Genomic DNA, 72,089 nt, shown 5'->3' with positions numbered 1-72,089 from the left:
TGGAGATCAGTTAAAAAAAAGGTTGTAAAGGCTTCAGGCTTTAGTGGTTTTGTAGAATTTAAAGTAAGTTTGTTCTCTGGGCTCGTACGGGTACAGTGTTTAAGTTTGTGGCAAAATCAGTTCATGAACGTCTTTGGTGAAGTAAGTGGAAATCTTACCTTTGAGGAAACAGCTGGAGAATCCAGAACACATGGAAGCCAGTTTAGTAGTTAGTGCAGCTGAACAGCCTTACTTCAGTTACCGTCTGTTTCTCAGTGTGCTGTTAAAAACTCAATTTAATAACCACTGAGTTTCATCCAGTGATAATCAGAGAAAAGTAAAATTTCTCTGATTTCGTTCCCACAGTATCCGTCTGTGTTTTTAGTCATGTTTCCCTTCAGGAATGAAAAGGGATATTTTCGGTTTTCCGTTTTCTGTCTGTGCACCTGTTGGAGTCTGACATGTATCTGAGGAAGCTGCTTTGGTAAAGGACTGCAGATATTAACAGAGCACGATGACATTTAGAACGAAAACGACAGCGGCTTCCTCACAGTTATTTCCTAAAACTTTAAAACACTCTTCCTCTGGGAACATTGGCGTCTATTTTTGACGACTCGTATCATCAAAACATAATGATACGAGAGCTGGCTGAGTGAGAGAAGTGCCAGTTTGGCCTTGTCAGATAAACACAGATGGACAAATGGAGGCTGCAGCAACAGGCCTGATGAATGCACTCATCATGCTCTGTTTCATTTCCACTTTTCAAGCCTGGATAAAATAGTTTTGCTAGAACAGGAACTGTTATTAAATATTATTACTCTGCTCCTGAACTGAAATGTCATTACCTGTCTTTAGAATTATTCTTCTACTCACACAATATTTACTTACTCATGCCACGCTTTTCCTAATGAGTCAGAATTATGCGTGCACTTCCTACACTGCACAGCTTTATTAAAAGTCACATTACTGGTATTCTGATATTGCACAGTGGATATGATTCATCCAGTTTCAGTTATGATTTAAAGTCGAGCTGAATTCAAGTAAAACAGTGTCAGCAGCAATGTGCTGCAACACCGCTCGGCTACAAGAATCCATTCATCATCGGAGATGACCGTGTAAAGATTAGTTGTGATGGCTCAACAAAACAATAACAGCTGGAAGAATAGTTGGAACTCTTCACTATGCAGTTTTGACAGGTGGCATAAATCACACATCCAGAGCTGTGAGAGGTTACTGCTGTGTGAGAGCTGTGATGAGCCAAGTGCAGACATCTGGGGGATTCAGCTCTGAGGTCAGAGATCACAGAGTGTACGGCCCAGCTCACAGCTACAGAAACGAGGCTTTCTCATGTGCACAGAGAAAAGAAAATATACTGCAGCCCCAAAATATGAGGAAAAAAATCTGCAAAGCTGATATGTTGGTATTATAAAAGGTGATATATTAGGCTGAAGATGATGCATTCATATAATCTTGCATAGAAGTTGAAACTTTGGCTTGACAGTGAGGCTAGATTGAGCTACATTATGCAACTTTTTTATCTTAAAATAACAGCTTCCAAATCATTTTGATGGCTTGTAGTGGGGAGAATGGCGTACGGTGCGTAACACGCAGATGAAGCTAGCTCAGTTATTCTTTCATTTATCAACTGCCTGCTCTCAGGAGTTAATGCACTTGTGCCAAAAGCTACACATTGTTGGTTTAAAGGTCAGGGTTTAAACCATGAGCATCCACAATAAAACAGTGAAGTAACGATATAACAAAGTGACATCTCATAAAATATCTTCATAACAAACAGGGTTTAATGAGACACGATCATCAGTCAGCGAATTCAACAATGAATCACTGCAATCAGACTCACTGAAAGTCATTTAAATGTTGCTCTGTGAAAAGGCCAAAAAAGAAAGAAATTCTAAATGAATGAAACATTTGACTGACGGATGATCGAGCCTCTCGTCTCATGGTTCAGTAAAAGCCTGAAGTATTTCTGCACAAGCTGCAGACAGGCGACAGAGGAGCAGTGGGCCTCAGCTGCAGGAAACACAGTATGTTGTTGTGTCAAACTGTGTCCTCACTGGAGAACCCAGATACTAATGAGTCAAACAACCAAAGGTCCCCTGATAGTCAGTGCTCAGACAGACAGACAGACAGACAGACAGTGCAGTAGATGAAGAAACTCCCTCTGTAGATGAACAGACACATCAAGTATTTGAACCACTGCTGTGGATGTAATCAGCCTTAATCCACAGATCATTCTGATCTTAATTGGTTCTCATCCATCCACAGAGTGCAGCACATGGATGATGTACTGATGTGACGCTGTTACTCTGGAGATTTGAGTTAAAGTCATTAGCCCACATCATGACCGAGCATCTCCCTGGAAAAAGACAGTAATTGAAGCTGTGACACATGGAGCGAGAACTGTGAGAACTAGTTAACCACGACTTTGTCTTTAACTGGTGACTCAATATTTTATGGTCTCCAGAGTAAAAAGAAAGCTGTACTAAACTTTCCAGTGAAGACAGACAAACACAGAGCTCAGCTCAGAGGTGGTCTGGACACTGGCTCGATGTTATGCAATACCTCTGTCACAGGAAGTCACTTTATGCCTTGTGAAGTGGGAATTCCTGCACAAGAAAGATGACCTTCACAAATGGCATGCTACGACTCTGTCGGGATGGTTTTCCCCATCTCCTCTTTTTACATGAACAGATAACCCTGGTGCACATTAAAGCCACATCTGTGTACTGTTACTCATATCCACCTCATCAGATGGGTTACAATAGCACTGACCCACTTACCCTGGAATCAAACAATAAAGGGGAATTTTACCTCCATCAAACGCAAGATAAAAGTACAGAAAATAAGTCTTAGCAAGTAGGAAAACTAGTGGAGACACCGGAGACTTCTTTCTGCTGTAACATGCTAACATGTTAGCTGTGCTCACATTGAACACAAGGTGAAATTCTCTGTCACGTGTTTTGATTTGTGCAAACTTTTGGCGTTAAAGTTTGACTTTGGTTTATATTTTGTGACAATTTTTTATGGAGCATTTTATCAAGTTTTAGCTCATTGTTTAGCTTTAGCTTTAGCTTACAGTTTGCTCCATAACTTTTGCTCCATAACTGCTAGATGTAAATAATCAGCAGTTTGCCAACAAGTTCACCACAGCAGTTTAAAAAGTGATCATACGTCTGCTTTCACAACTTGTCTCTGCTGCCCCCAAGTGGCCAAAAAATCGTTTCTTGCCGGTTGTTTCCATGCGTGGATAGCGCAGGAAGTGAGAGTTTGAACAACTAGAATTGGACCTACAACACAAAGCTTCCAAAACAGAAGCTATGAGAAGCTAAAGGGAAGCTGCTGTTGAGAAAACAGGGGGTCCAGTGTACTCTGGGTCCAAATCAAGGGCACAGGAACTTTTCGAGACATGTGGGAAGTTTCCACATGTCATGCCCAGTGCAGGCACGCCAGCTAGGCTGCTAATTCCATTTAATACCACCACCAACTCCCATTTCCTTTCAACAGTTGTTGTGAGTTTGTTTTAGAGGTTGGGTTGGTTGTGGTATCTTGTTTCACATGAACATTTGGCATCTGTTGATCTACGTTCATTTTTAAACAAAGTTTACAGTAGTTTGTATAACTCTCTGTCCCTAAACAACACAAACTCTATGACACAACAAGCACATTTAAAAGGGCTTTGGTTCGACCTCAGAATGACATTCACTTCTTTCTGTATCAGTGTCTCTTAGTTTGTCTTAGCTCCACCTCATCCTTCCTGCCCATCCTGCCCAGCGCCTTGAGGACACAAAACGTTCTCATCTTCACGCACCACACCTACACTTCACAGCCAAAGTGTATTAATCTTTCAGGAGCCTCTGTGTTGCAGAGCTGTTCATACTTTCCATTTCAGGCTCACCCATATCGTTATTTTGGAGCCGGGCAGTTCATAATTCTTTGACTTCCTTTGATACTGGACAGAAGCAGAAATGCTGTGATTTAGGATTAGAAACTAAAATCATCTTAGTGCCAAGACAGAAGGAAAACCAAGAAATTAAAAGGTCAGGCTTATTTGTATTTTTTGCTTTCAGTCCTCTGATTAGGGCAGAGGAGACCCATGAAGACCACAGGCCCTAATGAAACACATATAAAAAAATAATAATATAGCACACAGAGCACATTTCTAAAAGTTAATACACATACTGTAGCTGTCAGATTAAGAATGCCACTACATCAGGAAACAAAGTGACTAGTGAATACACTGAGGTTTACTGTAAATCATATTGCAGTGATTATTTGTGATAGAAAAAGGCATGAATAGGCTCACTGTCTTTTGGAGAGAATTGAATTTAGACAAACGTTTACCATTTCTGCTGCCAAGAACACAGCTGATGTTATTGGATGGGGATGAGGAGGAACTGAGGAGGAACTGCATTCCTGCGGCGCAATCTGACCACAGATTACAACATAACAACCTCAACAAATCTGTAGACATCATCGGCTTGTAGAGACAAACCCACAGAGAATTATCACCCAACCCTGCAGAGAGTTTTAGCACCTTTCAGTTCTTCACTGTCTTCACTCCCTCGTGTCGTTTCCAGGTGTTGAACACAGCTGTTTTCATCCAAAGGCCTCAGACAAAGCAGCAGACTAAGTTAGCAGCTAGCTAACACAGGGCAGCGTTTAGCAGGAGTTTGGACCAAAAACAGAGCTAAAACAGATGGTCATACCCATGATATCCTAACTGCTAATTCTAAAACATGACACCAAATCAATGCTAATGTTGCTTCATATCTTACGACTATATTACTGTATGTCAGTGTTGTGTTTACAGCCTCTTTCCCCTGCCCTCACATGATAATGTATGACTCGACTGTCGACTGTTGCCAGGAGATAGGATGAGAGGTAGAAATGCTATAACTGTGTCTGCATGTTTTTTAAAAGTTCAAATACAACAACATTTAATGAAATAAACTCACATTTGCAGTCTGTTCTGGGGCCACCTGATGGCTAAGTGGCACAAAGCAGCTGCTTAATTCATGGATGCCCTGGGCGAGCTCTGTAGTGAGAGAACTCCCTTTTTAAGTTAGCGGCAGTATAATCTGATGAGGCAGCCGGTTAAACTCCAGATGAGCCTGACTGTAGCCTCAGGTCCTCCAGCAGTTTTTTATTAGATTTCTGGCTGGAGATTAAAGACAAGTGATCTGGCCTTTGCCATTAGGGTTTGTCGACTTTAAAACAACTTGCATGAGGAGCTCAGTCAGGCTAAATCTGTGTCCTTTACTCTTTAGAGTTCAGTTTTATAGCCTGTGTAGTTTTAATTCACCTTTAATGTCCTTGTTGCTTTGACTACTTTTGTAAACTTTGCAGCTGTTCTGTGAAGTGATACACAGCTGAAGATGATGATGATGACTGAGGCAGTGATTATAAGTTGCAAATGTATGCATATATTCATAAAAACAGTAGATTACTAAGCCATTGGAGGACCAGTATCTCAGCAGGGGATGTCAGCAAAACAGTTGAACGGCTCCGTGATAATGACGTACCCTTAATTATCCCTCCTGTCAAAGTATTAATGGGCTAACGAGTGTCATTTGAGGATTCTCTGACAAGCATACCAATACGTTATCTTAGCATAAAGTAGTGTTATATGTGGGAAGAATAAAGTAATGTCTGAATGCATTTCTTTTTAAATGAGACACTTGATTGCTCATGTCAAAACCAAAAATGAAGTGGTCGGACTCTCTTTATGCACATGGGCATTCAATGTGCATGAGCGCTGAGTGGAGGCGGCCGGACTATTCCTGAAACCCATCGAAACCTGTGTGTTGAAGTACTTGAAATCGTGGGTGTTCTGTGTTGCCTTTTTTCCATAATGTAAAAGTGTGAGAGCAAATTCTATTTTCTATGAGTTGACTGTCACTTGAAGTGGGCTCACAGGTCGCGTTAGTCATCGTGATGATGAGTCATTGATGCTGCAGCGCTGGAACAAACGGGACGAAACTCTGCGTCAGACACCGAGTTTATTTCTTCAAACACAACAGATCATCTGGTTTTCGCCGTCTGTATCCTGAGACTCAGAAATATAAAGTATTCAGTCGGTACAGTTTGTTTGTTAGTGGATCGGTTGCCAGGCAGGTGGATCTGTTGACACACAAGCTCAGTAGCTGTTATGGTTTCATCCACTGCACAAGTGAGATCATTGAATATCAGCGGATCATCGTCTACATCCAGAGAGGACAGTGAGATACAGCTGAAAGCTCCAGAAAAGGCTTGTAATCAGACCTTTAGCTGGGCTTGTTTTGCCAGTTTAAAGTGATGAATGGTGAAGAAGACTTAGGATGAAAGCTGCTTTGGCAGAAAGAAGTAATGCAGTACTTTATAAAGTAAATAAAGCTCCATAAAGTACTTGAGAAATCAAAGCAGGGATATGTACGGCACTGGGTTGTGTTTAGTTGCCTCGGTTGCTAACAGAAAGTCTTCTTTCTTTTTTTGTCTGTTTACTTAAATGTGAAGTGCTTAGAGTCGAAGCAAAGCGTTGAGTTGATTGGAACAACAAAGAGTTAGGGTTAAATACAGTCCACAGTCGTCTGCAGGCAGGTGGAAGCTTTCTGTTAGTCCTTAACCGACACAGTCAAGGCCCTTCAAGCTGATTAAATATGGATAATTATTTGTAAGCACTTGTCACAGATGGTAAGTTTATGTTTGTATGCGTTGGAAATGCACCCGCAGTGACTCAGTCTAACGTCTTGTCTGAGGCTTTAAGCAAAGATAGACTTTTTTTTCTTTTTTCCCCAGTCGGTCCTCTGATGTAAAGCCCGGCAGAACTCCCACACTGAAGTCAACATTAATTCAATATCATTTCCTTAATTGCATTCAGTTATGAGCAAAGGGCAAAAGAGGGAGTGGAGACTTAGTAAACAATCCATCCTGTGTTTAGAATAGTTCCTTATCTGGAGATGTGCAGGAGAGGAAGATTTAGTTTGTTTGGGACTGAAAGAGGAAAAAAAACAGCAACTCACTAAACCTGTGTTTACAATCAGAAATATGACATTTACACTATGGTTTTTAAAACAATTAAACCATGAGGCCAGAGCCAAACAACCTTTGTTCATTTTTTATCACTGTTTATGTTGTTTTTAGTACAATAATGTGCTTTTCAGAATGTAACACCAGCTGGCTACAGCCAAACCTTTACCATAGTGATTGTTAACAGTTTATTTGTGCAGTGCTGATTCAGAAAACACTCGTCTGGATGGTATCAGAGGTTGGGGACAGATCACGCTGTTACATTGGAGATTTCAATCTGAAACTTTCCACATTGTGGCTCCCAGGCTGCAGGTCAGGCAGTTGAAGATTAATCTGAGGGAGGTCACAGGATGATTAATGACAACAGAGGAAGATGATCACTGCTGCAAATAATTCTGTGTTTATTTTTTCTAGCTTTTTTCTACTCTTGGCTTTTACTCCTTGTGAAATACCACTGGAGTGTTTTACCTCGTCAGGACTGTGAAGCTTAAAGCTGGTTATGAAGGATGAAGGACACTCCACTGTGTTATTTATTAGGTCAGATCACCTCTATAGGAGCTGGGCTTTGTGTCTACTTTCATGTGTAATACACAATGCTCAGGGATATGATGGCCTTCCTGTGTTAAAAGCAACATATGACCATACCCATCACAGTTCATTACCATCACACTGCAGTATATTTAAACAACCTGCTCCTGCTACACTCAGCCCACCGCTCCGTAAGGTGATCTCTAACGCCACTGCTGCTCTCAGTTCCAGCGCGCCGTCGTTCTCCACTGCTGACTGCTTTCTAGTGTTCACATGTCTCACTCAGAGCCAGATGAGGATTCCCTGAAGGCGCTGCCATCCACTTTTATGCAAACCCTGTACTGGAGTCAGAGTATGGACAGCTCCTGTTAAACGTCTCTGCTCTGACAGATCTCTCTGCAGAAAGTCTTTGAGTGCACAGACAGATGTTGCTGTTACTCTTCATAGTGATGCCTTGTTGTATATCCTGCATCACAGGAGAATGCTGCTCAGTTATTCCCCCTCTCTCTACACTCTGCAGCTGTGCATCCTCTGGTCAGCTGCAGCAGAGGAAGGATCTTTGCTCCTGGTTATTACTGACTACGAGCCATCTCCTTCAGTTATTGATTTATCTGATCAATACAATCTTCCTGCCTGTAGTACTGCTGACAGACAGGTGTAATGGAGTAGAACCACATGGATAATCAGACTAACAGACTCTAATATAGGGTTCACAGTGAAAGTCAGGATTTACACATAGACTGAAAAAAGAAAGAGAAAAGAACACTCACACACAAAATGTAGAAATGCTGCAAGTGATAAAAAGCACATCGTTTTTCTTCCCTTCTGTCCAGAAAACAGACGACAGAAACCTGGTTAATGAGACACTGGAAGGAAAAGGCATCTGTAATTTGTATGTTTAGCTTTCCCTAATGTGTTTTTTCCCTCAACTTGCTGCTCAGCTACGCAGTGTTGTGCTGGAGTGGGTTACATTTGGGTGGAGAAACATGTCTATCTTTACAACTACAAGCAAAGAAAGTATACACACCTCAAGGCAGGCGGTTTCTCACAATTGCAGGAAGCCCCTTTGGGTTAGTGAGCAACCTGGACAGACATTTCCTCATGTGATAGCAGAGCTCACTCTGCAGTTTGTCCTGTTAGCAGATGTCCTGAACAGTCGGCTCCACAAACAGGCCACCTCTTCCCCCTTTCTCTACTTCACTGAGCTGATTTGTGTAAATTGCTGAACATTCCTGTGTCTCGCTGAATGACGAGCTGGAGGGAAACTTGTTTTGTCTGTCTTGAGGCAAGAGAAACAAACTGTCTAGCAACAAATTAAGGACGGGTCACACTTTTGTTGTGTTATGCCTTCAATGTAGAAGAATGGAAGAAAACATCCATTCAGGTTTAATGTATTAGAGGTATAAGGATAAACTATCAGAGACACATCCAAGCTCCACAACAATGCCTGTTCTCTACGGCTGATTTTTTGCAGGTATCTGTTAGACGTACATGAAAAGTCAGGGCAGTCTACATATGTGATTATCCTGAGGAGAACATGAATGTCTGTAGCTGATTTCACAGTAGTCTGATATGAACTTTTATGTTTTGGGTTTGTTCCACAGGTAATCAGTCCCAAAATCAGACAAGTATCAAAAACACAAGGCAAAAGCCGGGTCCAAAAAAACAGTAAACCTTTGTTGTGGTTTTGGTGCCTCACACATGGCTGTTACATTTTCAGCCTCATTATTCACATAGCACATTTTTTAAACGCAAACTAAAACTTTTCTCTTTTTAGCAAGTTGATCTTGCTTGTCTCATAATTGGAACTACGCTGAAGCCGTCGGTGTCAGTTGAGCTGCTGATCTCTTCCGGGTTCCAGGAGACACATTTAGCAAGGAGTTAAATCCCCAAACCTCTGGTGTCGCATCCAAGGGCACAGGAAGTATGACCGTTACAGCATACAGTGGGTGCATGTTTGTCGCCATGGACACAAATGCACAACATGCACTGACTGCAAACTTGCACCATATGCACAGGACTGCATGTGTGACAGTTACTTTTCAGGATAGACGTTTATTTGTGCGAGATACACACCAGTCTCGACGTGCATTTACAAAGCTGCATTCATACAAAAGAAGAAACCATTCTGAGACACACACATGCACACACAAAGACAAACAGCTCTCGTTACAGCTCATCCGTCTATTCTCACTTTCTGCGGTGTCTGTGCCACTGTTACGATACACCTGTCACCAAGCTCCCCGGCGTCAGCTGCCAAACAGCTTTTGGCCGATAGGCATTAGCTACTTCCTGGAAGTGCTTCAAGCTGGATATAGATTCACAGACACCGTTTTACACACTGACCTATGAAGCTGCTGACCGAAACATAAAGTGTGCGTGCACATCTTGAGAGGAACCCACCTAGATAATCTGAATAATGCTAACACCTCTGCAGCTGTGCAGTGTGATGACTTGCATGCGTCTGCATCAGATTCATCAGTAGAGAGATGTGCTGTTGTTTGGTCCAACAGCAGACTGACTCATCAGTGTGCACTCCTGCCATTTCACATCGCTATGAATACATTTATCAGCAGCTTGGTCAGTGTGTGATCAAGAACCAGAACTTTCAAGTTCCAACCTAATACTTGATATTCCACTCTTTCCTCACTTTGATTCCTTTGGTTAACCACTGTGAATGTATCTGTGAATACAATAAAGCAGTTGCTTTCTCAAGTGCCCATGTGTTTCTGGTTACACTGACACTGTGGTTTGTGTTGAGTAACAGTGGTTTTACTCCTCAACCCAAACAGGCTGAGATGCTTCAGACTCAGAAATAATAAGACTCTGCTGCATGTTTGCTCACAGACTCTCGCTCTCAGTCAACCATCCTCCTCTGACTGAACAATTTGTGTCAGATTACCTCTGACCAGCGACGTGCCTCTCAGTAACACGTCCTCTTCTTCTCTTACTGCTCCTCTCTATCAACAAGGTCACATTAGCTTACTGTCACCTCCTGCCAGCACCGAGCACCACACCTGTGGATGCAGCACTTTTTCCACTCCACCTTGATCCCACCGTCATACAGGAGACTTCTTAATGAACATTTTCCCAGGTGTTCTCAGTTTTAAACCTTGGACATGACATAGTTTCACATCTTGTAAGCAGAACTCCCCCGGGTGTTTCCCGAGGACTGGGAGGGCTCAGACTCGCGGTCAGACTCTCGGTTATCTGCACCTGTCCCTGCTGTGATCCCGGGGAGTCTGTGAGGGTTCAGAGGATGATGGAGAGATAAACAGGAAGCAGAGAACGAGTGCTGGAAAGAGGTCAGACAGAGTCAGACTCAATTTCCTGTAACATTATGTTGCTCAAGTAATAAATTGCCCATGATAGCCTCTTTTTTTCAAAGCAATCTAACTGTGGCGGACACCAGCCGCTGTTTTTTCACCATTCATTTCTTTCTTTTTTTTTACCTTAGTGGGATTAAGATGTGATATTTCACAACAGGAACACAGACACAAAGCAAATGTTGCCATGAGCCAAGCCTCGCTGTAGCAGAGGGAATCAAGCAGCAGGGAGAGTTTGGGCTGTGGTTCAAGGCTGAGAGAGTTGCTCACTTGTGGTGATTTTGTTGCATAGAAATCGGAACAGGTTATAAATCATGTGAATCAGAAGTTTGACAGATCCAAAATAAATTGCAGTGAAGCCAAACTGACGGTGTGTTCAGCTGTGCAGACACGTGGATGCTCATATGTGCATTTACCAAATTGGCGTATAGACATAACATAGGTTCAGATAAGTAGGAGAACAGGGAGATCCCACGGAGGGAGGTGGAGAGATGTGAATGAATGAGTGGGTGAACGGAGGAATGGAAAGGCCTGATGGAGAAGGAAACAGAAAGGGAGAACCTGAAAGACGTCAGAGTGAGGGTGAATGCTGAGTCCACAAAATAATGTGGAAGTGAGAATGTGGTTTAATAGTAGAGACAAAGAGTTGTGTGTTTGTTGTTAGGTGGTAGCTGCATCAAGCTCTGGTGTCGAGCTGAATTATTCATCTCACGTCATCGCAGATCTTAAATCAGCGCGTACCTTTCTCTCTACACAAGTTCTTCTTCTTTGACTCTGGTGAATCCCTCTGAGTTTCCATGTAAACATGTGAAGAACAAGATGATCCTGATAAAAACCAGTCTGTGGTGCAACAATCAGACTTGGCTTCCCTGACGCTGATCTGCCTTAAGCTGAAGCTTCACTCTTCTGTCTGACCTGAGCATAGCAATTTCCCACATTCCCCAAAGGTAAACAGTCTCTAATGCAGCTGGCCGTTCTCCTACATGTACACAGCGGCAGCTATCACTAAATGTTTTCATTAAGCTAAAGGCCTCCTCTCGTACCCATTTCCTCTGCTGCCACAGGACGGGTGCAGGATGTGATTAGATAGCAACGAGCGCACACATTGGCGCCTTCTCATCCTGTGGAGGTTTCTCGGTGCGGTGCAGTGAAGGGTTGAGACGACATTGTTGTGTTGGAATGAATCAAAGCCGTCTCACCGCTGCACTGAGTAGAGGAGGGGGGACGTCCCTCCTCGGTGGGAAGTTCATGCACTAACAGTGTAACCACACACTGGGAGGAATGCAGCGTGGCTGCAGTGAATCTGAGTCTGATTAAACAGACAGCTGCAGAACTCTTATCTTTCCTGTGTGGAGTTGAACTGAGTCAGTCACTGAAGTACTTTCTCAGTCTGGATCTGTTTGACTCACTGATGATCTGCTGGAAAATGGTTCCAGGAACTCTGTCTTTGTTGAGAGGAGATTAGATATAAAAAAAGACTGACGGTCAACAAACAACAGCAGAATGTTCTGGATCCAAGGTGAAGACACCTGTGGAATCTGAAAACATTTGAACCCGAGCTGTGTTTAGATTTATGAGACATTTGTATTAAAAAACATTGATGAAATTAACAAAGCACAGACAGCTCAGGCAGAGACAGTAGGGACAGCAGGGTTTGGATGAGCAGGATGAACAACAACTGCTGTTTCACTCAGTCTGAAGAGGCATGTTAGAATATTTCTGCCGTTCGTCTCTGGTTCTGTTCTCCACATACGAGAGAAAAACCATCTCACTCCAGTCAAAACGTGTAAATGAGAGAACAGCTCCTGTGCTGCAGTTTCTGCAGTGTGAAAGTGTATCAGTGCTTTTGAGGCTAAGTGCAGGCGACAGCAGCCTAAAGCAGCTTCTCCTCGCTGTTTACCAGCCGGTGCTGTGCAGCCTCACTTATTCAGGTCACATAGGAGCGAGACGAGCCACCAGCCGTGGAGAAAAAGACATGAAATGTCTTCACATTGAACCACAGGAAACGTGCGTCTTACCTTTTTCCACCACTGAATGAAATCTCCTATTTTTTAAAACTTTTGCTAAGGTGACATGTTGGATCTCCGCCTCTCCCGCCACATGCTGAAAAGTGAGATAGGGGCCACAAGAAATTCCATACGTCAGCTCAGGCTGGTCGGAGGCAGTGGAGCGGCACAGGGAGTTATAATTGGACAAAGTGGGATAAAGAGGAGGCTGGTGGTGGAAACATGTCTGTAGCTGTTTGTTGTTCTACAGTTGGAGAGCTGTAAATGAACTTTTGAACTCATCTGAGAGCAGCCGGTGAAATGACTGTATGTCAGGGATCCTGTGGTGAGAAAAAATCAGAGCTCTGCTCTTCACGCGCTGCAGAACGTCTTCATTTTAAAGCAGATACTGATAATCCAGCAGTTCAATGTATCTCATAACCTCATGAATAACATCACACTAAGAACAGTACAGGCGTTACATTAAGACTGTTGATGTGTTTTAAATGTCCAGCTCTACTCTGACGTATATTTCTGTTCTGTTCTGGTTTGATGTTATTAATGTGCATGTATGTCATTATGTGCATGCACAGTATGACCAAGAGGAAATTCAGGGTGACGTTCCCTCTCGAGGGAACAGGCCGAAGAAATGTTTTTCTGTGTCGAGGCCGATGTAGAGAAAACCCTGAACGTATATTTCCATATTTTTACGTAAGAGCACGGGAGACTGTTATTACCAGAGTAAAGCAGTGGAGGAAATAAAAAGTGCTGCTGTGATGGACATCATGTAGACCTGAACCTTGACTGTGTGAATGCTCTGAGTGAAGTCTTCATGTAGCAGACTGCTGCTGAGCTGTAAGACATAAAAACAAAGCTTGTTTGTTCCTTTTGACGGTTACTGTGGAGACTCTGCCAACGAAGCAGATGTCTCTCGTCACCACAGAGGTGTCAAATCCACAAATCAGTTACGTTGTGTTCTTAACGATGTGGCAGTCAACTCATTTACAGCAGAAGAAGAAGAGACGAGCGTGAAAGGATGAATCGTTTGTATGTTAACGTCTCCTGAAATAGACCCGTTTGTGTCAAAGAAAAAAACAACAACAACGACATGTAGAGCTGAGGGTGAGTGCTGTGCTATACTGTATTAGTATGCAGATATACACAACATAGCAACATTGTCTAATTCAGTGAAATAATAAAAAGAGAATGAAACACCACCAGTTACATTCAAACAGCAGTGTGGAGTCAATGTGTCAAGACCGTCCAAGTTAAATACAGTACAGTATAAACCAAAACTACAGACATCGTCCTCAATGCTTTTGTCATACTTTACAACATTATACCACAACAACACAACAGAGGGTCACAGGGGTCTTCACAAACCCTTTGGAGAGAAAATAATTCACATACATTTACAACTTGAATGGTGCACAGGCGTTCCTACATTTGTGTCTGATGAATTATGATGATGCATCACTACACAGTTAATGACTTGGTTTATGGAGACTTCATGATGCTGTCATTGCACATTAATCACTCGGACTGACAACTGTGACGAAGGCCGTGTGGTTTATGATTAAACTGAAACTGTCCTGCAGATCTGAGATTTAAAAAAACGCTGTTTGTGGTGATGCAGCTGGATTTCACACGATAACTCCTGCTTAGTATATTTGTGTTTGACATTAACCCTTGAACAGCCAAAAATACTCTTTCATAGGTGAAAATAATGTATATGATGCTGTATGTGCTCTGTGTAGAGAGAAGTGCTTGAAATTCTCACAGTTGATTGAGCGACTGTTGAGGAAACGGAGGGTGTGAGCGCTGACTCCTCCTCACATATCACACAGTCTCATGAAACATATGATGATATAACATGAATAATACAGAAGGTAGTGGTACGTTTCTTTCCTCACTTTCAAATACAGGCAAAATAGAGAGCTGACAGAACAGACGATGATGAATAACACGAGCAGACAAACACAGCAGCCTGTTGAAAGCTCTTCATTAATAACCAGTTCCCACCGCTCCCCTTTTTAAAACACAGACGTCCAACAAACAACTTCTTCCCCAGCGTCCCACGCTGTCACATAAGACGGCTGCTTCGTGGTTGAATGCTTTAGAGTATGACGTACTCATAAATACTGTATATAGAAAACATGCACACACACGTTCGCACGTACACACACTCACACGTTCACCTTGTCCTCGGTTCACAAACGCTAGATTTACAAGATTATTTACATCAGCTGATAGTGACTCATGTTCCCAGCATTGTGGACGTTGTGTTAAAGAAAAAACAATAAAGGTTTGTGGATTTGAATGTGTGATATAAGTGAAGAAGTGCAGAGTTTACTGCCCAGGCCTGGATGCAGCCTGTTGCTTGTTTTATTTTTATTGTATTTCTTCTGCGCTGCTTTCGTGAGACATGATAATCACATCACGAGCTCTTCTGAATAAGGCTGTGTTCAGACTAATATCAGCACGAGGTGAAAAAATGGAGCTCTCTCATTCATTTGAATGAGGTCACTGCGTTGTTGCAGGGGCTGCCCAAGCAGAGGGATCTGATTAAAATAAAAGTCAAACCTAGTTCAGCCTAGTTTTTGCCACTAGCTAGCATAGCATCACTTTGTTTGGCTAGCTGCCGTTAGCTTTGACTGAATTTTAGAAAGCATTTTTGCACAGAACCAGAGCCTCCTTCCTCTAAACGTGCAGGAAAGGAGCAGAAGGAAACATTAAGTGTCACATTTCATCTTCTCACCTGTACCTGGAGCGACACCCTCACCTGCACAGCCCGCTGCAATTTTTGTCACCGTGCTGTTTGTGGTCTGAACACCCGGTCATGCTTACATCTCTGTTAAGTAATCTGAGAAGAATAAGGCTAAAGACAGCAGTGACTGGGAATGTGATGTGTTTATGTTCAACAGAGGCCAGGGCTTTAACCTTAACTATTACATTCAAGTATAATGAGCAGATACTGGAGTACACGTGGTTGTGTGATGGCTTCTCTGTGATAGTCACGTTACAACCTACCACGTGGTTTAAAGGATACAAGTCGGTGAGGATCACTTACAGTAAACACGCTCAAACGTTAGCATGATGAAATCTCTAAGTCTCTAAAAATGAAGCGTGCAAGCTAACTGTATGATTCATACCATCACCTGCATTAACTGCACACACACCAACAAACACTGACACAAATAATAAACGCTGCTGAAGTTTATGTGAAGCTGGCAACAAGTCATACTGGTATTAAATTGACTTTTTTTTTTCTTTTTAGAAACTATAGCATAACTTTATGTAGCGTCAACTTTAATAAATACTGAGTGGTATTTATCTATTTTCATCTAATAAAGAAAAATATGTTCAGATAAATTAAGTTTAACATGTGAAAGATATCATATAGCATTAATATATTATTATGCTCCTGTCTCTGCTCTGATTCTATTATGAAAATAAAAAATAAATGCTGCAGGCAGGATTTCTTGGTTTGGCACTAACCATGTCGAAAGAATTTACAGTGTAACGAAGGCTTTTTGTGCACGACTTGACCCCAAGAAAGGACGGCCGAGCCGTTGATATTCACCTATTTAAAGAGAGTTTTGTCAGGCAGAAAGATTGCAACAATATAGTGATTATCAGATGCATCTTAGTCCGAGTGAAGCAGTTCAGCTGCAAATTGTAGAGAAAAGACAGCGCAGGAAAAGCTGTAACAAGCTCACCTTACAGTACTGTTAAAGGGCCTGTGTGACAGAGAGGGGACAGATTCATATGCAGACCTTTCCCTCTCTCATTTCTTCTTCTGGAAATTGTACGTTCAGGAGGAGGCAACTTGCCCTGATCGCCACGGAGCTCCGAACACGGTGCAGTTTTTTACGGATGGGGGGGTAAGATGGATAGAGTTTGAGGGGGAGTGCTGCTGTCAGGCGAAGGGGCTGTCTGACTTTAAGATGGAGGCGTCTGCGTCGTGGCAGCCCTTGCCGTTCATGTGTTCTGTGTGGCTGTCGATGCTGTAGCAGCCCTGAACCTCTGTGATGGAGGAGGCCGTGTAGGAGGCCGAGCGCAGGGCGTCTGAGTGGTTTCCTACGCTGCTGCCAAACTGGATATGGTACTGGTTCCAGTGCCTCCTCAGAACCGCCTGGACCTGAGCAGAGAAACCACATTTCAGACATTAATGGGACTTGGTAGGATTCTTTGGCTGACACAAAACAAACAGATATGAGAATGTGTCTGGATGCCATGTCAGTGTCATGTCTACAGGGTGTGGATAAAGCTTGAGGCAGTGGGCATCAGCTGTGTTTTATGGAGGCTTTATTCACTGCAGCTCCTTCTTGGTGAAAACAGTTGGGCACAGTGAGAATGTGCAGCGTCCTGGAGTTGTGTTGGCATAGTTTTTCTTGTACAGAGCATCACACCACAGCTTCTGCTGAGGTGCTGTGCAGGTGGATAAACACCTGTCAACTAATATTCAACGAAACATTATCCACTGCTCCCTCTGAAAACATTAGTTGTCTGTTTTGGTTCAGACTAAACAGATGAGGTGGTAGATAGCGAGTGATTCTCTGGACTTTATGCTAAGCTAGGCTAACCACATCATGACTCCAGTTCTGTACTCAACACACAGACAGGAAATGAGAGTGATATTATTTCCCAAAGTATAGAACTATTCCCTTGTTCAACTTCAATCAAATTCCCCTGACACAGTATCATTATTATTTTATGTTTTGAGAGGAAGGCTGTTTGAGTGTTTGCATACATTTCATGCATCATGTGTTCAATCTCACTGTTTCTCGGGGCATATAATGAGCTCAGGATCATTATACAGAGTTATTCAGCGGTACTGACTTCACTTGTCATTCACTTAACGCAAAAGCAAGCTATTCTGTATTCAGATCAATCACCTGAATAATTGATAGCAGTCAGTGTGCAGCCCACAGCTCCCCACCAGCAGAAAATAATCTTTAGTCTCCAGCAAAGCTCATAAGCCTACTGCTACCTGCTGTAATGATGCAGGGGAAGTTGCCTCGTCTGTCCCTGATCACTAAGAGGAAACATGTATAAGTGTGTGTGCATGCAGGTCTAAAAAAACATCTTACTTCTCCGTTGAAAAAGCAGAAGATGGTGGCCACCAGCAGACCCTGGAATAAAAAAACGAATCACATGAAAAAGAAAGATAACCTGTGGTGTCACTGGTTTTAAGCTTCAATAGTCAGTTGGTTGTAGATTGGATCTTAAGGTTTACCACGCTGTGAAGCTGAAAAAACGAAAGGTCAAACTGAAAAACACTTTGAGAGCTGATTGGGCCTGTTGCTCTGCCCATGCTGGGACAGCACAGGATGATCAGATAACACCTCGCCAACGTCCAACTGCTCTCAGCTCAGATAATTCATGCCTTCCTTCCTGCTGTTCCTTACTGAGCTACAACATAAACAAAGTCCCAAAGAGGCTGACGGGAACGTTTGGCTCTTACTAAGAAATAAGAAAAAAAAGGGGCAAAAGTTCGTTAAAAGAGAGAGCCTAACATGTGACCATAACCTCACCTGATAATGCATTAGTATGTGCATGATGTAGTCGTATATTTCAGAGGACACCCGTCCCTCTGGCTTGTAGGGAAGCAGGACATACTGGATTCCCAGAAGAGGCACCAGGATCAGGGTGGCTCTCACAGCTTTCATGTAGAGACTCGACTCCGCGTGATGGGTCACCTTCAGTTTGGTGATGAGCACTCGCACAATGTTCAGGAGAAAGAACAGATTGACCTGTGAGGACAGCAGCAGAGAGAGCATCAGTACATTAGCATGCTGTTAACTGCTGTCAGCTGGATTAAGACTTTACATTTACCTTCTTAATACTTTAAATATATCATATATATCAATAAGCCTCAGACAGACAGGAAAAGCCAAAGCTATTGGCTATTGAGAATAAGATGGTAAAGGCTTGGTATTCTTGTCAGCCCAAATAAACCTTGGACTGGTTTGCTGTGATGATTTTGGTACCTGACAGACCCTGACTGTTACTCTAATCCAAATAATCCATATAAATAAAAGTAAGTCCTTTTTGTACCTAAAGTAAAGGTTGTTAGAGTCTGAACATTTAGTCCTAAGAGAGTCTTTAGGGACCACTTTTCTCTGAAGCATGCCCGGTTATGCTGATTAGGTGAATTCCTAGAATGCAACAGGGGCCTGGGGACCAGTGGGCGGATCCTCAGAGAAGCATTGAGCAGATGCATTGATTTCACAAGATAAACACAATTATGTATGCTGTGAAACTGTGGCCTGCTTGCAGACCCCCCACAGTGTCCACTTGGAGGAAGACAAAAGGAGCTTATTGCTGCTCATTGCACAATAAAAACAGTGAACCAAGTGAAATATGGAAGGAGGCAGTTGTTCTATTTTACACCGTACTTTATTTCACCGTAATTGATGGTTGTCAGGAAAAACAGTGAGCCGTCTTACCAAAAGAGCAGCACAGATGGGACCGTGGATGATGTAGAGCAGCGATGTTTTGGAGCTAATCCAACAGCTACAATGGAGAGACAAAAGAGAAAAGTTTGCACAACAGTGTCAATGCATCACATGACAGGTGACCCATGATGCAGATCAGTGGGTGTTCTGAGAAATTAATCTGCATGAACAGCTTGGGAGAATTCATGAGAGAAGCCAGGATCAATGTTGAACTTTGGAGGATGCAGATAATTTTACACTGTCTTTACCACATTTATACGATATATTAACGTGACGCCAACCAAATTAACTCTCATTTTAAACGCGTTTTAGGCAGCATTCCATTCATTTATTTTTCATTGGATATTTGCAGCAGTCCTTTACAGACAGTTACGAGAGAGGGGTCGATGGTACAGACGATCAGATCTGAACTAATTGTCCCGTTTGCTAACTAGCTGTTAGCTGGGAGAGCTTCATTTTCCCTCTTCAGTAACTTTTTTCTATTGAACAAAATGGTGGAAACCACATCAGGAGGAAGTAAACAGAAGAGTAGAGAGAAAACAGAGGTAGCGAGATAGCTCACCAGTTCACTAACTAACCATACAAAGGAGCCTTTTTTTAATATTTTACCTTCTGCATTTATTATAGTTTTTTAGCTGTCATTTCAGACTGTAGTATTAACTCTAATACATAATGCACTCAAGAGCTTACTTGTCGTTGTAGTAGTAACTTCGAGCAATGGCATGTATGGAGGCTGGAATGAGAGGAAAGCCTGCAAAAAAAGAGTGAGACATTAATGAGGATATTAGACTTTGCAGTCTGAAAACCTCACATAGCTGTAATACTGAGAGCTGAGTCGATGTCAGATGGAATATACAAACTACATACCCCAGCCTAGAAGATAGTACCACATGAGGTGTTGTTTCTCAGCAAACACGGCCACCACGATGAGAGTGTGCAGGTATATCCCCTCACACAGCATCCAGAAGTAATTGCAGCCGAACAGGTACAGATGAATGAACTGGGACACTTTACAGCTCGTCTGAGGAAGAAGCACATGCACATACTGACTGGAGATAGTGACTGACGCTGTTGTCTCTGCTTCTATAATTTTTTTGTTCAGTTATGTGAAATGAATAAAAGCATGGAGCTGTTCTATCACTAAAGAAAGTGGTTTCTGGAGCAGTGTTTATGTTCATATACTGAAAATAAGATAACAAAAGGAATAGTACAACTGCACATGTAGAGAACTATATGATATGATATAAAATAGATAAAAATGAACAATTAAAAACTATCCATAAATCCATAAACTCACTGGATTCCTCTGCACCAGCTCCTGGTTGTTTGCCACTGCTGTCAACCAAATGATGGTGATCACAGAGTTCAGAACGAAAGAAAAGAAGAGGTTTTTGTGAAGGGTGATCCTTTGGCAACTTAAACTCCTGCAGGAAGTAAGAAAGACATTACAAGACCATGTTATTGATTTACGCCAGGGAGGAATCGTGTGTCGATAAAGCATGTTAAGATGAAGTTTGCTGGCTCACTTGAAGTGGAAGAATATTCCAAGGGAGATGAAGAGGGAGGTCAGTGACAGTCCGTGTCCTATGAGGGCTAAGTAGAAAAGATTCATTGCAGTCTAGAAGGAGACAAGAGACATGTATTAGATTATTTCGATCTGCTAATGACCACTAATGTTGTGAGACAATAAAATCACTTTAGTGTCACCAGGATGTTCCTGTACAGCTATATGTTTCCATAGATACACTCATTTCAGTTTATTAAATGTTAGCTATTTACTCTGTATGGGAAATGGATGAGGAAGGAGATTGTTTATAGATATTCATGGTCTCCAGTGTTTATACTGTAAGGGCCAGATTATTTACTGCAGACAGTTCTAATCTCTAGATGATGAATTCTAATGATTTTACACACCTTTCTGTTGGGTTAGCATATCTACTGTATGTTCCCAGGGTCCTAGTTCCCAAGCTCCTTTGTTCCCATCAATAATACTGTCAGCATACATTAACCCTCTGCTGTACTGTGTTGCAAGTGAAAATTTTTCATAAATATTATCCAGTTTTGTTTTGTTGTTGTTTTTTTGGAACAGTGCTGGGGAACAGAAAGCCCCTTTGACAAGTTCCCACAATAGTCACATTAAGCAAATACAGAGCTGGGGAACACAGGATTGAGTCCTCTGTTAGCGCCACCTTTAGGCCAAATTTTCCATCTACATAGTACATACAGTATGTTAAAATAAGTAGACTTGTTTTATTTACTTTCAGTAACCTCATTTTTTTCTCAGAACAAACTGATCATTTCAGTGCATTTCAGCCAACATGAGAACAACATTCATGTTCAGTTGTGCTTTTTAGTTACATATAAATTATATAAGACATAAATGTCCACTGACTCCACAATGCTGCATGTAATTTGCACATTAGTGGCCTTCTACCATCCTATCATCACTGCAAATAAACAGTACAGTAATTGCCCAGAGACCTGTTAAAAGGTCAGTGCTGACTCAGTTCTTTGTATTTTATACTTTACTAGACCATATATTATGTACTTTTATTGTCATATTATAAAGTGACCAACCACTCTGCCTTCATTGGTGTGTTCATTGCAGCGAGTGTAGTTTGTCCATGTTCGGTTGCTCTCAGGATGCAGGAACCAGTGACCGCTGTCAGTGCAGATCTTTGTCACCATCTCTGCAGGTTAAAATGATGAAGTAGACATGAGACAAAAACACCCTTGAAATACCATAGTAGTTCTGACATTTAAACGTTTTCTAAGAAGGTTTCAGTCCTTCAGGCTTCATCTTAAAGGACTGGTTTTTATTTGTTGCATTGCTCTTGTCAGTTCGTGATCAAACAAAAAGGGGGAACACTCAGAGATAAAGGGGCACTCCACCAATTTTACACATGGCCAGTTTATTAGTCAGCAGAGTACCACTCAGCCTGTTAAAATCAGTTACATAATGTTTTCTGTGGTTCCAGAGGAGCTTTAACTCTGGTGATGCCACAAGCATTATCTCAGTTTGGGCTTTCAACCTGCAAAGTTATAACTAAAAGCCTGCACTACAAACTACAGATGAGGATTTGACCTTGTATTAGGGAGTAAAAGCCAGGGTAGCTCAGCCTCTGCTGGTCGACTGCCAACTACGACTGGCAGGTTTGGCTACAGATCTCACCTGAGGGATCGAAATCCTGGAAGTAGTCCGGACAGTGCTGCTCTGAGATAATTCCTGCCTTAGTGTCGTCCCAACACAGCCAGCCATCCCACGTGCGATTACACATGGGCTCTGAAACCACAGAGAGTGTTAGAGGCTACCAAACAACGACAGTGTATGAGTGAGTATGTTCAAATATTAAGACTGAGAATGTGCGTTTAATATCTTGAACCATGGAAACTTCCAAACTAATACACAAACGTAGTAACACAGACTTGTGCAGGTGGTTCCAGTAACTTCTTAACAGCTGTCCAACCTGAACGGCTTTAAAGTTCGGACACATGAAACAAACCTTGTCTGTTGTTGGTATTATCCTTCATTATCTTTTGATAGCACTCGAACTGTGCAGTTACTATCTTGTTCCTGGTCACTCCCATGTCATGGTAGACATTGGTTGGATGCTGGTGCTGCGTTTCATTGACCTCCAGACTTGCTTTGACGAAAAACTACAAGAAAAGAGAGAAAAGGCAAATGAATCACCATTATTCAAAAGAGCTGAACGAGTATTTAGGCGAAAAAGGTTTTTTGACTCTATGCTTTATAATGTTTCTGCTTTAGCTTAAGAATAACCTTCAAAAATCAGTCATCGTGTCCTAGTTAAAATGCCTGGAAACTGAGTCTAACATACACAAGCTTCCATTAAATCCATTTGCACTCCATGGAAAATATGACATCTATGCAGAGACACTGCCAAGCAGATGTGTCCAGCTTCTTCTTACACAGCAGATACCAACCTGAGGCAGCTTTTTAAATCCTTTATATAACCTCCAACATAACCTGACATACAGTGGAGAAGTCTAAATGTGTGAGACATAATCTTAGCTACAGTATTTTAAAAAATGTAGATACTGTACATTGGAACAGTGAGATAAATTACAGAGACTTTTCTATCACTGAATCATCATCATTTCAGATTCTGCTTGTTTGTCCAACCTTTGTCAGATTACACAGCAGTACGAGTCCCACCATCCAGCTCCGCCCAATGCTGCCCATCTTCCTTTTGGCCATGTCAGAGCTGGTTGATGATTTACCAGCTGTAGATCTGCAATGGATAACAGAACGTTAAACCGTATCATTATAGAGCAATAAAATCATTTGATAAAGAGAATTTCACAGCTTATCTCTCCTACTGTTGATAAATGCTTCACTAGTGGCTTTAATCTGCTGAAATGTTGGGACAAATAAACCTCATTTACAGCAACATGCACAGATTATAATTATAATGATAATATGTTCGATTAAAGTGAACAGATCCTGCTGTTAACAGCAAGAAAGAAGCACACTGAACCACTGAATGACTGAGTACATGCAGTGGAAAAAACACTGAGCACCAGGTGGACTAATGTAAGAGTCATGTCGCTAGGCAACCCCGAAACCACACATAACTGTACTGAGGGAAATGTACAGATAGAGATGATGAGATGATCTTCAGCAGAGGAAACGTTTTCTCTTTGCTAGCTGTTTTTGTTTTTTTTCTCTTGCACTGTGACATCGTCAGTGTAGATTCTAGAGTACAGATGTAAATGCACTCAAGATGCATAGTCTGCGCAACCAAATCAGCAAGGTAGCATCTACGCAGCTAGCAGCCATTAGCCAGTAAACACAAAAAAGCAGTGCTCTCGGCTTCTGCTGCTGCTGTGAAGGGCGAGCAAACAGCTGCCATCTTTTATTCGTCCTTTTCTGTCTTTTGTTTGTGGTGTTTTTGGGCTAAAGTGAAGAGCATGTGAGCTGGACAGAGCCATCAGATCTCAAACTGACAGATATTAATAGCAGGTGTGAATGTAATCAGGGTAATAGGTTCATGTATAGTCTGGATATTTTAATGCCAGTTGTAAATGGAGTCATGGATCTACCCCGATCCGATCTGATGTTCGCATGCTGTCACTGACCGTACATGTGAGGTCAGTTTGGAGTTAAATATCCCCACATTGCTGACTTGGTGATCAAAGCTGGGACAATAAGGAGCTGGAAAATCCCATGCTCTCACTGCTGCTGTGTGTTTTTGTGTGTGTGTTGGGCCATTTCTCCTTTGAACTGTTCCATAAATCCTCAAATGTGACAGCAATTCATTTTAAAAGGTGATGATGGTGTCTCATCAAAGCAGAATCCCAGAGAGCTGTTTGCGGCAAAGCTGCAGGCCACTGGGATTTCATGTCACGGCTGCTGCATACCAGATGAGACAGAATTCAAATGGAAACACATCCCTCAGGTTGTACAAGTCTGCTTTGCAAAACAGTGGGGGTACTAACGCTCGGGTAGCTTTAGATCGTTTAAGCCAGACTACTACCTTTTATATTTCACTATGAAAGAGGTACAGGTCTGCAGCTCCTCCAGTTCATTCTGTGTAGACTTTGGAGGCTCAGTGTGCCATTAACAGTCAAGCATGTATTTCCTTTTTCTGTGAGTGAGGTCCACACTGGCACCCAGGGTAACCAGAACAGGTTGGTAGCATTGTTAGAATACCTGATAGAAATCACCAGGCTAGGTTCATGTGGCTGTGTTGCTTTCAGTGTGACACTGTAACAAGCTTTTTTCTTTCTTTCTCCGAGCAGCTCAGGGGATAAAAAGAAACAGGAGGAATAAGAGAGAACCTGAACCCAGGATGACATACACGAAGGTACACGGCATACAGGAGTGGATTACATCTCATTCAGAAGAGAAATTTAATAACATCTTTCATGCCTCAAAGGTACTAGGTCATCACTTGAATTTGCAACATCTGAAGTCTAATTAAGTTTAGTGGGATGGAACCAACACTGCACAGGAGAAACAGGAAAATTAATTTAAAAGGCCAGGATTTAAAAGATGCAGGGCCTTTAAGCACACATTTCATTTCTGTCACTGATGGTAAATGGATATGCATGGAAAATAAGTGGATGTAGTGTAATGAAGCTCATCATTATTTTAGGTTTTTTACACCCATGCTGTCCATTGATGGTCTCAGACACAGGGAAGTCATTTTTCGCTAACTGCGCGAGCTAACTTAGTGTTGTATTTGTTGTGGTGTAAACGTGCCTGCTCATCACTTCTCCCCTGTCACATACAAATTTACCTTCAAGAAAGTTTAACTGGGTCCAGCAAGTTGTTTTTTTCTTAATACTGAAAATGTCCATTAGCTGTAAGTTAGAAGAGATCATGATGTTGTGGTTTTGTTGTTTCTGGTTTGTAACTGAGATGCTGAAGCGTTAAAGGAGCAGTTTGTAGGATTTAGTGGTAACGAAGAGTGAGGACGTGGATTGTAACCAGCTGAATACCCTTTCTTTACAAGCAGATGGGAGAGTCTACGGTGGCCGTCAGGTGACAAAATGGTGTCAACTCCCACACTGATTATTGCTGACACGTAACAAGCTGTTTGGTTTGGTTTGTCCACTCTGGGCTACTGTAGAAATGGCAGACTCTGTTGGAATGGGACCCGCTCCCAAAAGATCCAAAGAGTTTTAAGTGATAATGCAAACGTATAAAAACATACTGATATTCCATAGATCCCTGTAAATGTTGCTCACTGGTTCTTTAAGCAGCTTCCAACTTTGCTAAGAGCTTGAAAATTAATGAGCCTGTAAATAAATGAGGAGGCGAGGTAGGGGGCCGTCAGCCAGTACACCACTGAGGGATTTGACCCCTTTGATTCCTGCAAGTGTCCCTGCAGCTCTGTCACCAGAGGGACTGGCCCAGCACCGCCACAAGTCTGTTCAGAGTTAAACCAGCATCTCACAGGGGAGAGGAAGAGGGGGGAGGAGGAGCTTACTGAAAGTGGGACTGGTAAACATTATGGTGATGTGCAAATTAGAAACAGCCAGGAAAAGATCAGCTGCTCTGTCACACATGCATGGATGCAAACACACAGCAATGCACACACACACACACACAGCAGTCTACTTTGCCAAGTTCCCCAGCTGTTTCTTGGCAAGAGCTGCGTTTCATACATTAGCAGATGGATCCAGAGGATATGTCTTCTCCGATGGAAACGGAGAGCAGACGTCAAAGAACGCTTTCTCAATCGCTGACTGAACGTTGCCTGTGTCGCTGTAGCTGTGTTTGTTTCTCAGCCCATTTCCTTTGGCTGGTTCTTCTTCTTTTTTAGTGGTCATACAGAACAACTTAGTAAATCCTAAAGGTGGGAGTGAAGAGAAAACCCTGACCCCTCCCATCTAAATGGAATCCATTTGTCATGGTGGGAATTTCCAGCATGTAATTTTGTTCATTTATGCCATAAATACCCAATTTATCATGGAGAACAGCACTGCGTTTTGAGAAGTTAATGTTACTGACAAGTGGCAAACAACATAACACATGCTGTGGCTTAATAGTGATTGGGGTTGGTGTTGCACAGCCAGTATGGATGAGTGCTGTCAGCTCCACACAGCCTTGTTTGGAGTGATAAAGTCTCAGGTAATGAGAGCCATGAGAAACCAAAGAAATGCTTGGTCTTAAAAACCTGTGTGTTTCAGTTCTTTTAGAAACAACAGCCTTTCTTTATTCAAACCAAATGGCAGCGGGTATTACACCGAGTGTAAGGTTTTAATTCTGTGTGTTCCAAACCAACCCTGCCTCCTTCTCTCGTGCAGCATGCAACTCATTTCTAACAGCAATTTACTGCATGTTCACTGGCAACATTTAGTTCTAAAGCAGAAAGCACAGGGAGTCCCAGTCTAACCTTATCCAACCTGGTTCCTCTCACCCTTTAAAGCTGCATTCATAGACTTTAAGACACTAGGGGGGAAACAAAACTCTAAAACCAGCCCCAAGACTTAAAGTCCTGCAACGCTGTCTTGTCTAATCTTAGTATTTGACCATTTTACCTCCTCCAAGAATAAAGTGAGGCTGTTTTTGGATGCAGGTTAATGCAATATTTCCTTGCTAGTTATAAAAGTGGCATGTGTTGCTCTTGAAATACACAACCACAAAACCAAAACTCCTAAAATTACCGGACAGATTATACTCCTCATAACTACTGTCTTGCTAGTTGCAGATCAAAGCTGGGAGAGAGCAACCTCCACAGATGCACAGCACTTGATTATTGATCTGTTTGGGTCAACGTAATCCAACCACAGACCAGCGCGCACTGTGGGTGGTTCACTATTATCTGTAGTACCTCAGAGTGTTCCACAGAAGTGGTTAGTCATGTACACTTTGCACAAGAGCTGACATCACCTATTACATCCGCCAGCATGCCGAGAGATACCCAGAAAAACAGCCTGTGCATAACAGCTGTTGTCTTCTCAGCCCAGTGCCAGAGCTCAGCCTGCACTTATCAACTCCCACTGTCCCCACAGAGATGTTGTGCTGTGCTGTAAACATCCTTTGCCCTCACAGGATGTTTGGCGCCCCATACTCTAAGTTCCACTCAGTGGCATTCGGATGTCCATTAGGCTGGTGAGGGCCTATAACATCATTACTGCCTTGTTCTATAGCAGGATGCAGACTTAACTAGAGAGGGGAGAGGCCATGAGAACTGATGAAGTCCCAGCATGCACAAGCACAACAATCAATATGTGGACACAGTGCTGGCTCTCCGCTGACTTTCATGCTGTCAGCTTTACTCCTCACTCACACCACAGAGACATATTCATCTACATTTACTGCATACAGCAGTAAACTAAGTGAGCCTGATTCCTGAGAGACTTCCTTTGTTCCTTTAAAAGCAAAGACAGTCTCTAAAGACGGATGTTTTCTGATGCATGGAGCATCATCTGGTGAGAGGACAGAATTAAATACTGTACTGTTGAAGTGATTCTGTTGTTAGAAAGCAAACCACGAAAGTGTTCTCTGGTCACCGGGGTTCACTGCTAAGTATCTCTGCTGCTGAGTAAACTTTAGACAAGAAAACTCCCAGCATGACAACAAGGGCCAGATGTACCTGATGACTTCAAATGACCTGTTGTCTTCTATCAGTTTAGTTCACAGCTGCTCAACACACACTGTCATTATTATAATTATTATTATTATATTCTCTCTCTCTCTCGATCGAACCAGTCGAGGCAGATGTGTAGTCTGTGGCGTTTATATTTCCAGAGCAGAGTTCAACTTTAAACGTCGTCATATCGAGATATAAGAAGGACATTTCTGAGCAGGACTGAGACTTTTTCTTTTAACAAATGTTTACATCAAGTGTAAATAAAGTAAAAATAAATCAGTTGTTAGTAAGATAAGTAAAGATAAATCAGAATAAATGGATTTATTTACGAGTGGAGTGGAGTGATAAGTTCAGCCGGAGCACGGGTCACTGTCTGAAGCCACGCTATATATCTTTAATGGAGCTACTGAAAGACGTTACATAACTCTGAGAACACAGGATGTGAAACTATAGGATCGAATGTGACCACACTAACAGCAGTCCTCTCTGTGTACTCTGTATCATGACGTGTTGTCTTTCTCTTCATGCAGCACGTGGCCCAGGTCCACGTCTTTATCAGCTGAGCTGATGTTACCAAACACAGCTGTTGGGAAACAGCTTCGATCAGTGCAGGTGTTAGCAAAATGATCCCCTGCATCCAGCTCAACTGTCTTGATTGTGTAATGGGCTGTAATATATTACAATGTAAAGTATTTTCTGAGGTTTGGCCTCTTGTATCTTCTCTAGTTATTCTCTGATTTTAAAAAAAGACACAGGAGAAGCTGCTTAACACTGAACATGGTCGCTCTGACTTCTTCCTCTCAGTCAGCATGACCAAATTTAGTCATTTGTACATTTAGATAATCTCTCCCGTGTGACTGAAAAATGTCTGAATCGAGTTGAACATCTCAGTCACTGATGTTACCAAGCCCAGGACATGAGAGCGGACCTCATGCGAGCCTCCGAGTTGCCGGGGGCATCACCAGATGTCAGGGGAAAACAATAACAATCCTACACAGATGTGAAGGAGGAGTTATCTTAGTTGCATGAAAAGACTTCCTCAGCGCTCACCCAGCCGCCCCGACTGATGCACACGGTGTTCTTTGCATTAACATGGCAACAGGGAGGTTGTGTTCCAGTGCTGTTGCAGCATACAACAACCCAGATGCCTGAGTATTCATGTCACTGCAGTGTTCACGCCATCATGGCCATCATGCCAACAATCCCAGGGCAAGCACATGGTTCTCTTCATGCAATACTACTACAGAGCTGAGAAGGAGAACAGACTGCATTTTACTACTGATGTAGCTCGTGGGGAGATTAAGAAGAGAGTCTCATACTGGTGCTAAATATTGTTACTGTAACAGCCAGTCACTACAGTCATTCAAGGCCTTTAGGGCGTACGGTCAAAAGGACGGATGACGCAGCCGAGTATCCCAAGGAATTAGGAATACTGGAAGATTCTGTCGCACGGTCTTCGAGAGGGATGCCCCTGTCTGATTTGTTAGCTTGGTTCATGGCAGTACTGGGCGACGTTCCTCGGAGGAACACAGTCATACAGGCTTACGCTCCCTCTCCGAACACTGAGTTCAAGTAGATGGGAGCAGACCCAGAAGTCTCTCCGTAGGCAGCGTCTGTGACGTGAATTTGATTCAGGCGGCCATGAGGAGCCACTGGAGGTCAGCGAGCAGCAGAGAGGCCGATTGAAAACCAGGACACTGCAGTGGGCGAGGCAATATCAAGGTTCTACATGGGAAAAGGATGGATACTGTACCTTTGGATCAGTGTGTTTGCTTTGCTTTTGTTTTGTGGCCACTGACATAATATCACCGTATGGTAGCGACAAAGTTCACATAGGCACGTAGGATCACTGGCATTCATTTTAAGTTTGGTTTTGTCTATTTTACACACCTAAGACCAAAATTCACTCTCATCTTGATTCTGTTTCGGTCTCAGACTAACTCTTTAGTTGCTAAATGCTCCACTGTCCATGGGTTCATCACTATCAGGGACAAAATATAGATTATTCAGCTTTATAACTACCATCATCTTCAACAGATCGGAATATGTTTCTGCCAAACTGTTAGGAATTCTCTTGCATTTTGCTGATTCATATCAACAGTTTAAAATCATTTGGCAACTTTTTACAGTGGCAGATTCGTCCATGGAGAGTTTCTGCCAAGTTTGGTCGCAATTAGAGCAACATTATATAAGAATGAAAAGGTGCTGCTGAAAACCCATCACAGATGAAATGTGTGCCCTAAATAGCCCAACAGCTGACACATGAGTACAAAGTTTGCTGCAGGATGTGGTTTCACATCCTTATTATCACATAGTTTGTAGAAGATGAGTGAAAATATCATGAAACTGCAATTTTAAACTTCCAGTTTAAAAAAAAAAGAAGGGAATAACACAGGTGAGTCATCCTGTGCTGAATGTCAAGTATGTGTCGGCTTTAAAAAGGGTCTGACAGTTTAATGTGAGTGAAAACAGCATGAAGCATCTAACAAAGTCCCAATGGTGCCAAATATTCAGGGCCTGAACTCTTCAGTAGGCACATGAGTCACAGAAAACACAGAGCTATTGAATGTAGCCGAGGGAAGAGTCTGAAAACCTGCCAAACACAGCAGCAATGTCAAAGAGGAACAGTGGGCAACTGCATAACATCACAAAACTGTCCCCCGAGCTGGAGACAGAACTCCGTTAACTCCTTCAGTCAGACCGCTGATGAACGGTGGCTCCTGAAAAGCCAAATTCTGGCTCATTCCATCTGTTCTTCTCTGTTGTCTTTCAGCGTTCAACCAAATCACTCAAAACGTTCTCCAAAAGGAACAGTTTGGACATTTTGGGAAACATGTTTTCTCACTTTCTTGGAAAGAGTTCGGTGAGATATCACCCTCACAACCTTTCTGGCCCCTGACCCCGAACAGTGTCTTACTGGGGCTCACAGTTTTTAATTGACTGCAGGTCAACCAAAAGGAGAGATCCCCTTTAAACCGCTCAGCTGGTTTCATTAAAAAACTATTTAATGGACCAACAAAACAGCACAGAAAACACTGCTAACAGGTTAATGTGTCAGTGTTCAAAATGTAAACTGAATATATCCAACACAGGAGCTGATTTTCTGCAAAAAGATAAGGAACTTTTGTGCTTCTAATCTTTAAACTTCCACCGCTGCCTGGCTCTGACCAAACGTAACAAGCTAACCTGTTAACATGTTATCTTCAGGTGTTTATCCTTGTGCTCTGGCCTGGCACATACCTCCCTGTAAAAACTGCACCTTGATGTTCTTGGAGAGCTTTAGAGGTTCTGGTAGGTGGATTATGTTACTTTACCTTTGGACAGAGCCAGGTTTGCTGTTTCCCCTGTTTCCAGTCTCAGTGCTGGCTAAGCTAAGTGCCTCCTGGCTGTGGTATCAATTTTTCATCTAACTTTCAGCACAAAAGTGAAAATGTGTCTTTCCCAAAATGTCTGAATTTTCCTTTAAAGGAGGACAACAAACAGGGATGAACGGACACGCTGTTAGCTGATGAAAACAAACCTATTTCCCCTCTGAAGCTGAAATGGACGTACACCACGCCGCCATTACTTTAACATGACATAAACCATCACCAACAGCACAGCTGTCTTCAGATGTAGAGGAGGATCCCGTTCGAGGCCTCCAGTCTACGCAAAGGAAAAAATAGTCCAAATACCACAGTTAAATATAAACCAGGCTCCATCATGCATTGCACCTGCGTAGCCGCTAGTAATTGTCCTTGGTGTGAATGTAAATGTTGTGATGGAGCTGTGGGGCGTCCAGGTTGTGTTTAAAATAGTCTAACCTGCGCAGCATGTGCTCCCTGTTTAACCTGAGGCGTACAGTACAGGCTGGTGGGAGAGAGTGGCTAATTCTACCAGCTCTCTCCACTACATGGAGCCTTGTATCCACAGGTCACTAGATTTTCTTTGTCAAGTGCTTGAAGTGCACAGACAGGCTGACAGCTCTGCACAATAGCTTTAGCTTTCTCAGCAGGCTATATTTCCTTCCTGTGTGATATTTCTGCGTCAGACCTGGCTGTGGCTTTCACAGGTTCAGTTTGTCGCAGTGATTAGAAATGGGAAATGGTGGCTCATATCTCTGAATGACATCAGCTCAATTATCAACTGTTTTACTTCTGGCTACGCGTGGAAACATTATAAACCAGGAGAGATGGCCCCTGGGGTCTCTACAAGCTAGTCAAGCACCAATCACTAATGCTCCCTGCGCTCAGTGTCACTCGATCCATCTCCGCCTCAGTGACGCTCCACATCACACCTGATATATCCAGGTGAAAACCCTTTTAAAAAGCTTTATCTCACAGACTGGCCTCAGCTCTACATCTGCTTTAGCTTTTAATGGAGTCAGGCAACATCAGCAGTGAACGCAGGGTCTTCCAGAGCTGGTGTGTGTGGTTCCCTTCTGGTATTGCCACGACAAAAATAACCCTGGAGCTCGGTCAAATTCACAGCTGTTTTAAGACTGCCCTGAGGAAGCCAAGGAAAATCCTCCATGTGCTCGCAGTGGGCCCTAGACTTGACCTCTGAGGGAGCTATTCAGGTCATTATTAACAGGCTCAGGTTGCTCTGAATGCTGCGGGTTTGTGTAACAAAAACATTTAACTACTTACATGTGTGAGCTACTATGAAAATAATGATCATTACTCTTTTCATAGTAGTGATAATAATGTAATGATCTGACATGTTAGGGGTTTTGTAAAAACAACCACCAATACCATCAGCAGGGCAGCAACTAATTATTATTTTAATTATCTATCAATGAAATGTTAAAATTCAGTCTTTCAGAGGCTATGATGATGATTCAGGATCAAAAACGATCAATTTCATTTCATATATGACAAAGAAAATCAGTAAACTCTCACATTTCAGCTGGAACCAGAAAATTTTGCGCAATTTTGCTTGAACACTTGAAAAAAGATCAAATTACAGATGGATTAGGTTTCATTTTCTCATTTCTAACTGTTAAAGCTCTACGTTGACGGTCAGAGCCGATGGCTGAATGTAAGACAGATGAAACAAAAACGAGACAGGAGAGTGTAAAGTAATCAGCCAGTCGAAACCGAGTATTCACACAGGTCACACTGGGAGTTGTGATTATTATACATAATATGGACAATAATACTATCATCTTTTAAAGGGGAGCTGAGCAATTTGGGACTTTTATTAACCTTGGAAACCAATTCACTGCAATAATACAGAGAGGATTTTGGCACAGCTTACGGCAGCCTGGCTTTGACAATAATAATAGTCACATTTTCACAGTAGAGTAAGTTAGCTAATTGGAGATCCAGCAGAAATGTCTGCTGCAGACATGTGCTCATAGCAGCAGAAAACGCCGAGTGGAAGAGGAGTTCAGAGCCGAGTGTAGTGGCTGGAAAATGGGAGCTCTTCAAAACCTGAAGTCTCTGCACTTTCTCTAACAAATTATTCAGTAATGCACTGTAAAATCCCCAAGAACAGGATATGGTAATTTTGCGTTACGAGACCTTAGACTACAAAATGACTGTGGTTCAATACTCCCATTATACAGGACTGAAGGTTCACCTTTGGAAGATAAACAGACAGACACACAGAGCCATTTCCTCTATTCCATATGCCAGAAGCCCCCTCCCACACAGTAAATCAGGAAGCCTGTGTCACTGCTCACACAGACATGGAACAGCCTCTTCCCCACTGACCTCCATCCTCCACAAAGCACTGCAGCTCACACTGCCAAGCTCTGCAGGCAGATGCTGCTTCTGAAGACAGAAACCCATGAGAAGGTGTCGTCAGGCACCGTGTGCACTGAAATTAAAAACTGGAGGGGAAAGAAAAAAGAAAAAGACCCTCCATAATGTATGAGGGGAAAAAATGACCTCAAAAGGTTTCACATCCCCGAAACTGAATCCAGAACCTGAGGGGAGCACAGGTGCATATGTACATCATTGTGCTTTTGTGTAACACGATAACTTCAGCCCGATGGAAGCAGGCAGGAAAAAACATATGACGTATACCTGGGCTGTTGATCTGATCCGAGTTGGAGCACAATAAAGGTTCGACTTGAATGCGTTTGACGGACAGGAAAAGATGCTGGAGGAACATGAAATTGTTACGTGAGAGCTCCTCCAGCGTCCACAGCAATCGATCAGATGCAGGCTGCAGAAGCCCCGTGAGCCTCCACTGATTTATGAGGGGTCAGGTTTCATGAGCATCGTCGTTACTCTTGCGGCCGTGAATCTGGTGGTTTCTGTACCTGCACTGTCTGTAGGGAGGCAGAATGTGACCACAGCTGCTCCTACATGGAGGGAAGAAAGAAAGTCAGCCCTGCTGTTTGACCCTGTGAGGCACAGAGCTGCTGTGTGAATGAGATTCCACCAGTGCAGCCTCTTAAATGCCACTGCTTTAGTAACAGAGCGACCATTCCCTGGAGATAGCAGGGGCTCTGGGAGCTATTCCACCAAGACCTTTGTCTCACCCACATTTAATCGCCTCTTTCTGGACTCGGGCTGTAAACACTCCGTGTGACCGTTCGGGGGTTGAATGCGACAGGTTGCACGACATTCCCACCGCACGATCAGCTCCAGCGTTCAGTGCAGGGCCCGGAAAATCAGACCATGTCAGAGCAGAGGAGGCCTCACAGGCTCATCTGACAGTGCTGCCAACTGGCAGCTCTGATGCGTTCACTGTCCAAAATGTCCCGAGAGCTGACATGCATGGACAGTGAGGTAAGAACGCAGGTTTTACCAGGCTCTCTGTGTGGTATTTACAATCATTTGTATCCCTGCGCTTCAAGATCAACAGGATCTACTTCACGTTTATGTCACTGGCAACATGTTGATGCAGAAAGTGGAGCGACATTCATGTGGCACAGGGAACAGCAGAGCTGCAGCACAGTGGTTCTAACTCAGGGGTGAAGAGAAAGATAAATCTGAGGAAACACGACAACATCACAGAGACAGGGAAGCAGAAAATACATGTTCTGTTCATTTCTCCAGTTTCTTTTCTTCAGGCCACAACACGTGAGCGATGTTGCAACTGATTCACTTGAAAGGCCCTAAAAACACATTTTCTCAATCAGTCTCCTACAAAGAGGAGAGGAGAGGGGGTTTAAACAGGTCTTGGTTATTTCACAAGAGATCTCTGTGTCTGTGCATCTGTTGTTTTCTTCCCATTGGTTTTTAAGTGTGAGGTGACGTCATGTTCGTCTGTGCATCAGACAGTATTTAGCAACGTTTGGAGTAAAATGTGATGAGTGTTATTCAATCAAACCTGATCACACCCTCTCCACAGTCCTGACAGTTGGTTTAGTTCCATGTTGCTGTAGTTCTGTTTTAACCACACAGACTGATGGATGGTTTTAAACAATTAAAACAATTTAGAACAAAGTTTAAAGACGTGTCAGCCACTTTGTTATTTCCATTACATGACACTGTAGTTAATGCATCTGAACAGCTGTGTGCCTGCAGGAAGACTTCACTCCTGCTCTCAATCTGCTCTGTGGCCTGGGACTCACCTCTGCTCTGTCCCTTCATAACGACTGTACAGAGCCAGCGGCTCTCCTCCTCCTCCTCACCATCACCATCACCACCATCACCACCATCACCATCACCATCATCCCCTTTCGTTTTTACTGTCCAGCCCACAAACTTCCAGCATGTCCAAATCCGCTGCTGCTTATGTAACCATGCGCTTACATCAAAGCCTGAGCTGTGAATGGAGCTGAATCACCGCTGATCTCAGAGCAGTCACTCCGAGCATCTCAGCCCCTCACACACACTCTCTCACTGATTATTTCATGATAGAACTGATGTCAGGGCTGCTACACTGAGCGATCCGTGCGTGTACCGTTAAGCCTGGCCGGGTCAGCCATGCGTGCGCGCTGATGTTAGAATCGATCATTAAGTTGTTCAGATAATCTGTGCGTGCGCAGGTTTACCTCCGCTAAAAGGCTTTTACGCACTTCCATCTTACTGCAGAGTGAGAAACCCTCAGCCATCACCCGCTCAGTCTAACGCATCGTGAGTAAAGGCTCCGTGAAGCGGAGAGGGAGACCTGGATAAACGCGTATGATCCGCTGTATGACCCACAGACTCAGTCCGGTCCTCTGCCATCCATATTTACCACATGCAGGGACCGTGCAGACTGGACCCTCTTACGGATGCTCACATTAGTGTTGAGGCATGAGCAGACCGTATGAAGGCGCGCTCCTCGGCTCTGTAATCCGGGCAGATACACACAGACCGTGGACAGAACGCGCTGTCAACTCTGGACTCATTCTACTCGACAACACTGCAGCTCAGAGCCCCCGAAGCACTGGACTAACACAGCAGCATCGCACACAATTCACACTCCCGCTTCAGCGCGTCCTACCAGAGAGAAAAATCCAACCGCGGCGCAGGAGGTCTGATCTGAACCGGAGTAAACTCTCCAGGCGGTCCCCCAAAGCGTCCTCTGCTCCTCCTCCTCGGCTCCGGCAGAGAGAAGCGATCACCGCAGATCTCCGGCGCTCACTGAGCGCAGCTGAGGCGGCTGTCAGGTTGACGCTGGAAAGGCAACCCACTACTTCCTGTTACATCACACTGTAGCCTACAGCTGAGGATCTGGGAGCTGAGGCCAGCTCCACACAGCGCAGGATGGTCTGCCGCTCAACTCCCACACTCTGATTCAGAGCTGCTGATCCGTGTGCTTCTCAGCGGCAGACTCAGCTCTGCTCCTCACTGATGAAGATGCTGTGTCTTGCTCATGGGCACTTGAGGAGGGAAACTGATTTGAGCTTGTAACCCGTGCAGCTGAGCCTCTGGGTCAGAGAACTGGTCCAGTAATGGACATGGTCTCACAGCACAGACCAGATCAGATCTTGCTCCTCAGTATCCACTCTCCTTTTAGCTCTGCTCTGGTCTCCACCAGCTCCTGAGGGAAAGATCCGTCATGTTCACCACAATGAGCTGAGAGACAGCAGAGTCCGGCAGAAACTCTCTGTCACCATGAGTGACATCTTTGGATTTGGATGGGATCAGCACGGCTGGAGGTTAACGGTTCTAACTGTGGTTTCAGATTTTATTTCCCAACATGCACAGCTTTCTCTGATTAAACTCTGGTGAGGAAATACAGATCTTTTTCTTCATTCACTGGTCAAAACTGCAGTGACACAAACCAGTCCCATCGTCTTCCTTGTGCTTTGACGTGCGTGTCCTCAGGACCATACAGTCATTTCTACACACTGCTCTTCACGTCTCACTTCTAAGACCCATAGAAACTCTGGTGTTGTTGTTGTTTGTATTTATTATAACAAACGCTGAGAGGAAACTCTAACACAGGTGAAACCTGAGGGCAGGAGATCCTGAGGATTTATTCTAGAACATCTTTACAGCATAACACAGTGAAGCAAACACAGTGCAGAGCGACTGAAAACTTACCTTACACAACACTGCCCCCTTCTGTTCCCCCCCTCCAACAACACCAACAATACCATGAGAGTGATTTATTGAGCTGCATAATATTGATTAAAATGAAAAGAAAAAATGTTCATGCTTAATCTGACAAAAATAAAACATTCATTACTTCTTGGTTGATTTATGCAGCGAGGACACGGCCTCTGGATTAATGTTTGAGAACATTCTGTATATTGTTGTCACTGATCCTGGAACAAGGATCGTTCACTTCAATCTGCTAATGCTGTTATTCACATTGATAAACAATAGTGAAGCTTCACCAGAACCAGTGTAGAAAAGCATCAGTTCCTGTAAATACACAGTGCACACAAACATTTAGCTGCTGAAGATAAAAACAGATCATAACTTTGGTGTTTTTCTTAAAGGTTACAGTAAAATATTTATATCAGTATGATCATAACACAGCACTGTATAAAGAATAACTGATATTACATCAGTGCAGAAAGCTGCGAAACAACAGAAAAACAAATCTGTTTTTTGTCAGTGAGACATTGAAACAATGAGGATCATGATTCAGTCACTACAGGTTATTTTTACACAGGTAACGTTGCACTACAAAACACCAGTATGAGTAAAGCTACAAATAAAATATAGAACATAAATACAGGTGAATCCACAGCAGTGCAGAACCTAATGCAGAGCCAAGTGTTCAGACTGAGCGATGAACAATGCTGCCTAAGTTTTTCCTCCTTATCCGGATCACCTTAATCCCATGAGCTGCAACAGAGCAGAGCGATGACATATCATTTAGTTTCTGTTCTCTTAAAGATCACAAATTACAAGTTAAATCTCATAAGGAGAAATCACTCACTACATTTTTGGAACAAAATGAAAGTGATGTCGTTAATAATCGTACCCTTTCTTCCAATGCACTTTTTAAAACACTTTTTCCGGTCTGGGAAGTTATTCCTGTTGCCCCCACATCCACTGTAGTGAAACATCTGGCACCTCCTGGTCTCAGGGTTGTACGCAAACCTCTTCTCTACACCGTGACACGTCCCTCTGTCGATAGGACTGAAGCACACCTCTTTAGGCTTCAGCTCTGCAAATCACAGTGAGATCCAGAACATATTGAGGTTTTACATTGCTACTAATAACTGTTTTCATTGTCAGTCATCGTTAAAGTGGGAGGTGATCCACCTGTGATAGAGAAGGCTGTTCCTCGTGTTTCCTACACAGCATTGCTTATTAAATTTCATTGTGATTGAGGGAAAAATGGCATCAGAACTAAGTGAAAGTGTCAGAAGTCAAATAGTTTTTCTAAGCAAAGAGAGCTTCCTCAGTGTCAAAGGAAGGCGAGACTGAAGGTTTCTAAAGGGGCAGTGCACGGAAGTCTACAACACTTTCAGAGTCAGGCAGACCAAAAGTGACCCTCAGAAGATCGAGCTCAGTTTCCTGAGAGGTGGAAGAGCAACTTCACACACAGGCAGAATTAGCTAAATAAAGAACAAAAGTCTTTGGTCTCAGAGGACGAGAGTTTCTAAAGCTCTTCTGAGGAGGGGAAACGAGACCCATAGCTCAGGGTGGGCAAATAAATACCAGCGTTTCACATTAATGAATCCAAGATTTATGGCGGTGTTGGACACCTGCACCGATTTGACTACGCCCTGACCAAGGAGACGTACCACTCCATTCTTCAGAGGCATGCCGTAGCCTCTGGTGTGCAGGATTCACACTGCAGCAGGATAATGACTCAAAACAAACCTCAAAGCATCCTCTGAGCTTAAACCTCCACACACTCACAAATTAAGCTTCAGTCTGTCTGGAACAGACTGCGTCCAGTGTCTGCAGGCTCTCAGACTTAAATTGACAGATTTGAAAAGTGAGTGTTGTTATCATGGCTCCCCACAGGCCTGTGTAAGCTATCCTCTTTGATTTATTCTGGAGCTTTCTGGGTGGAGGGAGACAGCCATATTCCAACTGAAGGAGAGCTTCTGCTGAGATATTTTGCCTCAGCAAGTATAAACCTGCCTTAAAAACCCTCGAAAGCAAAAAGATTCTGTATGAATGTGGATGTAGATTATTAGTTGTCACAGTAGCAGTGGTGGTATCAGAGTAGAATTTGTGGAAAATTGTGCAAAGCCAGTTTACAAACAGGATTTTGGACCCAGAGCTGCTTTACTTAAAGACTCATTTCCAGTCCTTCATTTAGACTCAGCTTCTCCCAACATCATTAAAAGTGTACATCATCATGTAACCACAAGATGTCAGTCTTTGGCTTCACTGTGGCAACATCTGTTTTGACATCAAGATTTACACCAGCTCTATAAAGCTCATTTTTCTGCTTTTGCATTTTTCAGCTCAGTGGTGAAAAACAAATGACACTTGTTATTTACTGTGGACACGAATCATCACCAAATGTTTTTCTGTAAATCTGTCTAATTTAATTTAATCTGAATAATTCATCGTTGAGTAGTTTACTTGTTTCTGAGAGACACATGCTGCAGATCTCAGAGGAGAAATACACTGAAAACATGGATTGGAAATAGATAAGGAGGCAGAACTGTTGAGGCCAACTCATCCTGACTCTTTCCCTCTTGATACTTTTTGACAAGAGAGAAATTGAATTTTTAAAATTATAACTCTTTGACAGAGTCCAGAGAGGCAGGCCTGCTGCAGCACCAAAGAGCCTTGGAAGACGACAACCCGTGATATATGCTCCCTCACCGCTAATACACAAAAAATTAGTAAGTGGGAAAATGTGACAAATGGGCTGTGGAAAGGAGACACTGATGCACTTTGTTTCTGCCCGTTGCCTTTCACAACAGAAGCAATTTTGCAAGCTGTCTGTCATACATCACTGCACCTCGACTTTTTTTGTTGTTGTTTTAACAAAAAAGTTATTGGCAGCACACTCTGGTTTAATGAATGAACTGGATTTGCTTACGTTGAGGTTTAAGCATACTGCAGGATGTGGATGTATTTCAGCATGGACTGGGTGCTACTCTGAGGACAAGATGACTGTAATTATGCTTCACATCAGTTAATCTGTCCCAAACTTCTGGTGCTCTGTGATTAATAGAACTGTAATACACTGCCTGTACTGCTGCTGTGCCGTGCCACTGACTAATCTGATGTTTTTAAGACTGAAAAATAGCCTCCTTATGGAGTGAAGCAAAATTTCACCTGATGTTATTCATCTTAATTTGACTGGCCCTAAACTACGGCAGCCGGGAGAGCACAACGCACTAAGAAAACTCACGCAAATAGACAAAAAATAAAAAATATTTTAGAATATATTTTTTTTTAAAAAGAGCAAAAAAGGAACGTGTGCTACAAACACAACCAAACAGACACGCGCTAAAATATACAACACAAGGTGGAGGACTCGCTGCTGCTGCTGCACAGGTGACAACAGGTGTTTCCAGGGGACACAAAAACGTGATGAACCCAGCAGGACCGCGCGCGTTGTTCAATGCGGTGTGAGTAATGAAGCTACTGAAGTTTCCTGCTCGTCAGCAGCGTTGGAAATTTAGTTAAAAAGTTATTTTTTCGAACGTACAACTCGTTAGGTTCGTCACTAATTTGTGTCCGCCGGAAACACGTTTGTTGTCGTCTGGACTCGGAGCGTGTTTCTGTGTCTGTTGGGTCAAACTGTGAGTATTTCTCTGTTTGCTCAGTATCTGTGTGTGTTTGATCTGAGAACAGACCAAGAACTTTAGTTTTCCTTCAGCTGAAACATTTGTCTTGTGTAACCAACCGAGGTTTTCTGTTTGAACAAACCTTTACAGTCATAATTTCAAAATGTCTCACCTCTTGCGTCTTGATTAGTGTCGTTCAGCTGCACCTGAGGTTCGCTTACAGTCAGTTCCCCTGAGAGGCGTTAACACACACATACCAAGAGATCAGTAACGTAAAGGAAAAGTTCAACATTTTGGGAAACAAGCTTGTTTACTTTCCCTCCCAGAGCACAGAGTTGAAGCCAGGAGGTGTTTAGCTTAGTTTAGGACTGGTATATATCGTCTCTATTTTAACTTTAAACAGCGCTAAGCTAGCTGTTTCCATGCTAAGCTAGGCTAATCACCTCCAGCTCAGGTTCTGTACATGGAAATGTGGAGTGGTGTCAACTGCTTGTTTCACTGTCGAGAGGAAAGACATTGAGTATATTTACAAAAAAGCTGAATATTTGCACTTTTCTTTTTTTTTGCGAGTGATTGATGAAGACCTAACAAGCAGTTTTTAGATGATGTGTTAGCAGTTTCTATTTTTCTGACATAACATCAACATATTATACATGAAGTGTTCATTCAGTCTTACCAGTTACTATGGTTGGCTGCACAACAACAGATTTTCTCGCTGACTGTGTGTGGACCTCTGGACCACTGGTGGATTTTACTATATGGATGAAAAAAGAGCAATTAACATTTTAGAGGGTGTGTCTCCACACAGCACTCAGCAGGGTTTTTACATAGCCTATATTTAGAACAAATCTCATTAAACCCCAGTGATCAATCATAATTAATGTAGTTTAATTCCATTAGTAACAGACTAGAAATGGTGTTGGTCTGCGCACACATATCATCTACTAATGAATCCAGACAGAGGCAAGTATCTGAAATTGTTATCCAGGAACAAAATAAAAAATCACACAAGCTTTTCCAAGTGATTTCCACAACGCTGGCTGTCGGCAGAATTGGTCACAGTCGAGCGACTTGCTCGTTATTTTCCTTGACAATTTCAATATCTAAATGACTTCTAAGTCGTGCCTAAGTCTAGCATAATTGAGTGTGCTTTGGTCGCTTTAAAACGATTTAAATGCTACATCAAGGTGGAATGTGATTTCATGGTCAGCTAAAATTCATCAGAAAGTTAATTTTCTGAGGTAGAACTATTTTGACTATGTCACCACTCTGAAATGAGTTTTCATTTGTTGTGCAGGAACTGTGATCCAGCTGCGACTCGGCTGCCTTCCAACCCAGAAGTATAGAAATGAGACCTTGTGCTGCATGCTGCTCTGAGGCAAAGACAGGAAGGTAATCATTTCTGTTTGGTCAAATTAAAGAAAACTGGGATTGACTGAAATTGCCACTACAATGACTATAATTATGTTTTAGTTTAATCAGTCCATTTCCACCAAATGACAACATCTTTGGAGCATTCACAGTGGTTGAATGCAAAAAAACCTCTAGACATTCTCTGTGGTTTTGAATAGAACCTAACAGTGCTGCAGCCTTGACAGCTTGGGCGTTTGCCAGTCTTTACAGTAAAAGGACAGTAGTTCAACTGGGCCTACCTGGGTTCTGACATTTGGTCTGGCACTCCGCCATGCTCCTGAAATTGTTGGCATTGCCAAAACAGCCACCAGTAAAAGAAATGCTTGCACCGCTGACTCTTGGTGTCAAAGAAGTAGCGCGTCACCAGCCCTCGACAAGGACCTGGAGCCTCGGCTAAATGACACGGGTTCTTGTCATCTAGGAAGGAAAAGAGGGAGAACAAATGTAAGAAACCTAGACAAGACTCCATTATAACTCTTAATTATGGAGTCTGTTGCTAAGTAAATACATAATAAATGTGCGTTTCTTTATAGTTCTTCCTTGCTGCTCAACTTTAGTCTGAAATACAAAATTTATGACTTTTACCTCTCAGCTATTGAACATAGAAATTCAGCTTTCTTTCAGGGTGGATTTGTCTGACCAAGAGAGAAAGACGGTCAGACAGAAGAATCAAACTGGCTTCTACATTTCACATTATATAGTATCATCTTCGCTTTGTTTGCATTGATCGGTATTACTTTTCAGTTTCTGTCCTCTCGTTCCTCTTCTTTCTTTCACTGAGCTCCTGTGAAATCGACTTCCTTTCAAAATGTAAAATGAAAATAAAATACACAAAAAAACATGATGTACTTCACTGCCTCAACTGAATTTTCAGTTTTGCTGTGAATATATATATATATATATATAATGCAAGGCCTTGAGCCATGAATGACACGTTTGAAAGAGAACACTGAGTACGATACAGTCCAATGTCCTCAAGCAATAAAGCACTGATGTATGCACGCTGTAATAAAGTCGTAGGGTGCACTTGAAGCCTGTGGAGTACATGAACTGCAGACCATCACCCACTTTGCACTCACTGGACATTCAGTCACAGCCAGCCCCACTTCCTGTCTCCCCAGAGGTTACTGTGGTTTCCACTCCAGTCAGGTTCTCAGATTCAGATCCACTCCCAATCTTCCTCTGCAAGCTAAAAAGTCATCACTTTCAGCAAGAACTTGCTTATGTTGCTTCGTCCCCAGTGAACCACATCTCCTCCTCTGCCCTGTCTGTGCTTTCTTTTCTGTCATATCTTTTCTACCTCTTACCTCAGCTCCCACCCCCTCTCTTTCAGCTTCTTTGCAGCTAGTGCATATATTATCTTGGAGTATTGGGATCAGGGCTTTACTGTTCTACAGTTTCATGCTTATCTAAATTCTGCTTCTTTCACTGGAAGCAAGACAGTTTTGTTTCCTGTGTCCTCTCAATATTTTCCTTAGAAACAGTTATTGTTATTTGTCAGTTCAACCTTTGTGCTTTTGAAAGTATTTAGAGATGATTTGTTCTGAGGATATTGCATGCTCTTTAATCAGACATTTGAGATTTGTTACTCTTACTCTCTATGTTACCTCCCTGTGCAGTGTGGAGCCCTCCACAGTAAAGGTAGCTGAGTTGTTGTGGAGGGTTTTTGTGGAAACCTGCTGTTTATTTGAATAAGCCGTCACGAAACCTAAAAAATTTACAAGCTGGCGACAGATTCATGCTTGATTTGATTCTGTCACAACCGCGGTGTGAAATGCATCACTTCCAGTGGGCTGGCTCGGTTTCAAACAGACTTTCATTGGCATTGTCAACCAACACAGGTGCAACCTGACAAGCTGTGACTAGCATATCAACATTTCTCAGTAGAGCAGAGAGAGTGTGTCCAGCCATGGCATGTGTACTGGGTGGAATGGTCCACCACACAGGATCCACTCCAAATACTAACAGGTTCTTTTCATGATTTCATATTTCACATTCAAAATAACAATGACTGAATGTGTCATCCAGAGATGGATTGAGGCAGTGAAATAGAACCTCGCTGAGCCACCAGTGGATTAGTCAGCACAGACCCATGCTGTGATCCCGAACTTTGATCAAACGCACAGAACTTTATCTTAAATTCTAGTGGAGATCCAAAGTTTCCAAAAAGTATGCAAGACTGTGTTTCAGGGTGATGTGTCTAAAATGAGTGAAAAAGGAACTGGACTGATAGAGTCCGTAGAGTCTGAGGTTAGAGACGGTTTCCACTGTGTAAACAACAGTGGAAGGAATAAAGAGCTGAAGCAGAATGACACAGGAATGATATTGTCAGATGTACTAATATGATTTGAACAACCTTAAACCTGCAGTGGTCAGTGATCTGTAAACATAACAGTTGGAGAGGACTGAGGACGACAGACTGCTCACATTCTGCTCTCGTTTTACACAACACATAACCTGAGTGTTAAAGCGCAAGTTCACAGATGACATTCAGGAAAGATAATCTAAAATATAGCCATCTAATGCAATGCTAACCAGCATGTTCATTAATATGGATTAATAAAGGCCTGATGCTCTGATATTCCAGCACAGAACAGGACACAACTGTTCCAGTAAAAAACAAAGACATAACATATGATACAACTTCAGTGTGTATATTGCTGATTTTTAGCTGCATCTAACAACAGCTAACTTCATCATCTAATGGGGAGAAACGATTTTTCACATAGAAGTTAATTCTAAATGTTGATTTGTTAACACACTGCATCAGGAAGATAAATGTCTTACATTACTGGCCCAAAGTTGTACATATCCGCTCAGTGAACCTGAATGAACAGTTCCTCCTGAAACAGTTCCAGAGGGTTTTGGCTGCTCACCAAAGAGAACCTCAATATTTCAGTAAAGCAGACTTCAGAGCAGCTGATTTTTTTGCTTTGTTAACTAAGCTCACTTGGCTGATTTAACAAAGCAAACGTTTTAATGTTGAGGGAATATTTCAGCATATATCTTCTTTGTTGCAGAAAGTCGATGCACGGTCACTGCTCTCACGTCTGTTCAAAGTGATGCTCGAGCCAGCAGCCAGCTGAGCCAACTGTAAAACCACAAATTGTCATTTTTATGAGGAAACAAATATGCTAATTAGTGAACTCCAGAGGTGCTGGTAGGAGGATTTTGTTATCTCTGGACAGAGCCAGGCTGGATGTCTCCTGTTTTCTAATGCTTGTGCTAAGACGAGCTAACAGACTGCTAGCTGTACACTTAGATTTAACAGACTGGTATGAGAGTTCTTCTATTCTGTTCTATTGTTACTACTGCTTTAAGCTGTAATTCTCATACACTAGCTTCTATGTGACATGCAGCCATTGTAGGTTAACTACAAGGCGCTGTAACTGCACTCAGTGTGTCCCAGCAACAGAGACGTCTAAAGTCAGAGGAGGTTTTACACCGGCTCTCTGTTTTGTTTATCTCTTACGTCTTTGTATAAGCACACTCGACTGAAGAGAGGCCATGATTAAGATGCTACCATTGTAACACCTAAATACATTTTATGAGGTGACTTTGACTTAAAAGCGTGGGGAGGGAGCTGTGTCAAAGGCTAGTGTAGCACTCTCTCTGGAGCAACGCACTGATGAATAATTCAGAAACACAATTCTCTATTAAAACTGTGAAGGTGGAAGAGGTGATCTGTGTTTTGGGGAGAATTACCGGTCAGCTCTTTTTTCTAGTGCTTGGTGTGAATCATATGGTCCAGCGTTCCAGAGGGTTTTTGGCTGCTCTCCAAAGAGAACCTCAATATTTCAGCAAACAGATTTCAACATTTAAGATGGGTGGGGAGGACTTTAGGAGGCAGTCTGCTTTGTGGATGGAAAAAAACATGTTTGCTCAGAAAGATGAGAGCGATGAGATTTTAGGACGATGTACAATGAACCTATTGAAAACAAACAATGTTTAGACTACACCCTGTATCACCCCACCCCTCCTTTATCTCTGCTCAGGAGCTTTTCAGTTTCCCTGAATATATTTCAACATATTTTGAAAGGTTTTGTTGTTCTGCCTCTAAATGTGCTGACAGAGTCTTGGCAAGGCCGTCTGTGGAAAAAAGAGACAACTGAACTCTAATGGAGTAGAAATTTAAGCAAAATAAAGAGACTCAGGCGTAAAAACAACAGTGGCCACTGGATGGAGACAGACATAATCCAATCCAGCAAACAGACACTGACCTCAGCAGCTGTGTTTATCCATGCTCCAAAACAAAACTGTCATATTTCTGATTAGATTATTACAGTGTTGTCGAGTGCTGCATAAATCCAGTTTGTGGGACTGAAGCACCAGGAGGTTATAAGTCTGTGTTTGAAGGCTTAGCTCTGAGGAGGGAAGTGTGTGTGTTGGCTCAGCAGAGAAATGAGATGTCAGAAATCTCCAGTTAATGATATGGTCTATAATAAGTCAAGAAATGACGGTGACAGTTCCCTACAGGCTCAGTAGATGTCTTTAAAACTTGTTTTGTCCAATTAAAGCCCCCAAGTTATCAATTTACTCTCACATTAATGTTCACAGCAGTGAGGCTGGAACAGAGCTGCTTGGAAAATGACTTTTCTGTCGATTGTGTAAGCGATTAATCTGCTACTTTTCAGCTCTACAGCACAGGCTCACATTTTTACGTTCCACATTTCCTGTTTGTGCTTTCTCCCACTTTTCTTTGCTTACTGTTTTTTAACAATGTCTCTGCAGAGCCCTGAGCCAAGAAAGTTCACCTGTCACAGTGAAACACTGTGTTTGTGTCTCTGACCTCTTAAAGCAGAGCTGTAAAAGGGAAACCAGACCAGAGGAAGAGTTTGGGACACAACGGCTATGACTCAGTAAAACAACGGGGCTAGAAAGTGAAAGCCTTTGCTAGGCTGCAGAGACAACACAAAGACAGAAAGCCAGAATGTTCCATGTGCTGGTTTGTGACCTTTACAGCAACAGTCTTGTTAAGCTGTCCGTGGCTGTGTGGTCACTTTTAAGAAACATGAGAAAATACAGTGTGTACACTGTTTATACACTGTTTGTGAAACATTACATGCAACGCACATAAACACATTAACCCTCGAGAGCTGCCTTCTGTACGTTAGAAGTGACGCGACATTTTCAAATGTCTACAGCTGTTAAATAGAACCTTTTCTTGGAAAAGTCAGATCTCAGCCACCTGCTGGCATCACTACACTGAGACAGTGTATGTGAAGACAATGTATGTCTTCATACAAAGAAACTTTATGTTGTAAAGGCCAGGTCAGACGCTATCACACAGGAGCATGCTGTAGTTAAAGAGCGAGAGAGTTGATCAGTGAAAATTAGACTGGTTTTAATGCAACTTGATTTTAAATTAATTTACAAATGCATTGGACTTAATAAGCCAGACAATATCAATATGAGTGAGGTTTAAGAAGTCTGACATACTTTATACTTTACGTATGCGGCTTGACGAAGACACTGTCAATCAAACTTTATAAATAGAAAACAACAGATTTAATACCTTATAGTCTCCTCACCATCTGCAGTTCATTTTATTTCTTTGCAGCTTCTCCAGTTCCTTTGTGCAACAACACCACACATCAAAAAATACAGTGTCCAGTGCATGTATGCATACAGACTGTTTCCAGCCAGGACTGTCCCTCCCAGAGTATTTAAAAAATGCAACGAAGGTAGACACAGTATCTGGGAGTGTGGGGACACTGCATGCCTGCCAGTACTTGTTAACACAGATAACCAGCCACTAGCAGCTACTGCTGGGCTGTGTGTCTCTGTTGGAGAAGATGGTGGAGCTTTGACAGTCACTAGTAGCACCTTTCTGCCTCTTTGTTTTGGGAGAGTTTCAGTGTGGGTGTCTGTGTTATGGCTGGGGCTAGCACTTCTCCTGAGACACTCTCCCAGTGTGTGTGAGTCTGTGCCAGTTTACCGTGGTTAAATTAGCATCCTGTTCTTGGTCTGAATATAGCACAGTTATCTACAGCCCCATGTGCTGTGTTTACTGCCACGGAAGAGAAATATAGTAAATATTTTGTTCATGCTTGAAATTGTCTCTCTGCAGGTGACGGTAAAGGCAGCTATGTTTCCCTGTGGGCAGTCACGTGTGGCCGTTCTAAATTCAGCACACTTCCAGATATATTTATGTATTAACTACCCGACCACTGTCTTTATATTTTGAGAAAAGAGCTGGTCTGCTGTTCTGCTTTTTATTCTTGGTTTCTGCTAATACAGAGCTCCTCTTTAATTTTTCCAGTGTGAACATATTACACAGTAAAATCTGCTCTAAATTAGTATGTAGTCTGAAATATTGGGAAGACCGTTCACTCCATTGTAGTTTTGACTTTGGTTATTAAACCAAAGTCGCCACACAGCACAGCAAAAATGGATCCACTCATGGAAGTGTGATTCAATTTAGATAAAAGCAACGACCACAAGGTGTTGCGCTGTGCTGTAACATCCAGTTTGGTTTTTATTCAACCAAGAACCAATAAGAAACAGCTGTGAAAGTGGCCTTTAAATGCCATGGCACGTGTTCGTTTTACAGCTCTGCTTAATGCGCTGTCATTTTCTTCATCATCAAAAAAAGTAGCATGAGTGAGAGCAGTTTTAACATCTGACACTGTGCCGACCTGCCACCTGCACATTTCTGCCCCAGGCAGTTTTATTTAACGTCAACTCTGGATGAGCTGGAGCTGCAAATGTCACACGTCCAGGTTTGTTTGTGTGGACACTTGTGGAGGGACATACGTACAGTTAAGACATCTACTGTCCACACAGCAGAGCCTGCAGGATGCAGATTCAATCATGAACCTCTTGTCTGACTGTTTAATGCATCCCATGACATGTAATAAGAAGGTGAAGGTTGCTGTTGCCAGTGGGTGAATGCACTTTGATAGATGTGTTATTGCCATGTGTGCGAGGCCATATTTCATGTTGAGCAGACAGGCTCGAGTTATTAAAGTTGTACTGTTTGCCTGCTGTGGATGACAGACAGCATTACATACTGTACACAGCTGGTGCACCACAGAAGAAGGCGTTCCTCTGCCACTCTCAGGTTTCCTTTTGTTAACGTCCAGTGTTTCTCACACACGTATCTCCGCACCACCCCACTCACCAACAACCTGTCTTTCTGTGGATCAACTGAAGTCCCCGGTGTGAAAGGTCTGATTGTCGCAACTTTGATTGCTTTTCAACAGCAGCAGATTTATGATACATCCCACTTAACATGATGACACAGTGTAGTCCTGCACAGTCAAGACTGCACTTACCTGTAGCAGCAAGCAGAGATCAGTGGATGCAGTTTGTTTTTCCATCTTTTAGTCATTTTCAAACACACATTCACAGTGAACCTTAACCCTCTTCTTTAATGTTTGATGTTGTGTGTCAGTGTGGCTGATGTAATTTAGCTGTGTGTGTGTGTGTGAATGCATTTAACCCAGTCACGCCACACACACACACACACAAAAAAATAATCTCCTCACCAGCTGCCACGTAACATGCTTGAACTTGTGGCATTAAGCTGTGTTCTGCACGAAGGAGAAGAGATGGTGAGGGTGATTGTTGAGTACATTTTTCCATTTAAATAGAAAAAAAAACCTCTTTATGAAAGGAACATGTCTGTGTGCTCATATCTCTGCCTCTTGTATAATTTACAGATCTCTGACTGGTGGTTTAAAATAGCTGTAAAATTCAGAGTTAACCACTTCACTTTTTGATAGGGGTAATGTAACAAATAGAAACAGTCCAGTCTATGTGAGACAGGGGATATTACCCACAGTGCTTTAGGGTGGTGTGAGGGGAAACAAACTGAACACTGCTGTACAGTAGCTTGTGGACGTGGAGGAAAAAAGTTAACATTTTTCATTTCTGATTGAACAAAATAAACAGTGAGGGTCTTCGGCTTAGTTGAGTGGTCACGCATTCCTACATTATTCAGGCAGTACAAACAGATAGACACAGATACTACACAGTACAAACAGTATGCACTCCCCACAGGCAGCAGTCCATGTATTATGTTAATTATTTTTTGATATGCCCTCCTCCCTCCTTATTGCTGTGTGTATGGTTGATGAATCATTTTCCAATGATGACTTTTATCTAATCTGACTGCATTATAAAACATTTTATTGCCCATAATGAAGAGACTATCACCTGTTTATTGAGGGTGACCACATGTTGACGTGGAGAGATTCCTCTTTAAAACTTCAGAGCACTGCTTTTTACTGTGCTTTTGCATTTTTTATTGGAAGCAACTCAGCCTTTACTAAACCCCTTCCTAGAAAAGTGACTGTCCCATCACAGCTTAGCAGCTTTGTACACTGGGCCTGCCAAGTTTTGGAGTGTTCTCAACACGCTGGAGCGGTGTGGTTGTAGAGTCATATTTGGTATAAAAAAAAATGTGTGTGGTGTGTGTTGGTTGTAAAGCATGCTGCTAATGTTGATAATTCCTTGGCTTCTAGGGTTACACACTAAAACACTCACTGCTTAAAACCTAGTCCTGGCTTCTTACCATAGCATAATTTAGTAGTAGCTTGAGGACTCAAGTACAGTTTTTGGTACTTAAGTTTTTTATAAAACTTTATAAACCACTAAAACACTAAATTGCATGTACAAAAGTTTGAGTGGGTCCATCCTTTATATGTTTCCCCTTAGAAAACATAATCAGCAAACAGCATTAGTTACCACTGTTACGCAGATGACACACTGCTTTTTATCTCAGTATCTGATGATGACCTGCATCCCATAAACTCCCTGAACTTTGGCTATCCATACATACATGTATATATATTTACTGTGTGTATGTATATGTGTATATGCATTAATGTACAGACTAGTGACAAATTTAAGGAAAAACCTTTAAAAAATTCTAACCATAGGGCACAAGGGGTCGTTGAATGGTTTGCCTTTACAGTCACCAGATCTCACGTCAGTTGAGGACCTATATGTTCAGGCCGTGCATGGTGGCCCAACACCTTACAAAGAGACTGTCTGTTGGTTTATGTATATATATGTGCACCTTTGTTTTATTCTTTCGTTATCATTCAGAGCACTAAGCTGCTTTTGAATAAGGTGGTGCCATACAAATAAAATTTGAATTGAACTGCTGAATATTTGCAACACTAGAATTCCACTCTCATATCAACAGAGGTTAAGTAAGTTCAGTTTACAGTGATTGATTATTTTAGGCCTGTTGTGACATGTCAACAGACAGAGGCTGTAGATGGACACACAGAGGTAGTGTTAGCTTCTGTATGGGAACTTTTCTATCTTTAACCACAGCGTCACTTTTTCTCAGACTGACCTATGGCTAAATAACAGTTTTCTCAAGGCGGCACTCATCCAGCGTCTCCTTGCGGTGCACTGTTTTGTTTTTCAGTTTTTCATTTAAAATGATGGATTATACCTTATCATGGTCTGTTTAAGAATATTTAAAATCCATTTTCAGTCTGAGGACTCACCCCCCGACATGACAATTGAGAAATCCAATTGTTCAGAGTCTGAACACTCTGTTATTAGTTATGATCAATTAATTCAACTTCAATTTATCATCAATTTAGTATGTGCAACCCATAAATAATACAATATTGACTGCCTCTCTTTAAAGTGCCCATTTTTTTCACTAACCAGACGCCTTCAGGAAAACTGCTCAGAATTAATGTGCTGGCAATGTTCCATTTTAGCCGCATACCAACAAAATGACTTTGTAATAGGATTTTATGCCCAAGGTGGCAATAAAGTCTAATGAGGAACAACAGTCCTTGAAAATAAAACTGATCCTGCAAACAACAACATAACAATGCAAAGCTATAATGCATCCTTCTTCTGTGTGCTGTGATTGTAAAGAATAACTCTTTTGTATCAGCTGACGTTGGCGTCTGTGTTCACTGTTACTTTCTGTTTTACTTCTTTTTTTAATGTATCTGTGAGTGTCAGACTCACCTGAGACAACACACATCTCCTCACATGCTTCCAAGGTCTCGAAATTGTTGGCGTTTCCCCCGCAGCCCCCGTATTCAAACAGCTCACAGCGTCCCGTGTCGACATTGAAGAAGAATCTGTCCTTAATGGCCTTGCAAGGCCCTGGTTCGTCCTTAAGGGCGCACAGCTCATTGAAGATGAAGTGCTCAGGTAGTGCTCCATCTGCTGAGGTGGGACAGAAAGACAGCTTTTAGCTTTCTGCTTCCTGTGGCACTCAGAGCAAAGGATTCTTTTATTTTATTTTATTTTTTGTCTGCGAAGAAATTAGGTCATGGCATCAAACTCTAACCTCAGGCTTGAAGATAAGGTAAAGTTGCGTGCCAGTATAATTTCCAAAAGACTTCAGTATAAATGATTTGACAGTTTGCTGTCTTTATACTGGGGTGCAGAGGGAGACTGTGTTGAGGATTTAACTGCAGCGAATGGTGAGCTGTGTGAACATTTAGACTGAATAATTAAAAATATGCAAATGTCATAAAAGTCAGAAAAGTCACTCACATGCTATTTTTTTGCATTTTCTGTAAAATGAAACTTAAAATGCAACTTCTGGTTTAAGGCACAGGCCCACTGGAGTTTCTGTTGCACTCGCAGTGAAAATCAGAAACCATCAGGGAGCACCTGAATCCCCTCAGAACATAAAAGCTGATCCAGGCAGGTGGCAGCTGGCAGGAGAAGAGTGAGAGAAAGCAGTGGAAATTTCACAGCATGTGGCACACAGCAGTAGTTTGCACTGCAGCAGATCAAGCAGTATGCTGCTCATACTGAGAGACTGGATCATCAGAGTGTGTTTTAAATAACCTGGCCGTTTGTGGACAGTACGTTTGACGAGTGTGGTGAGGATTATATTGGACAGAGACTGAGGTTGTGTTATTGATAATTGTCAAGCTCAGATAGTTTTGGACACACACACCACACACACACACACCTCTGTACTTTCATTATCATTCATGACTGTTGGGTTTGTCAGATCCAGGAAAGACGTGACATGAAACCCCCTGTTCATTTGCTAAAGCATCTCAGCGTGCTGCTGGGAAATGGCCGTCTCCGTCCTCATCCCTGCTGCTTTTAGGTCAGGTCTCTGTCACGCCCGGCTGTAGGGGAGACGGATGTCTGTCCAGAGGGATTTTGCAGATGACCAAAGCTTAAGTGACAGTGTTTAAAGAAGTCTTTCTGCATGGAGCTAATATTCAATAACCCTGATGTTGTTACATGATCTCCCATTTTCAGTTTATGGATTGCAATTTCTTTTTACTTATCAGCAGAAATATCCACCAGTACCTTTACAGAGCATCCACATTAAGCTAATATGGACCTTTATTTATCAGCACAGCTCTAGCACTTTAATCATCGTCCATTTCTTTTTCCAGTGTGACTGGACAGCATGGGAAACAAACCTTAAAGTCTCCTTCCTGTGAGGTACAAAGTTCCATCAAAACACAGCCTCTAATGGGAACCACCCTGCCCTGTCCTATCAGCACAGCAGTCAACAAACAGTCCCTCTGCCAGACAGCGTAATGAGGGCAGCGGCTCGCCTCTGCAACCGTCCAATTCTAACTTCTAACTGGGGTTTGGGGACACAAATCAAATACTCCCAATCTCCTTCCCTCCAGCTGACCTGTGGTATTGCTATTTCCCGTGGGAGGCGGTGTGAGGGCAGCGGGGGCTTCCCTGCACAGACTTGTGGTGTTTTTTTATTTACGTCTTTCTTCTTGTGGCTGATAAGCAGCGGCAGGTTGGGTCATCTAGCAGGGCGATGTGGCTCTCAGGTACCCGATCCCATTCTCTCAAAACACCAAAACTTTCACCATGAGAGTTAATAACACATTGTTTCTGTCACATTGTTTAAGTCTTCATAACCTATATAATAAACAAATATATGTTTATTCAACCACCAGTAGTGCTTTACTTCTAAAGCCAATTACCTGAAATTAATCAAAGAAATAAATTGCAGATAAAAACAAACTTTTCATTCCCAGCTTTTCCACAGCTCTGCCCATGCTGGGGCCCTGCTCACTTCCACTGTTTCCCCTCACTACTATTCACTGCTGGGCCTCACTGAACAAACTCTACAGAGAAATCATGACAAGTTGAGATTGTTTACTTTCTTCCTCAATGCCTCAAGCTGCCATGGCTACGAAAGAATCGTTCTGTTTGGAGAAGAAAAGAAAAAGAAAATGTACAGATGTGTCGCAGACTGGTCTTTGTGAAACTGCGTCTCCTCCAAATAAGAATGTTCAATAATACAGACTTTGGCCGCCCAAGGAGAGAGAGGGAAAAAAGGCCCTTCCTATTGATTTCTTCTTCTCTTGTCTGAGACAGACCAAAGTACAATGAGCTGTGTGTTCTTCAATCACTCACCAATATCCAGACAGAGCCACTGTGAATCGGTCGAAAGAAAACATAACACAAGACAATTTTACCTTCAGCCTAACGGAGACATTTTCTCTGCGAGGAAACTAGAAACGGTTCTTGAGGAACACAGACACATACATGTGACACATTAGCACACATATGGACCAATGAATTCAGACACAAAGTAAAACTCCTGAAGTCAATTTAAAAAGATACAGACTGAGACTTTGGCCTAAAACACTTCAAATAAAGCCATCCCACGAATCATGGTACAACACACTGACTCTGTGGCCAATCACGACCTCAGGTGCAGACAGGCAATTGTGAGCACCCATGGTGGAATCCACTCCTTTATTAACTTTCATGTCATCGTCCACAGTCCCCTGCAGGTTTTGATCACAGTCGTTGCGCACACACATATGAAGCCTGTCAGTCTGCATCACGTCGTGAGCTGTGAGTGATTCAACATTAAAACAAAGGGAATGAACAGCAGAGCTGTTGTTTCATTTTCCAGGTTCTGTTGATTCCTGAGATTCTTCCAGGCCGACATTTGTTAGAAGATGGCTTTAGGAAGCACTTGCTGTTTGTGTAAGCAGTAAAAACAGCATCAACAAAACCAGAAGTTTACAGGCTTGAAATTAATTATCAAAGTATTCTGGATTAAAAAAACTAAATCAGTCATAAACAGAGAAGGATTGGTACACCCCGTGCAAAGACTCTTAATGCAAACAGCCTTTACGAGCAACCCAATCCACAAATCCACCCAAAGCTCCAGATCTGTCATCAGGAATCCTCCCTGTTAGAAAGTAAATAAACAGAGTCTTACTCACACACAGCATTAGGAAAACCCTTGGAAGCCAACCATCAAACAGCCAGCTCCTTGAAATATGGATCATGCTGAATAGGGAAACAGATTTTAGATGCGTCAAATTTCCATTGGCAGCTAGCGTGCTGACGAGCTCAGCTCGGCCGAGAGTTTCACACACACACACACACACACATTTGGATAAAGATCTGAATTGCTCAACATGTGCACCATGCCAAGCACCTCTGTTATTCCCAATATGGGCAGGTTGAGCTGTTTTGAGGCCCAGTCTCAGCTTGTTTAATGCACCAGAAGATTATCCTATATCTTCATGTCGACGTCCAACAGCAGAGGGGACTTAAGCACCGACTGTGCAACAGCCATGGAGCAGCAGACGACAAAAAACAGCCCGTTATTGATGACTTAGCTAAAAAAACAAAACCAAACACCAGAAAGCACACTCTGTAAAGAACAATGTACTAAAAACAGCTGGAGAAAGACAGAGAGAGAGAGAGAGCAGAGCGATGTCACAGTCTGAGAGCTCCAGGTGGTTTTATCATCAGCAGCTTCTTCCCTCTCATTATTTCCCCCCATGCTCTGTCACTGAGTAAGAAACAGTAGAGACATTTGTTCACTAAGTCGAATAAATAAAAGGAAATTCAGAGTAGTATTAATGGAAACAATAAGACGTGAATGACGTGTACTTTCTGGTGTGTACTCATTACTAAAGTGACAAAACATCACTTGTTTGATCTAAATCAGTAATTCACAGATGCGTCCCTGCAGTGCTGACTTATTTACTGTGTCTGTAATTATGTGCTAATATAAAGCAGCATAATTACATTATATAATCATTAATCATAATCATTATCATATCATTAATATATTATAAAAATGGTGGAGCAGAAATCATGGCTTTTGAATAGCTTTGATTTTCCATCTCTCCTCAAACTTAAACATCAAAAGTTAAATTCCTAAACCTTCAACTGGAACAAAGTCCCGTCCACTCACACACAATTTAAATCCTCTTCTTGTCATCTAAACACACTGCAGGCATTATGATAATATGTCAGATATATCCTACACTCAACAGTCTGGAAACCTGTTTGTAGTTTTTGAGTCAAGTTTTCAGGGCTAACAAACCAGACAGAAAACAAACCCGCTGTACGTTTTCTGCAGAGATGGGAGAATGTGCTGGAAGAACGACCATCTCAGCAGCACTCCATCAGTCAGGCATTTATGGTAGAGTGGATATACAGACGCCACCTCAGTAACAGACATTCGACAGCACACTTGGAGTTTGCTAAATGACGTTTAAAGGCCTCTGAGAGCAGGAGGAAAACGATTCTCTGGTCTGATGAGACAAAATCGAACACAACTTCAGACACCAGGCGCTGCTCATCACCTGACCATTACCATCCGTACGGTGAGTGCTGTGGGGGGGGGTTTCTCAGCAGCAGGGACAGGAAGACTCGTCAGAACTGAGGGTAGAATGAATGCAGCCAAACACAGTTCTATCAGTCATCGAGTTAGTCACATTAATTTCTTCAGTGACTCACTTCTCTTGATGGTTAATGAAGCAAAGAGTACAAATTCCAATAAATAAAAGTGGTGTTGGATTGCGACACTTGGTCAGAGCAGAAACCAATAGGGTGCACGGACGGCTGCAGTGTAAATAGGTCTGCGATGTACTGTAAGAAAGGCTGTGAGTGTTTATCAGAGCCGTGCCCTGATGGCTGACGGTGAGTCACAGCCTGACCCAAGGTTCTACAGCTGAACTCAGAGCAGATGAGGCTGCATATGTATTCATTTTAAAACACTGTATTATCGGTCTTTATATGTCTCTTGCTTTCAAGGGCGTAGAAGAAGCTCCAGATAGATTAATGCATCAGCCTTAAAAAACAAATTCTTTGATTATTTTCTTTCTGGAAACAAGTTTTAAAAAGTGGGGTTGTATTTAATTTATGATTACGTTTTCTCTTTTATTAGAGCAAGTACAAAGCTCTTGTACTTCAGATTGCTCCTATTACTTTAAAAGACAGCTGCATTATGGGTTATTTGTAGCTTCAGTGTTGTAAGGCTGTAACTGTTCAATCTACTGCTGTGCTTCTTGTATAATCAAAGTGACCAGTAGGTTGTCACAGTGAAGTAACTTCACTAACAAGTGGAAAATATAGTGTGTTTACTGCAAACATTCCCTGATGAGCAGCTCACACACAGAGCTGCAGTCAGGCTCGGCTGATGGTGCTCACGGTGATGAAACTATGTAATAGTAATAAAAAGCAAAGGGGCCGTGGCAGTCTAATATACAAAGGCAGTGGTGATATGTTGTCAAGATGTTGTTGTCATAGAAACAAAATTCAGGCGCAGCATTTGTTGCATCCCAGTGCTTTTCTCCCAGAGACAAACACTATGTGGACGCTCGCCCCCAGATAACAGAGCTGTTGGGTCAAACTGGAGAGAGTGGCGGCTCAGTTCTCACTCTCTAATTGTGAAAAGTGTTGGCGTATCATGAAACATATTGGTCTCATTTAGTTTTTAAGACAAGAGGCTCTGTGAGAGCAGAGCTCCTTTCTCACTTCCATCAGGTGTGAAGATAGAAGCTCAGTGTGTACGACTTAAAGGCTGCTAACAGGGAAACAATGAGTGCATGAGCTGGAAAGAAACACTGACCGTAACCTCAGTTTATTTCACATGCAGCTCATTAAAACGACAGTCTCTGCCCTTTGCACGGCTACAGAGAGATGACCTCGATCCCTGCAGCCATGTTTCAAACAGGGAAGAGTGCTTCCTGTGGTGCTCCATGTTGGAAGATCAAAGTGGGCTTCAAGCACCTTCCATGGCACTTCCTCTGTCAGATCAAAGGAGTCCCACTGAAACACAGACACATTTGTGCCTCCAGTACCAATCTGTAGCCATTTCTAGAAACAATAAAAGCTCTGAGAGCTCTCATCCCTGAAGCCGGAGAGACGAGTGAATCTGCTCATGTTTGGGCAGCGACAGGCCTGGTCCTGTAAAGCTCAGTACACAGAGCGTGAGACAGACTCTGCTGGGGTTGGAGGGTTGGAGGGTTGGTGGTTTGACGGTTGCCGTGGATGAAAAACACCTAAAAGATCACACAGTACCAAGGTTAGCCTACAAAACTCTGGGCGAGCCATTACTGTATGTGTTTTATTTCTCTGTTGCTCTAACCAGCAGCACTGCAGGGAAACCCTCTTAATTATCCAAAAGGCTTGTGAGACCCATGCATTTTTAATCCGAGCCTTTGGTTGGTATAGGCAGGTGGCGAGGGAGGAGAGATGCAATGAGCGAGTTAATTGCCGTTCCACAACTCGATAGCTTTTGTGGAGCCGTTTGTCCACAACGAGCCAGATTCCACCTTCATCTCTGGCTCGGCTTTTCTCACCAACAAACACTTTTCAAACAGGACACCCTGGACAGATAAACAAAAGCATCTGACCCTCTGTCTGCCTTTTCATGGCGCTGGATCTCCTCCCTGTGTCTAGGCAGCTGCAAAGTTGAATAGCTGTTTTTATCAATCCGGCCGACTTTTCTCCAGCGTCTGCTCAGTGGTGGAAAGCTCCACTCCCTCCCTTCTGCTGTGGCATTATCTTTTCTAACTTGAGCCCCTACCTGTTTCCCTCTGGGTCCCGATAACAAAACAATAGTGGGAACCAGAAATCCCTCTCGCTCCAGTGATTCTGTCAAATCCGCGCTCTGACATTTGCAAAGTCCGAGCTCTGCCGAACCGAGCAATCCCACTCAATGCCAATTAGAGTCCGTCTCGGCTGGTTCTCAGCCAATCGATTGGACAAAGTGCGTCTCCTGGACTGCACCCTAATGGCTGTGTGTGTGTGATTAGCTGAGCCGCAGGTTGGTGACAGCTACCCTCAACCTGCACATGACTTTCCAACCAATCAGGCATGCATCTGTAGGAACAAAATGGGTCGTCTGAGCCTTTAGTTTGACGGAAGACGGCAGCTTCTCAGTCCAGAAGGAGCATATGGCAAACAATGATGTGGACATATGATGACATGATGTGAGTTTGCCATAAGCTGCACAGGCCTGTAGGGGAGAAAATACCCCAGCACCATCTGCCAAACTGAGGAAGCACCAATTACAAAACGCCTGGTGAATTATTCATCGCATCCCTCACAACAACAACCAGACGATTCACAAGAGTGGAGGTGTTCAGACAAGTAAAGGAAAAAAATCAAAGGCTTCCACTACAAAGCACTGGCCTATTGTAGTGTGATTAGATCATAATGACTGTAACTGAAGTGAAACAGGCTCTGAGCAACTTTAATTAAGAAAATTTTTACATTCCATAGAATCCAGCCTCATAATTCTAATGTCTTCGCCAATAATGGAGAGTAGGAATCGGTGAGCAGTTTTAAAGCTGCAGAGCTGACGTTTCTAATAATATTAGAATGAAAGTGGAATTTCAGTGCCAGAAACTGTCTGCTCTGTCTCTCTGTTCTGAGGAGCAGATCAACATTTTGAGGTTACAAATAATGAGCAATATAGGGCAGCTGTGTGCGTCGTCACAGTGCTGAAGCAGACCTAAGCAGACCTATTTTAAATGACACACAAGAGTGCAAACATAGACCAGGAGAAAACACAAGAGAGAACAGCCACAGAGGGATTCAGGCCCAGCTGGGCCACATAGTGAAGGGGGACCAACAGTCACATCTACGACATCAGTTACTCATTTGTCTTTAAACATGAAACTTAACTCACACTAATCTAGTGAATCAGAATATCTGAGTTCAGATCATCTAAAGCAGAACTGTGAACTGGCTGGTTTCCTGTTTGTGACCACAGCATTAATAGGAGGAAACTATAAACTGGCATCTGGCCTATCACACCATTTATCTATCACTCAGCCAAGTCTTAAGTGTTGCAGGTGGTTCACCTCCACGTATCACGGCGTCATTGTTCCATCAGGAGCTGCCAGATCTGTCCTGCCCCCTTTGATCCGCTGCAAACGATCAGGGATCAGATGCAAAAACACAGAAACACACCAGGCTTCTCTAGATGTGTATGTAAACCAGACAGCACACAGCTGTTCACATCTTACATCCACTAACTGTGTTTTAATGTGTGTTTTTATTTCCATCTCAGGTAGCCCATGTAAGCAGTCAGTATACAACATCAACAACCTACCAACACTATCAATAAGTACATGAACCTATGGAGACATGCACCCGCACACTACGCAGCCTCATTACTGATCCTCTCATCCCCCACTGAAGACATAACACACAACCCCTGAGGCCAAACGCACACTATCTTTATCTGGTGAAGCTCGACCACCATGACCTTAAATGTTCAGAGCGGTTTAGATGAAATCCAGGAACCTTAATGTCTTAAGAGGGTGAAGCTGAGCTTTGTAAAGCACATGGGTGATGGAGGTGCATCATCTTTGACTCCTTTAATTTTTGATGCAGTGTCAGACAAATTCTGATGCAACATCTTGGTCTGCTGTCGACAGAAGTGTGATAAAATACTGACAGAAATCTCCCTCTGCCACTCATTCATGAAACACAGCAGAGATGGAAGACTGAATATTTGTGTTGCTGTCATTAAATGAGGCTCACTTTTCCTCAGGGTTTTAGTTTATCATCAAATTTCATTTAAAACGTGAATTTCATTCCACACTCTCTGCAATGCTGTTATCTCACTGCAATATGATGAATTCAATATGAGCGTGTTCCCAGTCTTTACTATCACAGCACTGCTGTATGTGAGCAGTGTTTATATTGTTTATATTGTGCTGTTTGCCACCACGAAACATTATTTTCAGTCAGGAGATCAGAACAAGGAGAGTCAATAATTCCCACAGATCAGGACCACAGCACAGGTTTCTGAACAGACACACAGAGCGCCGACCACATGAAAATAAAAAGCTGTTGTGTTGCTGTGCAGTCATCAGCCAGGCTGGTGAGTGTGTATATTTAAATGCATCGGTGGGAAGGTGTATCCTGTGGTAAAATACTTCCTGTTTCTAAGTACTGTCTTAATGAAAGTATCTTGGAAAAGATGAATGTGACTACTTGGTTTAAGAAAATGATCAAACAAGCTAATATTTGTTGTTTGATCAGGGCGGCACAGTGGTGCAGCGGTTAGCTCACAGAAAGGTTTACATGTTCACCTGTTCCTCTGAGTGCTCCTCCTTCCTCCTGCAGGTTAGGTTCAGGTGACTCTAACTGGCCTGTAGGTGTGAATGTGAATAGTTGTGTGTTTCGGTGTCTCAGCTGTGACTGGGGGGTGAAAGTTTGAGTTTGGAGAGAGCTCAGAAAGCGTAATAACTGTGCTTCGATTGTATCAGCGGGCCTCAATAACCGGCTGGAGAAGCATCTTCTCTGACAGTGCGCTCAGTTCAGCTGCCTCTGTCCTCAGATCATCAACACCCGGCCATAGAAACATTTCCACACAGTGACAAATATGATCCAATCAGCCCACCCCAAGTGAGGAGACCTGCCCAAAAGCCACAGTGCAATTTGAACCATGCAAGCTATCATTTGTCAAACACTGAATGAACCTCAGGAGGACTCTGGAGACTGCAGCCGTGAATGTTTGTGTCTTAGACTCCTCTCATTTGATGTGGATCTGATTACACAGCTGAATCAATGGGACAGACAGAAAGCGTCTGTGCAAATGTCATCCTCAACCGATTGTACTGTAGATGCACTCTAGATTAGATGAGAGAATCGATAGAGCGCTCCTTTTCTGCCCAGCAGGTCATCATTCAAACAGTACAAATGAGAAAGAAAGAGGGGGGGGGGTGCTTCTTTTATTGGCGATTGGTGAGTGTCACTGAGACTGAAGGTTTGGTTTGAAAGCTGTGAGGGATTAACCCTGCTGCTGCTGCTGGGATCACACCTGGGCAGCAACTGATTCACCTGAGAATACACTTTGTTTTCATTCCTGTCCATATCAGCAGCATGTATTTCTGGTCGCTGTGATCCTGGTCTTATTGTAGATCAGTGTGTTAGGTGTTTAAGGCTGGAATTGACAACATGCAAATAAAATTTAGAGGCGGTGCGACCGATTTGAAGTCAAAGGAAAGAGGTGAATAGTTTGGCACATGGATTATCAAAGTCATTAGGATTCATCCTCTGGTAACCAGAAATGTTTGCACCAAATTCTGTGTCATTCCACCAAGTAAATGTTGAGATATTCTGACCTGTTGGTTGAATACACTCAGTGTACTCCAGCTTGTTGGGATCTAGTAAATGCTGTATCGTGAACATTTTTAAAGAGACTCGATTTGCTTTTTCCCTTCTCTCATTTTCTCCGATGGCTCTCTCCCTCTCATGGAAACAAAAAGAAATAAAAAACTAACATTCATGTGTGACACACACTCGCCCGCCCGTCCAGACCACTCTGCTGGGCGAGTGTGAGTTTGTATCTGGAGGGAACAGGGAAGAGCCTGGAGAAGGTGAAAGAAGTGAAGTGCCAAAGTGAATTTAGACGTGTGAGTTCAGAAACAGTTTGAAAACACACACACACGTAACCGTGCGCGCTCACACTCTGGTGATGTGACTGTTATTGTTGTGCAGAGTGGTTTGTCAGAGTGACAGCCTGGACCTCTGCCTCTGTGGTTCACACACTGTTGTTATTTTTATGTTACTGCTTTGGAAATGACACATTGTCAAAAACATCATGCACAGAAAGTGCTCTTTATTTTCTGCTGTTTTGAAGTGTCTTTCTCATGGTTTCTTGTTGGAAGCACTTTGCTCTTCTTTTGCTTAAGGGTCTTTGTTGAGCTTACAGCTTGTGACTCTACAGAACTACTTATATTATCCCTTTATCTATTTTCATTTAACAGTTAAAAGCCCAATGTGTGCAGTTTCCTGTTTGAATAGATCCTGTGGCTGTGATTTTCCCCTTTTTCTACTCAGGTTTATTCTAATATCAACCACCACTGCAGAGATATGTTGCTGGGAATACTACATCATACTGGTGTGATTGTGTGTATCGAAGGGTTGGAGGAAATTTCAGAATATCAAGATATATATCACAAATCACTATATAGCTTAGAAATATCACAATATTACTCACAGGCCGTACAGTGCAGCCCTGAAACAGACCGTGGTGTTGAATGTTTCATGTGAAAGCCAGCAGACAGAATTACACAGTAGAGGAGCTAAGAAACAGTGTGTTCACATACAAATTTATATTCTGTTATTTGGGAAATTACAATGTTCCACTTGCTTAGAAACCCAGATATCCTGCTGTTACTGTTATTCTTATTAAGAAATTATAATAATTACATTTTTGAAAATTGCAGCCACTGCAGTATTTCCAATAATAAAATGTTGCTTCTGTTCCTAGGCTTCTATTTTCACAGTTACAGTTAAAACTACATGTGTGATAGGTGAGTCACATTGTTTCCAGCTGCTCTGCTTTTATCTGAAAATGCTGGGAAACTGTCAAAGTTAGAGTTTCTTGGCATTTTTCCTGTAAATTCTTTCTTTGTTGACTCCTGGTCAGGTTAATCTGTGTAAAGGTCTTGTAGATTTTAAAGTACCACCCTGATGAAGGCGAGATAAACATTTAGTAAATAAGACACGGTGTACTGAAGAAGAATTGTGCAATGTTGGACCCGCCTGACACTGCTGCACCTCGTCAGCTCAAACCGTGGGACTGAAAGCAAAGACGGATCTAAACACATCATCCACTGATACCCAGCCTTGACCCAGCAGTAGGTGTCTCTCTGTCTTTAAAGCTGAAATGAAATCAGCCTCAACTTGTAATTACATTTCCTCATTTATTTAGCCCTGTTTAAGACGAGAAGCTTTGGAGTGTTAGCGCCGTTCACTCCCACCTTGTCTGAACTGGCACAGAGTGAAGACAAATCATCACTTGTTCACTATCCAGCAAGTTCAGACTTAGTTCACCTTTCTTTCATCCCCCAAATCTTCTCTACACTCTACTGACATCAGTTGCTATGGTTGAGTGCAAAGCTTACAATTAGCCCAAGCGCCGCCTTACGTCTGGGACGTGACAGCTACCTCGCTGAACTACTGCAGCTCTCACGCACACATGTCCCCACAGCTCTGTCTTTCTACACAGTCTGAAATCTCTCATTTACAAAAGACCCTCTGCTGTCACTCTCCATATTGTAGACAGGTTGATGTGTCTGGGAGATGTGTCCAGAATTTGATTGGATTTCATCTGTGGCAAATTGAATCAACTGGACAGATACTTTAGAAAGGAAAGTCCAGGGAACTCTCTGTAGACCTCAGTGATAAAACGGTGGTGAGGTATAGATCGAGGCAAAGGTATAAAACCATTTGTAAAGCTTTGAGTGATTCCCAGGAGCACAGTGACTTCAGTGATTGTGAAATGGAAGAAGTTTGGAACCACCAGGTCTGGTAAGGTCAGGAGCTGGCAACAAGAGCCTTGGTCAGGGATCAAGAACCCAACGGTCGCTCTAACAGAACTTCAGAAGTCCTCTGCAGAGATGAAGATCCTCTCAGACTGATGGAGCTTTAGAGGATCTGCCAGGAAGGAAATGCTAAACAGCCAAAATCCAAGTGAAAGTTTGTAGGAACTTAACCAAGAAGGTTCAAAGCTGGGGCCTTATTAAAGGGTCTGAAGACTTTTGTAAATGAGAGATTTCAGTGTTTGATTTAAAATGATTTTGTGAAAAACTCTAAAAGCATGTTGATGACATACTTTTTTTAAAAATCCATTTACAATTAAATCTACATCACAGAGTGTCAAAAGAAGTTAAGGGGTCTGAATACTTTCTGAAGCCACGGTATTTCCATTTACATTTCAGGCATCTGTACATTTCTCCTTTCCTGTGTGACTCAGAATATCTGTTATCTCTCACAAGTTCAGTGTCCTATAAGACACATCACTTCCTGAAACTCACTCCCCTTAAATAAACCCCCTGAAAATGATCGTCTCTGCGACTCATACAGGAAACTTATCCATCGGCAGATGGCCGGTTGAACTCTGTTGCAAAAACTTGGAAAAGATACCATTATCTTTTAACACAAACCAAAGGGGGTGAGTCATGAAGGCAGGCAATACAACAGAACCACATCTCTAATTAGTGTCCTCACTGGTGTCATTCACCCTCTGTGCAAAATATGAAATATTTATCCAATTATGTGTCAGCATTTAAGAGATTAACGCTTCCCGTAAGCTACAGACAGACATTAATAATGTATCCCCAGCTGCAGACTGCTGCCCACACACTGTCCTTCTTGTGATGTCAAAACGTGACCATGTCTTTTTTGTTTTGTTTAGTTTTCACCTCAGTTCAGTTGGTGTTACATCTGGAATACTGATGCTAAATTACCATCCTTTTGTGTTTTTCTTTGGCTGCCATTATCGTAATATTTAATTCACTGTGGTTATACTGTCGTGCTGAGCAGGAGTAGCCAGGGACTAGCCAAATCCTAGAATACGACATGACGTGTAGAGCTGTGATTAACATTTATTTTACTGACCATTCAAACTAAATATGAACTGTGATGTTTGATTAACCAACAGTCAGCACCCGAAGATTTTCAGTTTACATTGATTCATACAGTCGTCACACAGGAGAAGCTGGAACCAGAGAACGTGGATGAATGAGTCACATGATTAATGGACGATCCAAGCTGTGGCTGATTAAATTCATTTTGATAAGACTGACTGATTAACCTGCTGATTGTTTCAGCCCTGATGACATGAAGCGTATAATCACGACGTTTGCATCACATTATTTGACCTGGCACTTATCACTGATGCAGCAAACGTCCCATCATAAAAGTCATTTTTATTGGACGAGCTATGAGCCGATCGACCAGGAGCTGAACTATCTTCTCCTGCTAGCGAGCAAATAAGATGGCACAGAGATTTCTCGGTTGTCGGTTTTAGAAACAAGTCTGCTCTCAAATTGCCCTCACAGGCTATCCTGCTCCAAAAGCAACTTGACTATCTTGTCAACTTAGTTGGGAAATGACCGAGGAGACGGTATCTTCTCTCTAAATATAGAGCTAAGGATGTATCCGTTGCCAATTTCTATAGGACACAGGACACAGAGATTAACCTGTGGCTCAGCACATTTATCATCTCCACAGCTGTGCCAAGCTCTAGTGGACATGCATTTTCTCTTACAGGACACATATCTTCACCATACTGTGATGCAGTCAGGACTTTATCCAGAGTTAGGATAATAGTGATTCAAAGGCTTAAAGCTCAGAACCAATTTCCCTGGAGCAAAGTCTTTGTTAGAGAATCTGTGCTCGACATAGGATCAATTGTTGTGCTACTGTTACTGCTACTTGTATGTTGTTCAGAAAATCTCTTCAGCAGACGTCGTATATCTGCTGTATTCTTGTCTTTGTTTCGTTACTCCCACTCATGCCCAAATTATCACTCATCCAGTGCGACCCAGCATTCGTCAAGACGTCCTTTATCTTCTCTGCTGCAGCACATGAATCAGCGAGGACTCTGAACTCGACTGTTTGTGACACTCGATAGTTGTTAAAGAAGAAAAAACACAAATTGTTCCCAATCAGTTGCATTACATAATTCAAGTGTCATAATGAGGTCACAGCTCCCAAACAGCTGTGGGCCATCTTTATCTATTTGTGTAGTCATATGCAGCATTAGTACACATATTATATATTAACTAAGCAGGAAGATACACTGTACACTCACTCTAATTCACTGAAATGGTGAGAGAAAAAGACAGAGACAACAAAAACATGCTAACTAGACTGTCAGTGTATTAGCTGGAGGCTTTGCCTTCAGCGGCGTTCTACCCTTTACCTCTGAGACGTACAGTAACCTACAGTGACGCTGTGTTGGGAGCAAACTGGGAACGTCTAAACTGGGCCACATGCACCAATGGGATTCAATCAAGTCTGCATTTCCATTTCATAATGATGTGTCCTCCTGAGATTCTTGGTGGTGAACGAAGCAGCTTGATTACAGCAAAGATTACATATTACTGTCCTGACTCAGCTGATTTCAGCCAAAAACCAACAAACACAAAACCATTAAGTCTACAAAAGAAATAAGGTTGTCTGCCTTAAGTCTTTTGAATCAAGTCCAAGCAAAGACTCAAGTCCAGATGGAAAGTCCAAGTCCAGTTTCAATCGTTAGTCAAAGTATGTAGAGGGCTTTCCCATGTCCACTCTTAAGTCCAAGTGGCTCTAAAAAGGTTTTCATTTCTTTTTAGATATAGATGTGGCAGCACACAGCGATGCTCTTGTGTTATGGTTTAGATTCTTACCACAGTGTGTAAATGTGTAAAATGGAATTGAAATACATGAATGTTTGGTGGTGGTTGAGTATGAGTGAGAAAGCTGCTCATGAATTTTGAAAGTTGTGGTCTTTGTGTGCGTTTTGAAGCTAAAGTGACTGCTGCTGAACTGACTGAGTGAAGAGTTTAAAACAGTGAACTCAGTGCAGAGCAAAAAACTAATTGAGTTAAGTTGACTTACGTTACAGCCAACCCAGTAAAACTGATCAAACAGCCTCGTCTCTCAGATTCTCATGTCCTCGACTCGAGCGATGCAGCAGTCGCTCACAACTTTAAAATAATTAAAATGCTGACACGGAAAACACACTCAGAATCTGTAAAAAGTATCAATTAAAACTGGAGCAAACAAACAAGACTCAACAAACATCGAGCACCAAAGGCAGAGACTTTACTCAAACAGAAAGTGGGAGTGCAAACAGAGAGCAAACAGAGAAAAGTGAATTGCACCATTTAGAGAAAATTTTATGCAATTTTTTTCCATTAAACGTGAGCATTATAATGGCAGAGTGTCCACTGCTTCAGCTGCAGTGAAATTGTTTCTAGGTGAGATTCATGTTGAGATGAAACAGACAGTTTCTCATTAAAAGAAAGAAATGTCTGCTCACTGGTGAGCCCAGAAAACATTAACTTACAGCTCATAATGGGCGAGGCAGAGAAGTGTCCACACTTCCCAGTTATAGGTGTATTCATCTAATGGTAAAATGGTTTTTAGTGACAGTTCAGGTCAGTGCTTTTCTCAAGTCTCCCCCTTATTGCAAATGCTAATTAAGATGGCACATGCTACACAGTGTTCTCTGTCTATGGCCCGAGGCTTCCTAATAAAAGGACTACTTCAAACAGCAAGTGAACATCTAATTAAATTTCTGCACAAATTAATGAGACACAATGTTTACGCCTCTGTGAGACGATTAGTGAAGCTACCAGCACCCTGCACCAGTGATAGTGATGTTAAGTTGCAAAGAGTCTCAATGACTCCTTCATTGTTTTACCTCTCAAGTGCACCTAAATGATATGCAAATAGTAAAAACTAACGTTCCTCTATGAGCAAAACCCTGTTGGAGGCCGCTGGAACGTAAGTCACCCAAACTGCCTTTGTGTATTTACCGACTGCATGCTCTTATCTCCGATGGAGGACGAATATAATTGGTAATGTGTTTTTCTGATACTGCCTGGAGGTTCAATTTTTGTTTGGAATATTTAAACACTCAGCATATTTATCCTTATGTACTTTAAGGTTAAAATGCGATGAACGTGCGTTGTTTGCAAATGTTAACCATCGATAAATGTCAGCTGGTGGCTTTTAGACGTTAAATGCTTGCTTAAGGAAAGGGAATGAAAATATTCGTTCCTTTAATGAGTATAACTCAGATACATTCAGATGTATTCAGATCAGATACAGTGTGTTCTGCTGTGTGGTGTTTGCTCTCCACAACACAACAGCATTATACCAGCACCATGAAATATCTACCTTCACTCCTCAATGGACAGAACTACCAGTGACAACAGTTAAAAGCTGCTCGTCGACCAAACTCTCATTTAGTCAGCGTAGTTATATAAGATACAGCAAATCAAACCAAAACCTGATCACAGAAATTGGCCAGGCCGCTCTGAGCGCGTTCACCATCACTGAAAAGTCTGCATTACATAGTATCACCACCAGAGGGCACTGACAAGCTCATGTCTCAACTATAAAATATCCGACTTAGTGTGTATCATTAAATAAGAAGTTAAGAGAAAGAATAAATAGAATTTATGGAATCTGTATGAAGAATATTTGTGTTGTTGCAGGAACAAACTGCTTGAACAGAAGTTAAGGTTATTAAAGAAGGCGACAAAGTTACACACAATGTTTAGTTTACACAAATGTAATAATGAATCTAACTTAGAGTACAGCTCTGAGGAGAACATTCATTCTCTAACAAATGAAAAGGTTTTGGTGCTGCTGTGACCAGCAGATTATATATATATATATATATATATATATATATATATAAATACAGATGTCATTTCTTACATAAATATTGGAAAATCTTCTGGACCTGTCTCTGAACCACTGAGACATTGCTTTTGATAATTATCTGTAAAATGTTTCTGAAAATGAAAATGTGTCACTTTTTGACCTCAGTTTTCAGGCTTTGCTTCTTATCACCAACTCTGCTTATAGACTGTAAATGTTCTTTCCATACGAGGAAATGATGCACAAACTGGCTGAGAGATAAGAGAGGAACTTACTGACACTACAGGCTGACAGTGAATGTGACAGTTCATCACCAAACCTCTCCAGGATCTGACCTGACTGTCAGAATGACCTTTATCTACTCTCCTCTTGACTGCATGGCTACAGCCAAGTCAGAGCTGGGTGTTTGCTCTCGGGGATGGAGGCAGAGGAGTGTTACAGTCCCTGCTCCACTTTGGACCAGATCTGCCTCCTCTCAGACCTTTGTAGCTGCCTGGATCTGTAACACCCGACCCCGGCAGCCTCATTACGGCCGGCAGGCTGCTGTTGCGACATGACAGGACAGGAGGAGGTGCCAGGCGGTTCAGGTGTGGGTCGTGGCCGGTATGAGAACTGCTGTCGAGCTGGACTTTGGCCCCGACTGACGCCACAGCTCTCCCCACACTAACAAGGGCCTCCGGCACAGCAAAACAAACCAAGCAGTGGATCAGCTGTGGCGTTGATACCGAGCAGGGTCTCAGTTAAAGCGCTGGGTGAAGTAGGGAGTGTGTGTTGTTGGTTTGAGAGGTGTTATATCAAACCGTTCAAATACAGTAAGCAGTTATTTTACCAGCTGAAGTCAATGGAACGAGTCTGTGAAGCGCAGCTGTTCATTTGAAAAGCTTGAAAAACTTTACTCAACAAATATCAGCAAAAACAGCGAATATTCGACGAGTAAATATTAAACTGATGTGAACGAAGTTTGGCGTCGGTTCCATTTTACGCACGAGTTTCGGGAGGAAAACGTTGCCGCGCTGCCGCCGCGCAGCAGCTCCCACAAAGTGAACAAAGTGAAAATAATCATCTGCACACACATTCACCATCATCTTACCTTGTCTGTTTCTTCTGCCACACCCGAGACGGACGACACATGAGAGCGAAACGACGCACAGAATCCACCGCTTGCTGGTCAGAGCCATGCTGCTGAACGGAGGGCTGATCCGCGCTGAATGTAAAGTTTAGAGGGGAAACTTCATCAAGTTGAAGGGCTGAAGTTGAGTGTGTGTGTGTGTGTGTGTGTGTGTGTGGGTGCGTACTTCCGTGTGATAACACCATGCAGTCTGCAGGAGCTATGAAATTGAAATTCCCAATAATTTCCCGGAGGAACACTTAATCATAACGAAATAAAATATTTCCCCTGAGTCAGACCGTTTCCTGAGGAATCAGAAAACCACTGAGGTTATTTTTATCATATCATCCCTCTGTGATGACTTTTACCAAACAAAGAGTGCAACTAAATGCTCTCATGATAATAATGAAAATAAGAAGAATAATAATATAGGATTGTGGACACCCTGTCCTCTCGGGCGTCTCAGCTGAGGACTTGGTCCTGCTGTTGATCAGGCACAGTCTCCCTCTCTCTGGGGAGCTGATGAAGTGTAGGGAGCGGGCCCCAGGTTGCATCTTTTCAACCTCTCAACAACACTTTAATCCGCAGCAATTCATCTCACGGTGATGAGAAATTTTCATCTGGAGCCCATTACCTGGACTCAGCTGTCTGTTTCATTCAGGAAATTTGTACCTGAGTAATGGGCTTTGGAGATGCTGTGAAACACCTTTCAGCTCCTCTGGGCCTCTGCTGCTGACACACGGCGTAATTTAGCTTCAAGTTGCTTCGTATTCGCTGAAATTATAGTCTGCCA

At 42.5% G+C, this 72,089-nt stretch overlaps 2 protein-coding genes across 2 annotated transcripts; both read right to left on the bottom strand.

Annotated features, from left to right (window-relative positions):
- Positions 1–13,952: 13,952 nt before the first annotated feature.
- calcrla (calcitonin receptor-like a) lies at positions 13,953–37,213 on the bottom strand. The gene is made up of 13 exons (XM_018683183.2): positions 36,735–37,213; positions 23,447–23,555; positions 22,806–22,959; positions 22,475–22,585; positions 21,880–21,992; positions 20,829–20,920; positions 20,600–20,726; positions 20,170–20,323; positions 19,993–20,053; positions 19,294–19,360; positions 18,379–18,597; positions 17,935–17,976; positions 13,953–16,982 (listed from the first exon to the last, which is right to left on the bottom strand). Exons 2-13 carry the CDS (start codon positions 23,519–23,521, stop codon positions 16,761–16,763), a joined length of 1,437 nt encoding a protein of 478 aa, XP_018538699.1. The 5' UTR covers positions 23,522–23,555; positions 36,735–37,213; the 3' UTR covers positions 13,953–16,760.
- A 463-nt stretch (positions 37,214–37,676) lies between these two features.
- On the bottom strand, positions 37,677–71,463 carry tfpia (tissue factor pathway inhibitor a). The gene is given in 8 exon segments (XM_051069929.1): positions 37,677–38,533; positions 38,673–38,858; positions 41,570–41,629; positions 42,074–42,151; positions 43,050–43,119; positions 43,121–43,227; positions 52,759–52,962; positions 71,279–71,463. Coding segments are annotated over 8 exon segments (861 nt in total). The 5' UTR covers positions 71,367–71,463; the 3' UTR covers positions 37,677–38,465.
- Positions 71,464–72,089: the final 626 nt, after the last annotated feature.

Source organism: Lates calcarifer, linkage group LG1, assembly GCF_001640805.2.
Source record: "Lates calcarifer isolate ASB-BC8 linkage group LG1, TLL_Latcal_v3, whole genome shotgun sequence".
Taxonomy (NCBI): Eukaryota; Metazoa; Chordata; class Actinopteri; family Centropomidae; genus Lates; species Lates calcarifer.
The sequence above is the reverse complement of the archived record's forward strand: the minus strand, read 5'-3'. Positions and strand labels throughout refer to the sequence as shown.

Bases quoted from the DNA above. Each gene is read 5' to 3' on its own strand.
- calcrla (XM_018683183.2), bottom strand. From the start codon at position 23,521: ATGGCCAAAAGGAAGATGGGCAGCATTGGGCGGAGCTGGATGGTGGGA. The intron at 21,993-22,474 runs GTGAGATCTGTA...TTTAACCTGCAG, and splicing joins CCAGGATTTCGATCCCTCAG to AGATGGTGACAAAGATCTGC. The intron at 20,727-20,828 runs GTGAGCCAGCAA...TACTTCCTGCAG, and splicing joins GGAATATTCTTCCACTTCAA to GAGTTTAAGTTGCCAAAGGA.